This window comes from Ursus americanus, chromosome 18, assembly GCF_024610735.1.
Source record: "Ursus americanus isolate L20-20 chromosome 18, mUrsAme1.1.p, whole genome shotgun sequence".
Classification (NCBI taxonomy): domain Eukaryota; kingdom Metazoa; phylum Chordata; class Mammalia; order Carnivora; family Ursidae; genus Ursus; species Ursus americanus.
Genome location: NC_142144.1, coordinates 35,985,039 through 36,037,824, shown reverse-complemented (window position 1 = coordinate 36,037,824; position 52,786 = coordinate 35,985,039). Strand labels below are relative to the sequence as shown.

The following is a 52,786-nucleotide window of genomic DNA, read 5'->3' as shown; positions in this document are numbered from 1 at the left end:
GGTTGAGCCCCACACTGGGCTCTGAGTTCAGCAGAGAGTCTGCTTAAAGATTCTCTCTCTCTCCCTCTGTTCCCCCTGCCGCCCACCCTGTCCCTGCTCGCATGCCCATGCGTCCTCTCTCTCTCTCTCTAAAGTAAATGGATAGATCTTTTAAAAATATGTATACATAATTAATACCACAAAACCATACACTTAGAAATGGTTACAATGGTAAAACAAAGAAAAGCTAAATTTAACTCCTTTCCTAGGTCTTTGCTTCTGGAGCTAGTAGTAAGCTCGTCTTGGGAGAAACTCCTCACCCCTTCCTCCCCAACTGTGCAAAGGTCCTGGGCATGTTATGTTGTGATTCACATGGTCTCTGCTGAGATGTCCAGTTTGGGAGCTCAGTATCCAGGGTCCTGCCTTCCCAAGCTCACCCTGCCCCGCACTCGTAGGGCATCGTTAGTGAGTGTATGTGGGCCCCACCTGCTCACGCAAACACAGATCCCCTCTTCACTTGGGGGTACTCTCTGGATCGCTTTACCCCCTCTCCTTAGCATAATCCCCAAGAGACAGGGAGAAAAAAGGCCCAGCCTTCTGCCTGAGACAGGAAAGGGAACAATGTACTGGAACAAAACTCATTAACATCTCAATAAGTTATCCCTGCATACCCACTCCTGCCTCAGGCCATCAAATCCCTTGGGGGCAGAAATCAGACACACTGATACAAGATACACCACCCACAAAGCAGAGGCGCGCACACACACAAGCAAAGACACATATGAACGGAAATCCTAAGCCTACCCGGACCACAGGCGTGCGCAGGAAAACAGCCATCTGGTCATGCGTGTCTCTCGCTCGCTACACACATTCCACATATCCAGGAAATACAAACAAAGAGGTTGGCCGGGCTCTGTAACATACATGCGTACACACACACACACACACACACACACACACGAAAGTAAACCTGTGGACAGACTCACAACAGGTGTGTGTTTTGGACCAAGGACTAAGGAAGGAAGTCTGAGATAAAGACACAGCTTGGTTTTCTAGAGCCTGAAAGAATCTGTGTATGTGGAGGACAGGCTGATGGGAGAGAGAGTCAGATAGTAGCAGGGAAGGGAGAGATCCTAACCCCAGGGAAATAGAGTAGTGGTTAGTTACATGGTACCAACTACTCACCTAGCCCTCATTTATTTGTTAGCTTAATAGTTACCCAGCTGGGGCTCCAGTGGGCCAGGTAGCAGAGGCCTGAGTCCTGCCGTCGGCACCTGTGCCCAGCCTGGAAGGGAGACCTATCCATGAGCAACCGTAACCCCAAGTGGGGAGCGCTGTGAGGGGGGTGCATATCCCATCTCTGGGCAGCAGCAGAAGGCAGGCCATGTCAGGGAAACTTGAATCAAATATCGAACCAGTGGGAGCTGGGGGTGAAAGGGATGGGTGGGGAGGCCAAGGGAACAGCGCACAGGAAGGTGTATCCATTTCCTGTTGCTGTTCTAATCAATTCCCATAAACGTAGTGGCTTCAAGCAACACAGATTTATTCTCTTACAGTCTGAGGGTCAGAGGTCTGAAACCAGTTTCATTGGGTTAAAGTCAAGGTGTGGGCAGGGCCGGTTCCTTCTGAGGCTCTGAGACGAGAATCAATTGCCTTTTCAGCTTCTAGTGGCTGCCTGTATTTGTTGGCTTGTAGACCCCTCCCTCGTCTTCCAGTTTCCTGTTCATCATCCCATCACCTCGTCTTTAACTCTAACTCCTGCCTCTTTCCTATTAGGATGGTTGTGATTACACTGGGACCACCTGATAATCCAGGGTAATCTTCCCGTCTCAAGAGCCTTAACTTAATCACAGCTGCAAAATCCCTTTGCCATATAAGCACACTCACAGGTTCTGGGAATTAGGATGTGGACGTATTTGGAGGCCATTATGAAGCCTCCCACATATTATCTCACAATCTTCAAAACTTCCTCTAATAGGAATCTTGTTGTCCCCAGGTTGAAGATGAGGAATCTGAGGTTCAGAGAGGTTAAGTGATTTACCTTAAAACAAAAGAAATAGATAGATAGATGGTCTTTTTAAAAAATAGACTGAAAAAAGATACATGCTTGTTACTTAAAAATTATAAGCCATACAAAAAAATACAAAGAAAAATGCAACATATCACTGAAAGTCTCACCACCCAGAAAGGGTCAGTATTAACATTTGGTGAGCACAGGGCATTGGGGGGGAGGCAGGGAGTGAAGAGAAAGGTATGTAAAAAGAGTCAGAGAGGTAGAAAAATTTTACAAGAATGGGACACACTTCAGAAGCTATTTTTTAAACAAAATATACAAAACATACTTTTACTTGAATTTAACTGAGGGAAAAGCACTCAAGTGAAAACGAAGGAATGCTGAACTGCAGCTAAATATTTCTTCACCTCAAAAAATATTCATTCCTAAAAGACCCCTCTCAAGAACAATATTGATTAAGAGGTTGGAGTAGGATTTGTATCATTACGTGTCCGTTTTATAAGCCATTAGTTGCTCGCAACTATGAAGGAAAATGCGAGTAGTCCTTCTGCTCTCCTTCCTACCCCTTCTCTCCAGATTATGTTGCCAATGTTGTTCTAACTTTATAAGGATTTGTATTTACATTCTGTTCTGCAACTAAAATTCCCAGTTTATTCTTAACCTAAAGGGAATTACCGTTCACCACCAGTCCTTTTACCACAACTCTCCCTTCCTCAGCTCCTGATTTTTTTTTTTTTAAGATTTTATTTATTTATTCGACAGAGATAGAGACAGCCAGCGAGAGAGGGAACACAAGCAGGGGGAGTGGGAGAGGAAGAAGCAGGCTCATAGCGGAAGAGCCTGATGTGGGACTCGATCCCATCACGCCAGGATCACGCCCTGAGCTGAAGGCAGACGCTCAACCGCTGTGCCACCCAGGCGCCCCTCAGCTCCTGATTTTGACTAACCTCTTGGCTGACTGGATTTTGTCACTGTGTTGTTTTTTTTTTTTCCAGAAGTGCTCATGGATTCTCTATCCCCAAATTCATGATTGAGATCACCCGCGTTGTTGGTTAGGCTTTGGGGTAATACTTTTTTACCCTCAGAACTTCATAGATATTGCTTCATCACTTTGGGTTGTGGAATGTTGGAGAACATCTAAGATCAGACTGAATTTGTCCCCATACGTGACTTGCTCCTTCTGCCTGGGTTCCCGAAGTATTCTTATTTTATGTTGAAAGTTTAGGGGCGCCTGGGTGGCACAGCGGTTAAGCGTCTGCCTTCGGCTCAGGGCGTGATTCCGGCGTTATGGGATCGAGCCCCACATCAGGCTCCTCCGCTATGAGCCTGCTTCTTCCTCTCCCACTCCCCCTGCTTGTGTTCCCTCTCTCGCTGGCTGTCTCTATCTCTGTCAAATAAATAAATAAAATCTTTAAAAAAAAAAAAAAAAGAAAAAAAGAAAGTTTAGTAACTAAATCAGTGTGTCTTAACATCCATTATTCTGGATCCATTCTGCTGGCATAGGGTTTCACTTTCCATCTGGATATTCAGTTCTTTCTTAATTTCAGGGAAAGTTTTTCTGTATGTCGCACCTTAGTATCTTTTTCTGTTCCGTTTTGGAATCTTTACATTAGGGCGGCCAACAATCATGCTTATGGTAGCTTGCCTTTGTCCTATTAACTTCACTCTAATTGCTTTAATATCTTTATCTTTTCTCATCATATTTATTTTCAGGATCTCAGAGCCTTTCCTACTAATTACTTTTTCAGCCGTATCTATTCTGTGTCGTTACTGCTGGTCTGTTGTATCTGTAATGGTATTGTTTTGATCCTTTACTATTTTTCCTTAGTTCTATAATCTCCCTTTTCATTTCATTCTGTTGTTTTATCATCTTGTCTTTGAGTTCTTGTTCTCTGGATATCATGCTATTATTAAGGCCTTCTGTAACAGGAAGAACTTGCCAGGAATTTTTTATTCCTTTGGTTATTTTCTTCTAGATTGGGTTCTTCCTTTATTTTTTGCATCCCGTCTTCCTTGTTCTTTTCCCATCCCTCCCTCCCTCCCTTCCCATTTTCCCTCTTTACTTCCTTCCTACCTATGTTGTGGCTGTGACCCGAAGGCCTAAGGGCCATGCCATTATCTTTCCACTTAACAACTATCTACCATGGCTCACGGTTAGCAGACCTCTCCTTGCTCTGGAGTGTAGGTCCTTGAGCCCCTTCCCATCTGGACCAACTTATCCACCCCAGAGACCTGTGGTTTGAAAGGTGGCTATTGCTTTCAAACTCATCCACCCCGTTTCTGTGCCCTGAGCGCGGTTTGGCTGGGGCTACCTGCTGACTTTGACGAGGCCGTGGTGCTGTGTCTCCTTTGAGGCCCTCTTGGAGATCTTGTTCCAGCCGGGAGGTGGGGCATATCCCATTCTGGAGACTTTGGCTCCCCAACCTCACCCCCATATCCTGGAGGTTGCCAAGCCATGGCAGCTCTTCTTGCCTCTCCTGAGGTCTCACGGAGGAACACACGGGCTTCTGCTTACAAAGGCTTTTCCCTAGAGTTTTCCTGGCTACCTACTCAGGCAACAATCCATTTTCCTCAGATTACAGGATGTTAGTGAAAATGGTTGGTATTTTGACTCATCTTTTCTCAATGCTCCTTTTGCGCATGGGGTTAAGAGATACCACTCACTCGTGGCACCATTATCTTCTGTTACTTTCCTTGGCTATCACATTTTAAGGTTTATAAAAAGAATTTGCATGTTTGGTTGGACTTGAGTTTGTAGCAGCATTTTTGTTTTGGTTTGGGCTTTTGTTCCTTTTGTTAGTGGGGGGTAGGATGGAGTAGAGTGACTATGTGATGGCTTCACTTTGCCTCCTAACCCAGAGATCCCACCCTTGCCTTGTCCATACTTTTCCGCTCAGCTCCCTCCTTTGGGCAAGAACCTAGCAGGCCCTAGCACTTTCAAATCCCTGGAGTGAAATAGGGGCCCATAGGACTAGGCCTTAGTACAAAGTGGGTGTTCAGTCCGTGGTAGAGGAATGAGCAGGGGGCAGCATCAGAGGGACCTCCAATGCTTCACAAGAGGAGGCACAGCGTGATCCAAGACATGAAAGTAGGACAGATAGGAACAATGACTGGGGAACGGGTTGTGGGGAGGGGGGCAGGGGTGGTATCTAGCTGGAGGAATGCCAGCTGCAGGGGGCAGGAGGAGAGAAGCTGGAGAGTAGGGCAGGCAGGGCCTAGGCATGCAGTCTGGTCTGGGGGCTGCACCTGTGTGTGACGAAAGCACTTAGCTCTTGGGCTCTCGGGAAATATATACAGAGAGCGAGGGTAGGTACAAGCAGGGAAGCCCAGTTCCTGTCTCTCCTCATCTCAGCCCCTCCCAAGGAAACTTCTCATTTATACTGCCTCCCTGTTCTTGTGTCCCCAGGGTGCTCTTGCTCTCTTCCCTATAGCCACGGGTAAGGCCTCAGCCACGGACACACTAGACACCCTCTCCATCACAGGCTACACGCTAACGTACCGCAGGTGTGCCCCTGGTCACCTAGTAACACAAAACCATAACTGAAGTGTGTGGACACTTGCAGGTGACGGCCCAGTGACACATGATACTGAAGGTACACTTTGCACACAGCTCCGCACTGTCTGGCTCTCCCCTCTCTGGGGCCTTTGCCTCTGATTCTCCTGAGAGCTTGCTCTGCCCCCTGGTGGCCACTCCCCTAGCCACTGCCCTTCTGGAAGGACCCTAATTATCCACTCCCTTGAAGGCCTGGTTCCTACCCAAAGAAGCTTCCAGCCTTAAAGAGCCTCTCCCCCTCACACTGGCACTGTCAAACCAAGCCCCCTCAGGTCCACTCGCCCACAGATCGACTCTCCCATCAGACTGGCACTGTAAGGCAAGGCCTTCTCAAAGAGGGTGACCGACAGTCCCAGTTTGCCTGGGACTGAGGGATTTCCCAGGACTTGAGATATTGAGTGCTAAAACCGAGAGAGTCCCAGGCAAACTAGGACTGGTTGGTGATCCTGTTCTCAGACCTGTGTGTCTTCAGAGCGGTCTCTCCTCAGACTGAACCCTTCAGAAGCTTTCTCGATTAGTCTACCCCTCAGATTGGCCCTTCTAACAGATCTCTATAGGAGCATGTCCCAGACCAGCCTCCCCTCAGACTAATACTGTCACACTGGCCCACTCAGCTTCAAGTTAGCCCTTCCCCACTGGAGTACTTCTGTCAGAAAAGTTCTCCTCCAGCCTCTCCTCATGCTGGCTCCATCAGTCTCCCCTCCTCAGACCTCCTTCCTCTCTGCTCTCCTCTGATGAGAGGGGGGTGTGAGGATTACACCCCAATCTTTTCTGCCCCCAAGCACTCCATTCTTTCCATGGAAATGAACTTCCCCAGAGTCCCAGTCTAGGGAGTTAATGAGCTCACCCACTGGCTCTGGGGAATTCACAGGGCCAGAGGCTGCCCCAGAGGGATTCCTGCCTACTGTCTCCCAACCACCTTCCTCCTGGCTGGCTGCTGGAAGGCAGATGTGGGGTGTGTGGGGCGATCAGCCGCCTGCCCCAAACAGGAATGAAGGGCAGGCAGGTGGCCGAGAGGGGGCAGCAGAACCCAGGACAGTTCCCAGCTCAGGCCAAAGAGGCACAGTGGCCACAGGCTGGGGTGTGGACCAGGGCAGAAACACAAAGAGGCAGGCAAAAAGAGGGGAGGGCTGACAGAGTCAGGGAAGAGGAACAGAGAGACACAGAGATGTGGTGGAGATCCATGTGGAGCCAGAGAAACACAGAGACTGCGATGTGGACAGATACACAAGAGACAGGGAGGAAGACAGAAAAGGGCAGACTGAGAGACAGGGAGGAGACAGAGAGAGACAGACTGGGATGGAGACAGAGACAGGAGTTAGAGACATACATGAGGAGACAGGATAGAGACATACACAGGATAGGAATCAGGACAAAGGCATGTTCGGAGATAGGAATGGGACAGAGACTGATGGAAACGGGTTCGGTGAGAAGAGGATAGGGGCAGAGACAAATCAGCCTCATAAGAATGGAGCACAGAGGAAGGTCCCCATCTCCAGTGCCCCTTGGGGAAGCAAAGAGAACTAGTGAGCTGAAAGGCTGAGCTGCCATACACATTGGGCCTGGGATCCAAGCCTCCCCTGGCAGCCCCCTCAGCAGTTTTAATTCTCTGGGATCTGATTTAGCTTTAAGAATTGATGTCTATACTTACCCCAGCTCCCCAGAACCACCATGGGAAATAATGACAGTGGAGGGCAATACTTGGAGGCAGCAGCAGACAGCACTCTTAAGACCCTCCAAAGCGAGCAGCCTCTGAGGTTGAGGGCCAAGACTCCCAAAAAGGAATGACCATCCCCAGGCCCAGGCCTGTCAGAGGCAATGACACTGACCCTCCAGCCACCTTGGCACTTAGGACAGGGCTGGGTCTCTCTCTTGAGATTGGGGGCAGGGAGATGCCTCAGTCCTCTCCGTTGGCCTCTGAGGCACCAGCAGCCCCCCTCCCCTCTTTCTCCTCCCCAGACCCTACATAATTGCTTTCCCATGTTGCTAATGGAGGCCAGATTGCTGATGCCCAAGCCCTGGGTGGGCGGTGGGTGGGTCAGGGCTGACCAAGGCTCTCAAGGCAGGAAGGCAGCACAGGCCAGAGACCTCTGAACTTTAGCCCCACTACCACAAGGACAGGGAAGGGGGGAGGCCCAGACCCATCCCAGGAATACAACGTCCTTGGCAAGAGCTGGTGCCCCCTGCCCCCTCCACCCCTGCTGAACCTGGAATACAGGTTCAGGCTCAGCCTACATCTCACGGAAACCAGACAAACAAGCAAATCAGGGGTCCAGGGTACAGAGGGAGGTCCATAGCCATTTCTCAGTATGCCCATCCTGGGAGCCTCTTCCTGGAATGAGGAGTCATGCGTTCCCATAGCTGAGGCTACTCAGCTTGAAAAGCCACAGGCCCCACTACCCTGACATCAGGCCTTTGTTTTCCATGAGATCTCCCAGCTGGAACACCCCCTCTCCTCCCGTAGTGCCTGGCCTGGAAGAGAGCCAGCCACCTTCACTCTGAGCCCCTCACCCAGCCCCAAACCCTGTCCGGGCCTAACTTATCAGTGCTTGAGGCACCATGGATCCCTCCTCGCAGGGGCACGATCTCAGGCAGGCCTGGTGAGACGAGCAAGGAATGTCCATTTTCTGACCTTGGTCTGAAGAAAAGGGCTTGAATTGGGGTGTGCGTGCGTGTGTGTGCGTGCGTGTGTGTGCGTGCGTGCATAATACCACGGGATGAGAGGCTTAGTGCAGGTGTGGCACCCAGCAGCTGCTGTGGGGAGTTTGCGCACAAGTCTGTATTCATGCCTCTGACTCCCCTCTCTCTCGTCTGGCCACCCAGAGCAAGGCCAAGCCTGGCTCCCCAGGATGCGGCTCCGGTCTAATCCTTTGCTCCCACCCCCAGGCCAGAGGTACCTGCCAACGTGGCCCCGGCCCTAGGCATCCTCCGCTAAGGGGCTGCAGTGGCTTCTACAAGGGGGCTGGACCCGAGCAGGCATGGGGCAGCCAGTGAGGAGAAACCAAAGGGACCTCGGAATCCCAGTTTGAGGACTGGAAGGGTACAGTCAGGGTACAGAACTGGACCAAAGATGGGGCACCCTGTAAAACCAAAGCCTGCTCCTCTCCTGCTCACACTGAGTCTTAACTGTGATCTAACCCTAGGGTACATCTTGTACCCACATTTCCAGTCCTGAAGCACAGGTCCAGTCCCTAGTCCCATTCCAAGTGGCCTCCTTCAGACAGCCTCCCGCCCTGCCCGGGCCAGTATGCTCTGCACTCAGCCTTGCAGCCTAGCTGAGCCCCAGGCCTGACCTGCTAGAGCCCCTGAATCGGGTCTGCATGACAGGGATGACCACTCCCCCGGCCCAATGATGAAGTCTGGCCTCTTCACAGTCTTGCAGCTCTGCCCCTATGGCTAAAACCTAGGCTTTCTTGGAAGGCAGCTCTGGAGATGACCCTTGAGAGGACTTTCCCCTGTCAGGATTCAGCAGCCTCCAGGACTGACTGGATATCCCCATGTGGGATCTGCCTCACTGGGACCCCTCATTCCCCACAACTCTGCCCCTGGTCTCCAGGGAGCCTTATCCCCGAAGTAGCAGAAAGCCCCAGCCCCAGACACATGTGCCTGAGAGCTGTCCTGCCTCTCCCCATCTATATGGAGAGAGGTGACTCTCTCCAAGTAGAATTTCTTCCATCCTCCAGGCCTAGAAGGGGAGGGATCCTTGGAAGGAGGATACCCTCCCAAAGTGGGTCTGTTCCAAGGACTCATGAAATGGTGACGTTTAATGAGAACCCCCCGCCCTCCCACCCCTGTATATACATCTATAAAAAATTCAAATACAGCAAGTTACCATTGAGTCAGACTAGAAGGGACCGACAGGGCATTAAATACTGTGGGGTGGGAGCAGGGAAAGGGGAGGGTCGTACAAAACGGGCACAGGTGGGGGAGTGAAAAGTGTGGGCACTGGGGGGAGGGGGATGGCTGGGCCCCCCCAGCGTCAGGAGCTTATAATCTGATGGTGGCAACAGAGACCCTGGGACAGACAGGAGGCTGGGGCAGGAGGAGAAATTATGGATGTGAGGGGCTCCCCTCAGACCCCCCCCTAGGGCTCCTGGGAGTCGCTGGCATTGGAGGGTCCAGCCCAAGGGGCCAGGGTGGGGGTGGGGGGTCTTTGGTGGGTGGGTTGGCTGCAGGGTCCTCCACTCCTGAGGGAGGGAGGAGGGCCAGTGCGGTGTGGCAGGGCTAGGGGGCGGCAAGCCCGGGCCTGCCGGGGTCTCTACAAATTATGTTTGAAGAGAATGCAGAAGGTCCTCCTGCCCGTGTGCAAAATAGAAACTGGGGTCTGCGGGCTCAGCTCCGGCCTCCTGCTCCTCTGCAGGTGCGCTGGCGTGTCCTCACGGGATGCCGGGCTCTGGGGAAACAGGGCAGGGGCTGTGAGGGATGAGGGTGGGATGCGGGTCCCCTTGGGCTCCCCTCTGCCACCCAGCCTCACTTGACTTACCAGATCAGGAGACTGTTGGCAGTGGTGGCAGCAGCAGCCAGGGCCAGAGTTACGGGGACACTGATCAAGAAGGGTGCCGAGGGTCCTCCGCCGCTGCCCAGCTCCCCAGGGTCACAAATCTTCGTGGTGGGTGGGGGTGCCAGTGAGCTGGTGGTGCTGGTCGTGGTCTCTGGGGAACATGGGGGGGAACTCAGGGCGGGGCCAGGGCTGCAGTCCAACCCAGATCTGGGGGGTTCAGGAGGCACACTGTTCCCGCTCCTTGTGTTAGACCAGTACTGCCTCTCCCATCAGACAGCCCCTGCTTCCTCTCTCAGACGTGTCCTGCCTCCCCCAGCAGGCAGATCCTGCTTCCCCCCGACTCAAAGATGACCCCACCAACAATGTCCAGACAGCAAGGACCAGTAACAGCTTGGGCAGGACAGACAGACAGGGGTGTGGCAGCCTCAGAGTGCCTGGGGCAGAGGCTCTAAGGCTGTAAGTCCTCAGAGGAGTTGGAAGGCACAAGATAGAGCCAGACAACAGCGCAGGCCCACTGAGAGAACAGGGGGCAGGGGGTGGGGGTGCTCACCCGGGGCCTGGGCCTCCGTGGTGAGGTGTCGTGGCTCCTCAGTCCAGGGTGTGGCATGAGCGGCCACGCTCCAGTCACTCCACGTCCCAATCTCATTGTCCTTGGCCGCCACCTGGATGATGTACTCCTTCCCGGCATAGGCATCTGTGATGGTGTGCGTTGTGCCATCTGACAGCTCTACCTGCAGCCAGAGCACGGGATGGGGGTAGGGGGCCCTGGGGGTCAGGAGAGTGAGGTACCCCCAGAGGAACTGAGAACACTTCTGGGGAGAGACGAGTGAAGACCCCCCTGGAGGAAAAGAGAGCTTCCTGGGGGGAGAGAGAGGATATTGAGAATATTCCTGAAGGAGGGTAAAGACATCTTGGGGAGGAGACCCCAAGGGAGGGAACAGGATCCTCAAGGAGAGTAAGAAAATCTCGAAGGAGACTGGAAGCACCCTCAGGGGAGCAGAAGAAGGACTTCGCTCTGTGTCTCACTCTGCTGTCATCCCAGCTCCCTCAAAGTGCCCAGCTGAGCCCTGATCTCAGTCCTGCCTGGAGGTGACAAGAGTTAACAGGGTAAGAGAGGGGATGGTGATGTGCTTAGAGGAAAGGTTATCAACACAGACATGGAGCTAGGTTGCCTGAGTCCAGGTTTCAGCTGCATCCGCTCTCAGCCAGGTGACCAAGTTACTTAACCTCCATATGCCTTGCTGTCCTGATCTGTAAAATGGCACTAATGATCTAAGTCACAGGGGTATAATGAGGACTTGGGCACATGGTGAGCACCAAACACACTTCAGCCGGCTCTGTCATTATCACGGGTTCTAGCTCAGAGCCTGGCTTCCCAGATGCCCACTGCACCCAGCATCCTGGCCTCCCACTCAGGAAGGCCTCCGCATGGTTATCACCCTGCCTCCCAAGCCGCAGGACAGCAGGACAGCAGGACAGCTGCTCCATTTCCTCCTGGAGGCTTCGCCACCCCACCCCCGCCCAGGCCAGCCCTATTCTGCTGGTCTCCCCCACCCTTCAGGCTGGCCTGCCTGTCCGGCGCCCCTCCCAGTCCCAGGCTGGGCTCTGGTTCATCTCAGCGGCACCCGCTGCCTCATTAAGCCTCCTCGTAAACAGGGGCAGCCGGCAGGGGCGGAGGAGGGGGCTGCTCTGGGCCACGTCTGGCTTCAGGGCTTTTTTGGTCCCTGTTCCAATCTTCCTTCCCGGAAAACTGGGGTCTGGGCTACCTACCTGACAGGCTGTGAGGACATGCACGCATGTGTATGTGTATTCATGTGTGTGAAGATGGGTCTAAGTAGAGCAGGAAGCCCCTCCAATAACCTCCCCCCTCCCGCCCCGATCGGTGGCTCTGAGGCGGGAGACACTGGTGAAGGTCAGGGTCAGGGTGAAAGTCATTTGGGGCCCAGACCTGGGCTCAGAAAGTCCTACTCACAGCCCTGGAAGATTGGTGGACCCCACAGACTCTCCTCCCCTGGAGTTGGGACCCAGTTCCTCCTCTGGTCCCCTATACCCTTTTGCCCTCCAAAGACCCCCCTCTGGCTGAGTAGAGAGGGAGAGAGCTATGGAGAGCCGATCAAATTATCACCTCATCGATGGACTTATGGTGGGCACCATACACCTCTAGAAATGTGGCGCAGGAGCCCAGTGTTTTCCTGGCAGCCACATCTCCTAGGCCTGGGCCCTTCTTGCTGCTAGGTTGTCACTGATCCCTTAATCCACACCCTTAAGAGAATGGCTCCTCAACTGGCAGGAATTCTCTAGTAGCTGGCATCTGCCTAGCCTCAGAGTGCTCCATCCAGTCTGCCGGAGCACATGCCAGACACGCCCTCTAGCCTCCCTGCTGAGTTAGGGCCAGAGCAGAAGATTCAGGGAACCCACACTGGATCCCAGTACTCGCCCCACCTTGTCCACGCTGGGATAGCCCCTGCCAGACCTCCCGGTGCCCATTCTCGTCAATCCTGGCCTGGAGCTCTCACTCCCCCTGAAAATCCAAGTGATGTATTTCTCTGTTCTCCCCCCTGTACCCTCCTGATCAAACACCGGCTTCTCTCCAGTATCAAGGATCAGGGGGAGTGGATTCTGTTCAGAGCGAAAGGCAAGTTCAAAAGAGCCATAAATCGAGCCGACTGCAACGCTGAAGAGATACGGAACAGGGCAAGCACACACCACAGGTCATACATGTTCCTGCCCCAGAGTCCTCATATTTTGCTCTGCCCACATCAGCGTGGGGGTCTGCTCTGCAGCGCGTGGTCTTGGCAAGCTCGTCACATGCATGTACGGAGCATGGGCCCTGCCGGGACCACGTGTATGTGTGCATGTTCCCGTGTGTGTGTGGCGGGCAGTATGCCAGGTCCACTGCGAGGCGTGTGCGCCGCGATGCGCGGGGCTGCTGCCTGTGGCTCGTTAGCAGGGGAGGGGGGCTTGTGAAACTAGACCCTGGTTATTAGCGATGCATTAGGCGCGGGCAGCTGGCCAGGCAGGAGGGACTCCGGACTCTGTCAGAGAACATGTGAGCAGCCTTTGTGGGGGCCAGGCCTACAACCTGGACAGGCACCCTGGAATCAAATTACGCACTTTAAAGCCTCGCTGGAAGGGGGGCATGAAGAGATGGGCTGGAGCCCGGTGGGTGGGTTGACCCCCGGGTACCAGCCTGCGTTAGCCTGTGGAGCACCCTCGCAGCCCCCGTCCGAGCCCACAGACCTCATGGGCCAGAGAGAGTGCCTACAACCCTGTGGGCCCAGGGCTGTCAAAGGAGAGAGAACGTCAAGTCCGCCCCAAACGCCTGGCTGCTCCTCAGAGCAAATGTAGGTTGATCAACAGCCCAGACCACAGCCTGACCCCATGCCAGGCCTCATCCACAGCTTCGTTCACAGCCTGGGCTGCCTCCTGATCTGTAACCTTGAGCTACATCTGACTTCGCGATCCTGACACTAGTCACGGCCTGAACTCATATTCTGACCCCTTGAGCCCTTGAGACTATGAGTCCTTGAGGACAGGGACTGTCCTGCCCCTTGGGTCCAGCACAGGTCCGCAGCCTGGGCCAGAGTCTAAAAGGGAGATACCTGATCAGGGCTGAGAGCTAGAGTTAAGGAAAGGGAAATCCTACCTGCCCTGCCTGCCATTTCCCTTTCGGGATTTCTCCCCATTACCCTGGGAGCCGCAAAAACAGATGTATTCCCATCACACTAATGGAGGTCACTGGGAACCCTTTAGGGCCTCAGATCAGGATACCTTCCTCAGCCCCACCCATCCTTCCAGGCCCATCTGATCGCTTCTCCAAGGAAAGAAAGCCTCTTTGACTGCCCCCCAGCTTCACACTGGAACACTGACCAGCTGATATGGGTGATATGGATACCTCCCATGCCACGTGGCTCTGATTCAGGCACTTGGGATCTGGGCAGGGCAGGGCAGGGCACTCACATGCTGCCACTGGTCCAGGATGAGGGGTCGGTAGCGCAGAAAGAACTTGAGAGGAAAGGACTCAGGGTCAGGCCAGGTCGAAGGGGTCTGCCAAGTCACCTCTAGCCGGCGAGGGTTGCTGGGTACTGGTCGGGCTACCACATTTTCTGGAGGGTCAGGCTTCACTGTTAAGGAGACACAGCTTCATTACCTCACTAATCTCTGGGAACAACCCCACTTTGTCAACCCCAGTCACCATGTCCACCATCTCACATCGCCAACCATTGTCCTAGTTGTCACAGTGGCCACCCCTCTTCTCTGTTGTCCATTCTGGCAGCTACCATTAACTGTCTCATTATTTCCACCTCTCACACCCCTGTCACCACCAAGGACTGTCACTATAGTCATTGTCACCAGCTCATGATAGCGATATCCCAAATTTCATCACATCATCCCAGTCCCATGCTCATAATGACCAGCATCCCAATGAGTAGGTCTATATGATGGCTCCATTACCAGCATTGTCTCCATTGTCACCTGGATCACCCCCTCCTGCACCAGTCTCATACACTCCCTTCAAGCTTGGCTTTTCACCTCAACTCTTCCAGTTCCAAACTGAGATACACTCTCCCCTGGAAGAGTCTGGGTTTGAAGCTGCTCTGTGGGTCAAGGTTAAAAGATAGTCCACAGGCGTGGCAGACCTGGGTTGGAGGTAGGCTGAGGACATGATGGGAGTGTAAGGACCCAACTCATGTAGAAACAGTCTGGGGGACTCAGTGATGGTATGGAGGGCAGGCAGAGGGTCTGGCAGGATGGGGCAGCAACAGGCAAGGGGTCTGGCTGGGATGGGGCAGTGGCAGGCAAGGGGTCTGGCATCTGGCTGGGATGGGGTAAGAGCAGGCAAGGGGTCTGGCTGGGATGGGGCAGCGGCAGGCAAGGGGTCTGGTGTCTGGCTGGGATGGGGCAGCTGCAGGCAAGGGGTCTGGCTGGGATGGGGCAGCGGCAGGCAAGGGGTCTGGCTGGGATGGGGCAGCAGCAGGCAAGGGGTCTGGCTGGGATGGGGCAGCGGCAGGCAAGGGGTGTGGCTGGGATGGGGCAGCGGCAGGCAAGGGGTGTGGCTGGGATGGGGCAGCGGCAGGCAAGGGGTGTGGCTGGGATGGGGCAGCGGCAGGCAAGGGGTCTGGTGTCTGGCTGGGATGGGGCAGCTGCAGGCAAGGGGTCTGGCTGGGATGGGGCAGAGGCAGGCAGAGGGTCTGGCTGGGGTGGGGGTGGGGTGAGGGCGGTATCTGTCCCAGTCCTGTCTCCTGTTCTGACACCTCATTCATCACAAGCCGTAAGGAAGCCATTAGCGTGGGGGGGGGGGGAGCTGCAGCTGCACAAGGGTCTGGCCCAGCCTGCCCCCCTCCCCCTCCTGTATACTCTGGGAGCCAGAGAGACGATGGGAAGAGCTGCTGGAAAGGTCTCTTGGCCCCTGCAGGTAAAGGACATTCACTCAAATGTTCACAGGTATATACACGCCACGAGTACACGTCCACACGTATACACACGCCACATGTACCTATGCACACGTGAAGATCCCCAGCAATGCTCACACACCCCGCCGGCACACATCCACTTACTCACTCCCACTGGAGTATGCTGTAGGGACCACCCCCGCCCCACGTACCAATGGTGAACTCGTCGAAGGTGATAGCTGTGGCGTTGTGGCCCAGAGCATTGCTGACGCTTATCGAGACCTTGTACTTGATGGTGGAGAACAGGTGCATGTAGCGGATGTGGCAGCGGTTCTTGAGGGCTGGGTCCTTCTCACAGACCATCATTTTGGAGCCGTGCCTGGGGAAGGGTGAGGCACACGCACTGTTACCAACATCAAGGGTCAGGTGGGGCAGAGGTTGGGGGAAGGTCAAGCCCAAGGCTGGGCTAGGGTCTGGACTGAGGGCACACTGGGTGGCTGGAGGAGAGGTCAGAGGTCAGGGTTGGAACCGGTTCACAGGCAAGTCTACTCACAGCACGGTCACATTGAAGGTGTTGGGGATGTAGGTGGGGGTGGGCAGATGCCAGCTGCAGTAGAAGCCCTTGGGGTAAGTGTTGGAACGGCAGCTGAGCACAGGCTCCCGCGGCGGCACTGAGGGGTGAGGACAGCACGGTCAGGGTATTCTTGGAGCCCCTAGTCCCCGGCGCTAGTGTGGGGACAGGTGGGCCCCAGAACCCCAGCTCTCCCCCTTCAACCCATCGGCAATGCCAGAGGTTGGGGAGGGGTGGCTGTCAGCGAGGGTCTGAGGCTTCCCAGGCCGCAGAGAGCCAGATGTTTAATTAAAGAAAAACAAGGGCTATATGAAGAGGGAGCCCCCCCCACCTGCTCAATGGAGGCGGGAGCTGCAGGGAACAGGGGGCTGCGGGCCTCAGCTCATCAATCACAGGATGGAGGTGATGTCTGGGGGAATCGGCCCCAGCCCCACATCTCCTGACACACTGTGTCCATTCACAGAGAAAAACTGTGCAACAGAGGCTGGGAGGGGGGGGTGTCTTGACTGGGTCCTCTGGTTGCTGGAGTAATCAGAGTACACTCTCTGGAGAAGAGTCATCCCAGGCTTCGCCCAGCAGAGATTAAGAAACATGAGGACAAGCCTGGCGGTTCCACAGGAACAACAGCCCCGGGTGGCTATGCACACTGGGTGTGATTCTGTGTGGAGGTGTCTCCACGCTCGAGTATACGTGTTACACGTGTCTCTGTGACATGAATGACCCATGATGGAAAGTAGGCACATACATAGGAGTCTCTATGGCCACGGGTCAGAATGTGTCCCTGTATGACTGCACGTGTGTGCAGACGCCTGTTGAGAGGAAGCTACTGTTCCCTCACTGTATACCTCACCTAAGCCCTAGCCCCCAGCTCCTCCATCACAGACCCTTTAAGAAGCGCTTTACTTGGTTAGCAGCAGCCTGCAATCTAGAATGGGGAGTCCCCCAGAGGGATGGAGACCTGCCTGAGGTCACACAGCAAGCCAGAGCTGGAACTAAACCCCAGGAAGGAGATACCCACCTATATGAACACACGTATACACTTGGGAAGTTCTTTCTGCTATCTAACCACACTTCTTGCTGCTGTGAGCACTTAGCCCGGCTGTCCCACCCTCAGGCATTGGGTTAGGCGTGAGGACAGCCGGCTCAGGTTCCTGGAAGGAGGCAGCTTCTGTGATCTGACCCAGGCAAGGAATGTCCGTCAGTGGCTCCAGGGACACTGACACCTCCCTCCTGTGTCCCCCCCCCACCCCCTGCCTGACAGGTGGACAGGAAATGGGAGGGGGGCAGTTCAATAAGCCAGGGACTGTGAAAGGGGGAGTACATGTCTATGCTTGCCGAGTGGCCATGGTGACACATGGGGAACTGCGGGCTTTCATCCACAGTGTACACGTGATTGTGACTGACTCTGATTGCATGTACATGTCCAGTGTGTGGGAAGTGTATGTATAGCGGGGCCGAACCCCCAGGGCCCAATCTGGCTTTGCAGCAGGAGAGATGAGAGGGTCAGAGAGGCATCTGGGAAACTTGGGTGTATGTAGCAGCTAGAGTGGGCTACGCTGTGGGCAAAGGTGCTCCCCAGGCCTGCAGGGGAGAGCCAGAGCCCAGCTGAGCCCCCACAAGGGGCAACCTGCATTCCATCCACTGCTGTCTGCTTCCCCTGGGGAGCCTTCCTGGCCCTGTGTCCATCTTGTGTCTGTTCCATGTTCATCCTGTGTGCCTCTCATATCCCTTCCCTATCTGCCCAGGGACACAGAGGCATGGGGGTGGGGTGGGGGGTGGCCAAGGACACAGGAAGTGCCTTGTGGGGGCCTGTAGGCCAGGCCAGAGTTGGCAGCCACCCCAGGAGAAAAGGACATTCCGAGGTCGGCTGAGAAGCCTCCACTCCCCCCTCCTGCCACCCCCCCTCCCCCAGCTTCAAAGGAGAAGGGTGCTGGGGGTGGGGTGGGTACTGAAGGCTGCAGAGTCAGCTCCTTGCTGCCTGGGACTCTTTGGAGGGCAGAGCGGGCCATGGCACTGGACTCAGAGGCCCCCTCCACCAGCCAGCCTCCCCACTGACCAGGCCCCTCCATTCCCCCTGACCATCCTCCCCAACTGAGACCAGCCTCCCCCTCAAACCAGTGCCTCTCTCTGACTGGGCAGGTCATGGGGGACCGGGGGGCCAGGCAGGGCTTTGTCTGTCATCTGGCTACTCCTGCCTGGCCTTGGGCCCTGAGTAGGGAAGGGCTTGGGTTTCCTGACAGGGACCAGGTTTCTCAGAGGGAAAAGGAGGAAAGAAAAACAAAGAAAGGAAGAAAAGGAGTGACTTGCTGCAGCTGGAGCCCAGCTGAGGGGCCGGGTGGGCGGAGGTGGGGGTGCTGTGAGAGACCAAGTGTGAGGTTGTGGGACAGCGTGCGATCAGGCCTGTTGTGAGCGTGCTGCAAGTAGGGAAGAAGCTGTTTTTAAGACATGGCAATTGTGAGGCTGTGTGTTAACTCTGAGAGGCTTCGTGTGTGAGACTGGAACTCTGGGCAACCGTGTAACCCTGCAATTGGCTGTGTGTGACTGCAGACTGCACTTGTGTGACTCCGGGCAGGCTGTCTGACTTCAAGACTGCCTGTACGGGTGTGGCCGAGGGGCTGAGGTACTCTCCGAGAACACGCGTAAGTGCGCCATGGTGTCTGAAAAACAGGACAGCAAGACTCATACCTGAAACGCTATACATGAGACGAAGCTTAAGCCTGAACACATTTTTCAAACTGTGGGTGTGGGAAAGTGCCCAGAATTCCAAGTGTGTCCACACGTATGAGCTGAATCCACGTGAGAACATGTTAGAGGCTGTGTGTGAGCAAAAACTCATATGCGTATGTGTCAGGTCATTCTCTGGGCATACATATTCTTGGATGCCCAGGCATCCCAAGTTGCCCTTTGTGGGGGCTCCTGAGATGCCCAAGTGACTGTGGTAGCCTGTGGCAGGTCATCCTCGGGTCCCATGCGGGGCCGTGTATGGGTGTGCATGTGTGCGTGTGCCCCCGCTGGCCCAGGGTTTGTTTGTTTTCCTCCTAATTGGCTTGTTTTTCCATGTCCAGCCCACCAAACCGCATGTTTTTCCTCTCATCTCGCCAGCCCGCCTGGGCTGGAGCCCCCGGCACGCACGAGGCCTGCCCGCCGGCCCAGAGAGAAGGAGGGGCAGGCTGCCCACACCCCTGGCCAGGCCAGATCGGGCTGGGTGGGGCAGGGTGACCCTTCCAGCTCCAGCCCTGCCCGGGCCCCACCCACACTCCTCCTGTGTGGCATCAAAGCCCGTGGCCTGTCCCAACCTTATCTCATGACATCTCTCAAGGCACCCCAACTTCTGGCTTCCCAGATGCCCCTCTCCTGCCTCCCACCTGTCTTTTTCCCCCAGACTTCTTCATCCACAAGCTGCTCTTTCCTTCTCAGCCAAACAGGGCTGAGGGGGAAGCAGTGCTGAACCAGGGGTTCTGGCGTTCCTGTCCTGACCAATCAAATACAGATATGTAAAAACTGGACAAGGAACTGTCCATTTAAAATCAGTAAAGCACTCTGATTTGTTTTAGCTTAAAATCAGAAATACACTGAATCAGCAGTGTCTAGTAAACAAAAGGATGCTAGTAAAGGTAACCCTGTGATCTTGTTTCCTAATGTGGCGGTCCTTTCATCAGCCCGGGGAGGGGGGGGGGGACTCCTCCGAGCTGTCTGTGAGCACCCGCCCGAGGGCAGGAAGGTGGACGGGGAGAAAGCAGTTCAGGGATCAGTCTGGTTAAGACGACTTTCAACAGGATATTTTTGTGATCAGTTTCCCTTGGAAATAGAAACATGAAAATCTTGTATGTTTAGGATAAATATTAAATAATTTTTGGCTTGAATGACTCACAAATCAGGGGTAACTTTGTCCTGTTCTCCGAGTGCTGCTAGAAGAATAATTTGATATTGAGTGTTGCCAAGCCCAGTCTCTTGTTACTAATATAAAGTGACTGAAACAATCATGATTAATGTCCCCTGTTCCTCTGACCAGCTCTTTAGAAGGAAACAAGGCAATGAGAGATAAGTACCTGTTACTAACGCTACAGCCAATTCATGGCCAGCCCTCCTCTGACACGCAGAGCCTGGGGAGTGGGCAGCGCCATATATAAAAGGCCTGGGCTACTGGTCACAACAGGGCAGCTGTGGGCATGTCCTGTGGGTACAGACTACAGACACCACTTCTAGACCCAATTTCTCTTCAAAGACCTCTCAAAGATCAAGTCATTAGGAATAGGGCCCAGGGTCACCAAGGCCTAACCATCATGGCCAGCCTCGTCCATCCTAAGGACTTCTAGGACTCAAACTGAGAAGACAGGGGTGTCAAATTGGTCTCCTCCTTCTTCCATGGCACGCAGCGTATGATCTTTTCTGTGTGTACGGACATGGGGCTAGGCTGAGCGTTCCACTTCCAACGGACCTCTTGGTGGGCCCGGGAGAACTCAGGTAGGCTGGTCCTGTATTTCTCAACCTGGACAACAGGGGTCATTCCACCCTTGGCTTGCAACTCAGACACTTGGATATGATTGCCATCTTTCCAGTTGAAACACAGGAAGGCTTTTCTGTGTGAAAAAGAATATCCCCACCAAAACACATTTTCACCCCTACTCTAACCCCACTGGTGGGTCAGTGTTTTGTGGACGACCATGAGCAACCCTTCAGTATAACATTTCCCGTGGTTGTCCATAGCAATCTCTTGACAACAGGGAAAGGGCCCACTCCCAGGTCGCTCAAGCATCTCCTCCCCTAGGCAGCTCCCGAGGAACCTCAGAAAGTGAGGTGCATCCCCCAAATGGGATGAGGCCAGAGAAACATGAATCTTTGGCTCAAGGAGAAAAGAAATGGAACTATTTTCAGAATATCCTGTTGGTGGGTGCCCATCCAGCTTGACCCTCAGCAGCACTGATAAGCTCCTCATTCCAACTTCTCCAAACCTGTCTTCTGAATCACATTCACTCCCTTTTCCCTCTACCTTCCTGTTGGCTCCTCCTCTTCTCTTTTTTGTGGCTCATTTCTTTCCATCGACCCTTTATAAAGTGATGGTCTTCAGGGCCCAGTTCTGGGTCGTCCTCTCTTCTCATCCCAGAGTTCTCTCCCTTGGCCATCTCACCCCCTCCGTGGCCTTTCCCATCCCATCCTCAGCCCAGGCCTCTCCTGAGTCCCAGACCCTCAGATCCACTGGCTACAGCCTTCAGCTCCCAGTTGTCCCGAGGACCCCAATCCCACATACCTACAGCAGGCGTCAGCGATGCCCCGGCAGATCCCTGGCCCGTCCCTACTGCCCTCTGCTGCAGTTAGGTGCCTAAGAGCTTTCAGTGGTCACCAAAACCTGCACTGCTTGCTGAGGCATCAGGCCAAAAGTGTGGGGGAATGAAAGCATCCCTGCCCCCACCCTGGGAGACTCCTTCAACCAAGGATGGGCAGGAATTAGTATACAAACTTCTAAGCTCCCTCACAGCTCAGGCCGAACTCCCAGGTACGTGTTCTGCCTGGGCACTCAGAGTTCCCTCAGGGCGAAGCTGCAGTTGCCCAGATAACTGGATAACTCCGTCTTTATTGGTCCCCTTAACTTCCTTTTTCTAGCATCTTCTCATTTCCTTACGGTGTTTCTGCCACCAGACAAATGAACTACTTGCATACAAACTCTCATCCTGGGATCTGACTCTAGGGAAATCCAAAATAAGATGACTTGCATACTACTGTCCAAACAGAACACATTATCTTTTTTTTTTTTTTTTAAGTAGGCTCCACGCCCAACGTGGAGCCCAGCACAGGGCCTGAACTCAGGACTCTGAGATCAAGACCTGAGCTGAAATCAAGAGTCAGATGCTTAACTGACTGAGCCACCCAGGCACCTCCAGAACACACCATCTTTTCCTCCACTGACCCTTCCACCTTGCCCCTGTTGCAGTGATGGGTAGGACCGGCTGTCTTGACTCCTCCTGCTCTCTACTCTCCTGTCCTCTCTACCTTCAATCCACCACCAACTCCTGGAGGTCCAATCAGCCCCTCTCAACTGCCCCGACTCCATGCCCTGGCCCCTCTTCCTCATCATCTGCGCTGCATCCAGAACAGCCTCCTTCCTGCCCTGGCATTGCCCCCATCCAACCTGTCTCTCTTCACTGCCCTGAGAAGGATCTCTTAAGAACACGATGACCCTGCTCATGTCACTCCCTAGCTTCTAGGATCATGATCTGCCCTAAACCTCCTTTAGCTCCCTTCCCCCACTTACACCAGCCCAAGTGGCCCTTTCATGCCCTCACAGCCTCTGAGGCCTATAGTCACACTTAGCTCTGCCAGAAGTGACTTCGTCAATGTATCCTCCAAATCACCAAATCTCCATGTGCGTCCCACTCCAGGAAGTGCTCTTTCTTCCCCGGAGCCTCCCAGAGTGCCTGTTCCTCTACCTGCATAACCAGCCCCTGTGAGAGCGCACATGGAGTGGGGTCACTCCTGCTTGGAGCTGTGACGCTAGGATTCCTCCCTGTCAGGCCCCAGAAGGATCGTGCCCTGCTAGCCCTCCTCTGCCCATCTTGTCATAGGGAACATGATTTCCGGATCTCACAGACCTCCGGGAGTGGGGTGGGGGTGGGATACATGTGCAGAATGCCCAGGGGTCTGGACTCCGTGGGAAACACTGGGCTCAGAGGTCAGAAGAGAAGGCTAGGATAGGATCAGAGGGCAAAGGTCAGGGTGCTGCAGCGCCCCCCCCCCCCCACCGCCAGAAAGGAAGAGGATTTGATCTGGGCCAAAGGTCTAAGCCTCACTGACAATCCTCTTGAGTGAAATGGGGGGGGGGGGTCAGATAAGGGGTTGGGAGCAACACTTACAGCCCACATGTAGGAGGACTTGGTGGCGCAGGTGCCAAGAGTCACGGTGGAAGCAGGCATAGAGGCCGCTATGGCCCAGTTCCAAGCCATGGAGCACAAGCTGAGAGCCATTGAGCAGGTCAGGGGCCAGGTCTGTCCCATTTACCCTCCATGTCACTGCTGCATCCCAGTTTGCTGTCCCACATGGCAGAGTCACATCGGAACCGAGGCGCTCATACTGCACGTGGGGTGCTTCTGTGGGGGGGGGGCAGGGAGAGCACAAGGCAAAAGTCATAGGTCACGGCCCTGCCTGGCACCACCAGGTCAATGTGCATAGATGAGAGCCTATGAGTGACAAGTCTAGGCCAAGAGGCTCTGTGTCTGATGGTGTGTGTGTCAGGAGATGAGGAGTGTGTAAAAGTTCTCTGTGGCTGTGAATGCCTCCAAATTTGTGTGTGTGTGTGTGTGTGTGTGTGCGCGCGTGCGTGCGCGTGTGTCTGGGGATTTTGTGCGTGAATGGGTGATCTTCGGTGTGTATGTGTGTGGGAGAAAGTTTGTGTAGAGTGCTGGGAGGGGTTAAATCTCAGTGAAAACCCAGTTCACCTCCAGTCACTAGGTCCTTTAGAAAGTTTTCTTGACCCCTGTGACCCTAACCTCTTGCCACCTACAGGCCCAGCCCCAATCACTGACATCTGCTACCCAGGCAGGCTGGCGCTGAGGGGCCCTACTTCTGGACTCTTTTCTCTGTCTCTTGTCCCCATCTTTGTCTCCTGTCCTGCCTCTCTCCCTCCCACTCTGACCCCCCCGACACGCTGCCCTTAACCTGCCCCACTGCAGCCATCCAGAGCTCGGGTAGCAGCAGAAGGGAGATCCAGGTTGGGAGCCTAGGGAACTCCTTGCAGCTATCAACTTTGTGAGACAGGAACTGCTGGGGTTGGGGGGGTGGGGAGCGGGGGAGTGCTGGGGCCGTGAGAGCTCTCTGACCATTCCTCTCCTGCCCCCAGGAGGGGCCTGTCAAAGCCAAAAGCAAACCCCAGCCCTGGCCTCGGCAACCCAGGCGTGATGGACTGAACCCAGGAGACTGGAGTGGAAGGGTGGGAGGGAGCACCTGTCGAGAGGCAGCACTAGGTGGGGGAGGTGAACAGGACACAGAAAATAGGAGACTCCGATCTACAGACAACAGAGGAGAAGGCAGGCATGCAGAGCTGGGTGATATGACTCTGATCTCCTCATTCCTCGTCCTGCCCCCCAAGCCTGGAAGGACAGATGCTTCCCTGGTCTTGGCCAGATCTGTGGAGTGAGGGTGGGAGGGGAAGAGCGAGTGGGAGGGGGGCAGCGGTGGAGGGGGGGCTGCGGGATCCCTCGTTAACACTCGGTTACATCTCCCCTCCAGAGAGCCACCCTGCTGAGTTGGGGGATTTTCAGAGGCAATTCCTGTTAACGAGCCAATTAACTTGGGCCAGTGGCCTCTTAATTAGACTTGTTAACACCACCAGGACTGCAGGGGGTAGGGATCCCCCTATGCCACCAGTCACCCCCTCCCTCCGTTGCAGCCCCCTCCCCAGTACTGTTTTTCTCTGTGCTGGAACATCTGTCCCTGTTTGCTGCCTCTGTCACCCTTCCTGTGCCAGGGTCTCTCTGTGTCTTCCCGTCCTCCCCCCCTCCCCGGCCTGCCTCTGTCTTGCCCTTCTCTGAGCCTCTCGGTCCCTGTCCCCTGTTACAGGAGAGGGAAGCAGGAAACCCAGCCAGCCTTGACCACTCGTCTGTGGGGCTTGGGACCAGCCAAACAAAGGATGAACGGCAGAAGGGCGGTGGCTGGGGGCCTTGGAGGCCACAGCTGTGAAGCTGGACCAGAGACTGAATGGGGGCCTCCCCCTGACCAGAGGCCCAGTGTCTAAGGCTCAAGCCATAGAGCTCCCCCAATCCACCAGCCCTAGCCATTGAACCCCCCCTCAACCTCCCCTGTCAAAACCTGGAGCTTCCAGGAAACATGCCAAGCCCCTCTCTCTGAACCCCCCCCCCCCACTAGCACAGACTCTGCATCCAGCTGCCTGAGGAGGAGGCTGAAAACTGACCGTAAGGGAGGGGGTGTGGCCACCAGGGTCCCAGCGGCAGCACGTCAACACTGACCAACAGCAGCTCAGAACTAACTTGGACCCAATGTGGTTCTTTAATACTGTGGGGCAGGTATAGCCACAAGATGAGGAAACAGCCACCCAACAGCACAACAAATACAATGACAATGGGATAATACTCCCAAGTCACCCTGTCTGCCTCACAAAGTAAACAGAAACACAACATGACAAACCAACAATGTAAGGGCAGGGCAGGAAGGAAAACATGACAACACAATGACAGAAGACAACTACAGGCCACAGTGCAGAGGTAGAAGGGGCAACGTGACATGACAATCACGTAAGACACACACTGTCACAAATGCTACAATAACACAACAACGGCAATACACACAGCCGTGCAACAGCTCCAAAGATGGCAATGATTTAATCCTTTGTCTCTGGACAGCTCTCCTCCCGCCCTGTGGGTGCCCCCACTGATGTGCTGTCCATTTCAGAAATTAAATCAAGCAGCAGGGGGAGGATGGGGTTCTTGGCCTTGACGCGGTGACAAATGCTCCAAAGGAATCAGCTGTGAAAAGGTTGTTAGAAGCCAGAATGAGAGACAGAGACAGGATGAGGTCATGGACATGGAGAACACAGAAGGACAGAGCTGACGGCTCCCTCACACCTGTGCACACGGGCTCACATGGGGACCACAGGCCGGAAACAGTCCCCCGGGCGTCCTAAGCAACTTCACATCACCACACACATAGGAGGAGGACAGTCACCACAAGAAGAGCAAACACACACAGAACAACAGTCCACAAGGTCACAGCCACACAGGGACACACTTCAGGGAGAGTTAACACTTAATACAAGATGGTCACACGCGTGCACAGGGAGGGCATGTCACCCAGAGGCACACTTACACATAATGGCCCAGCCTCACCTTGGAGAGACAATGTAACAGGGACACAAACATGCAGAGAGACAGAAACAAACTATCCAACTATCACCCAGGGTACAGTCCCAACCACAAGGACACAGCCCCACAAAGAGCATGGTCTCACATAAACAGACAACGTCACACACAGGGCACAGCCTCCAAGGATACAACCACACAGAGAAATGCATTCGAACAGGGACATGGTCTCATCCGCACAAGAACACAGCCTAACGGACAGCCTAATCCCCTCCCTTACTAGTTCTGAGGACAGTTACACACTCTCAGAGATGTGGACTTAACGCTCAAGCCCTTGGTCACTTGTGGCTCTGTCTTTACCCACAATACAGGGCAGGGGCCAAGCCGATGGGAGTGGCCACTGGCAGGTCCAAGCAGGTAAGATCAGCACAGGAGCCCAAGCCAGACTGACTGCAGGCAGGGGTTGATGGGCTGGCCTGGTGGTCCTTTCACCCCCTGCCCACTGGGGAGCAGCCCTGGGGTGGGCTAGGCTCTTTCCGGGTCTCAGTGTCAGTCTCACAAGGAAGAAGGCAAAGGAGCCTTGACCCACTGCCCTCCTTGAACCCACAGCCTTGAGGGTGGCAGAGTGTGCTCTGTGCCTGGGCCCCAGAGGTGCCCCCACCCTCTCTGCCTCTACCCAACCCACCCAAGGATGGCGGGGAGCAGGACCCATCCAAGGAGAGAGCTCCCTACAACTCAGAGCTTGTTTGAGGAGTTTCTAGGTCAGACCGTATGCCAATGTAGCCATGTGAGGTCCTGCCTCAAATGCAGTTTGAGCGCTGGTGGTCAAGTTAAGAGAGCACCTGTTTCCCAGCAGGGGGGCAGCTTCTTGCTATGTGGGCTGTGGGAAGAACTCAGCCGTCCCTTGACAAATGGTAGCGGGAGGGCAGGAGGCCGCCAATGTCCACCCTGAGCAATCCCTGCCTCCTCCAACCATCCCAGCAGACTGACCCGGCCCCTTCCTTAGTGTGCCAGCCGTCTCCCACTGGTCACCCTGCCCGTCCCCCACATCTTGTTCTCAGTCTACCCTCTCTGTCTCCATCTTCCCTCTAGGATAAGGGAAAGTAGTCTTGGCCTCTTTCTCTCTCAGTGCCTTCCACTGCACCCCCACAAGCCCCCATTTCAAATGAAATCCCATTTCAAAGATACTATACAGGGCCCTACCCCTAGCAGACCCCAACTCCCACCCCAGCTGCCTGTACCCTACACCCACTCTAGTAGGAAGAGGACCAGATCACCAAGCCAGAGATCCCATCAGCACAGGACCATGTGGAGTGACTGGAGGACTGTGTATATAAGACAACATCACCGGGTCACCCAGCTTATCAGTGTCATGACTCACGGGTGTTTGTGTGTGACAATGCCAGCACGTGCCAGTGTGTGGTCTTTGGTGGACGCACACAGCTGTGTCAAGGAAGGCTCATGCTCAGCTCTAGGTGGGGGTCAGGAGGGAACACCACCCCGCCCCCCCAGAATCCTCTCCTCCAGCACTCACCCTGAGGACTGTGTCTCTGGGCGTAGACAACGGCAGCGGCGGCAGCGAGCACAGCACAGCAGGCCCACGGGACAGGAGCAGCCATCTGCTGGGAGAAATGGGGGTGGCGGGGGAAGGGGCAGCATCAACCCAGGCAGGAACCTCCTGGGGAGCCCCTCCCTGTTCTCAGGCAAGACTGGGAGATCCCAGCCCTAGGGCTAGGGGCACCTTGACCCCAAATGCCCTTCTTAATGGGGCTCAGGATTCTCCTTCAAGGAATAGAAAGCAACATTATTGGCATCTGTAGGCAAAGGTTTGCTAAGACGGTAGAAGGCAACGACAGTGGTTTGTCGTTCAATAAGGCTGCTAGCTGCAGGGTGGTAGTCGGCCACGGACGAGTTATGGAACACTGGTCATGCTAGGGCCATTTTTCTAAAAAAAAAAAAATAACTTTACTGGTGAGGTTGGCTAATTAGCTATAAGCACTGCAAACCAAAGGGTAATGTTTGAACTTAACAGGAGGTCTGTACTTCTCCAAATTGCCTTGAATGGAAGGCCCCCTGCTGTGCTCCTGGGGAGAGAGCCTGAAACCCGGAGGCTCTGAAGCCCCTCGTGTCTGCACCCCCCCACCCCTCCGTGAGCCTTGCCACCGGGCTCTGGGATGTTCACAGCAGCAGGGGACCAAGGTCAGATATGGCTTTTGCCTTAGTGTACAACGACCGTGAGAGACAAGGAGGGTATTTCACATCTAAGTCCTTGTCAGGGGCCCCAGCCCATCCTTCACCCCAGACACATGCCCCAGGAGCCTGAGACCCTCAGCCCCGATGGACATCAGGGTCTACACACACCTCTGCAGGTACACAAAGCACAGACAGGATGTCCCCAGAAGCCAGGATGGATCCAGGGGTCCCCTAATCTGCTGTCCTTCTTTGTGGGGTCCAACTGCCTGCTCCCCACCGTACCCCCACACATGATCACACCTGAGGGCAGGGAAATAACAATTTCCTGCAGAAGAAAGGCCTCAAATATGACTCTCCTACCCCAGTGTGAAGAGAGAAGGGGACTGTCAACCAGACAGAAACAGAGATCTAGAGAGGAATACAGCCAGACACTCAAGCAGGGTGAGTGGTGCTGTCAGAGATATAGCCTGACACACAGCCAAGACACTGCCCAAAACAACCAGAGTCCGAGAGAAAGAGCTCCACGCACAACTGGAGATACACTAGAGATACTGTGTGAGGCACCATCAGAGAAGCCAGAGAAACGGGTAGCTGTGACCCGATAAGCAGGCAGAGGCATGGCCAGAGAAAGACTGACACACAACCAAAGGGTCCACCAGAAATACTGGAAAAGGCTCAGCCAGACGCAAGCACACATACCCTCAGAGAAAGAGCAAGAAACACAGGCACAGAAACCATCAGCGACATAGCAGGAGAGCTAGAGACACTGTCAGAAACCACGGCCAGAGAAACTGCCTGACACACAAGCAGAGAAATACCAGAGAAACTGATAGACACAAACAGGCATACACCCAAAAAAACAGCTAGAAAGAGAGCCAGAGACATGGCCAGATGCTCAGTCAGGAAGTATCCACACCACTAAAAACACTGCCAGGGACACTCAGACACACAGACACACTGCCAGACACAGCCAGAGACACTGTCAGAAATACTGCCAGACAAACAGCCAGACATACAGCCGAGAACTGCCAGAGAAACTGCAAACAGAGCTGCAGTAGGGAGGAGACAAACGTGGGTGTCAGCCCGCAGCGGTGAGTGTGAGAGCTGGAGAGAATCTGACTTCCGGGGGCTCCTTTATGGGACAGGGCTCTTGCCCGCCCATGGCTTCACTTAGCCCTCCCCGGGCAGCTCCCCCACCTGCACCTGGTTTCCTCCAGCCACAGCAGCAGGTGCTCTGACTGCCCTCCCTGGCACAGCTTGGCCCTCTAGGCCCCAGGTGGCTTTGGCTATCCCTCCCACATCAGTGACTCCCAGGGCCTTAGCTACCACTTGGCCTGGCTCCCCCTGACCCTCAGCCACTCCCCTATCTTCAACTACTCCTCAGGCCTAGAAGGTTAAGACAATGGCCAACGTCACAGTCAGCAAGCAGTGGGGCCAGGAAATGAACCCAGGGACTGTGTGAATTCAGAAGGAGGGAATGAGGAAGGGAGAGAGAGAGAAATAGAGAGAGGCAAGAGGCTACAGGCCTACCTGGTTCCCCACCTCCACCCTTGCAGGTAGCCCTCAGCTGCTCCCCCACCATCTCCACCATCTGTCCGTGCCTTTCTCCTCACAGCCTGGAAGATAACCTCAGTGCCAGGCCCCACTGCCCACCACATGGGGGCAGGAATCAGGGCCCAGGGAGGCAGAAGGGACCAAGGTTAGATCACAGGATGGAAGAGGGACAGGGTGGCCCTCTGCTCCCAGCTCCTTCTTGGCCCCAGTTGGGGGAGCAGGGGCAAGAAGACAGACTGGCATGAGTGTACATGCATACAAGCGTGCACACACGTGCGTGCGCACACACACACGCACACACACACACACACATAGGCCCCCTCAGGGGGAGGGGTGGCTTCTTCATCAAAGTCGCCTCCATCAGCCCGATGAGTTACTGTAAGGGCCGGGCCTTGGGCCAACGAGGCTGCAGCCATGGGAGACGGGCGCTGCCGAGAGCGCGAGTGCTGCAGAGTGGGGGATGGGGTACCGAAACAGACACTGCATGGCTGGGGGCACCCAGAAAAGGCAAAGACCCAGGGAAGGGGGGAGCAAAGAGGCAGGGAGAGAGAGAAAGCCATGAGCCAAGACCCAGGGGACAAGTGAGACCAAGATAGGGAGAAATGGGAAAAGAGACCCAGGAAGAGACATGGGGGACCACAGGGGCTAGGCAGAGATTCAAGGGCAGAGGAAGGGACAGATCCAGAAAGGGTCTCTGTGCTCATTCTAGAGCATCCCTCTAAGCACACCTAGCTCCCCCCGTGCAAAGGGAGGATGATGTCAGTGCAGTCTCCCTGGAGGCTGCAGGACTTCTCCCTGGCAGGCCAGGAGTACAGCCCCCAGAGAATAAGGGAAGACTAAAACCCCACCCTACCCCGCCCCATCTCTGCTCCTGCAGATCCAGAAAGACCCAAGCCAATTTCACTCCCCCCTTCCCTCAGAGTCCCAGCTGGGGCCATTCCCAGGTAGGGAAGCTGAGGCCAGAGGCATCTAGGCTCTACCTCCACCCTGCCCTGGTTCATCTCGGGCCACCCATCCCAGGGCAAAGAGCATCTTCCCCAAGAATTTTCCAAGTCCACACCCCATGGCTCTGGGATAAATCTGGAGGATAAATCCCATAAAGCCTCAGATAGGGCCTGTGCAAACTGGCTAAAGCTCTCTGTAGACCCCTCCACCGGCCAGCCTGGCCTCTAGCCCCAGCCCCACAATGAGGAGGCAACAGAGGGCACTCCACCAACAAGAAAGGAGGCCAGTACCTAGCAGCCCACACCCTCTGTTAGCACAAGGAGCCCAGCACCTCTCCTGACACAGAACCTCACAGTGTCATCATTATACACACACAGGTGACACATCAAGAGACAAATCCTGGGCCCCCAATTTACTGTCACTGTCCCACTGTGAAACAAAGACACCAGTACACAGTGAGAACAACACCCAGTGAAAATGACACATTTGTATAGTTGACAATGGCACACAGGGGTGCTGACAATCATTATAGTGACAATGCAGTGACTGACAGTCATAAATAATGACACCAACAAATGGGCCAATGACACCTGTTGCCACGGACACAATCAAAGTGACAATAACCCCAGAATCAAAGATGCAATGAAACTGACAGTAACATCGAGGAACAATGACGGTGCATCCACAGTACTACTGGGATGCTGACAGCCAGACTCAGTAACGTGGACAGTCACACAGAGTAACAGCAGCCCACAGTAATCCTGGCACCACGGAGGTTGATGACCACTAGCTGTGACTCCGACAGACACAGTGACAGGCTCCAGATTAGGGACCTCAATCACTCAGTTTCTGAGTCTGGCTTAAAATCCAGGGCCCGAGGGGCGCCTGGGTAGCTCAGTCGTTAAGCGACTGCCTTCGGCTCAGGCTCAGGGCATGATCCCGGAGTTCTGGGATCGAGCCCCACATCAGGCTCTTCCGCTGGGGGCCTGCTTCTTCCTCTCCCGCTCCCCCTGCTTGTGTTCCCTCTCTCGCTGGCTGTCTCTCTCTTTGCCAAATAAATAAATAAAATCTTAAAAAAAAAAAAAAAAGAATTCAGGGCCCAAGATCCCTCTTGCCAGACCCGCAAGGTCCCAGGTACCCTGTGCCCCCAACCCTCACCCCTTGACCAGGTGAAGGCATGACCGCGTTTGGAGAGCTCCCATTTATCCCTACAGCAGGTTCCATAGGCCCAACCCTCAGGAATCCCGGCCACAAGCAGAGTAGGAGGGGGATCTAAGCACCACTGGCTGCGGCCCAGCTCTGTGTGTGAGTGTGGGTGTGCAACAGTACGCTCTGACATCGGGGCGTTAGCTGGCGTGGGTGTGCTGACGGTCAGGTAGGCTCACTCTGATCTGAACAATAAATGAGCAGCTAGGGCCCGTGTGGTATGCCCCAAAATTGAAATCCAACCGAAGTCACTGGCCTGCACTACCCACCCAGGGTCTCGGACCAGGGTGAGGTCAGGAACATTCATATCTGCGGGAGGGCATCTAACCCACAGCATGGCCAAGGTGACATTTCCACAGCTTCTTGTCCGCTAGGTAACCCCAAACTCCAGAATCCCTCAGTGTAAGGGAAAAGACACTTTGTCCTAGGGCCTCGCCCCCTTCCCTCTCCCCACAACAGCCGTAGAGGACCCATCCTGAGAAAAGGCAAGAACACAGGACAGGACACAGCATGGACTGACTCAAAAGCCTAGGAAACTCTAGAGGCCTCAGACCTGCAGAGGAATTAGGGTGAAGCAACAGAGACACCTTCACTTGGAGGTGGAGAGAGAAAATGAGAGAGCAGGGGCAGAGACAGAGACAAGGATGTGGTGGGCAAGGAGGAGCAGCACTGGCCGACAGAGAGCCTGGGAGAGACAGTCAGGGCTGGCTGGAAGCTCCAGGAGGGGGAGGAGGGGCTGAGACCAAGAGGCCCCCAGATCCCACCAGGCCTAGGCAGCCTGGACAGCGTGGGCGGTGGGGGCGGGGGCAGAGGCCTGAGCAGTCCAGAGGGTGTGTGTGTGGGGGGGGGGTATAGGCTGAGGAGGGAGGCCTGGCCCCTGGCCGCTGGCCCGGCAGACCCCCCACCGGGGAGGGGGTGGGCCTGGGTCAGGGGCCAACTCCTGGGGCTGGGGCTGGCTGGCCACTGGGCAGGCTCCCATTCCCTGTGGTGTCTCTACCTCCTATCTCTGAGTTTCTTGTCTCTGGCTTGTTCTCTCTGAATCCGCACCTGGCCCTCCTCTCAGCTATTGATGCCCCCATCCCAAGGGGCATAGGAGCCGTGCCTGGGTTCAGGATTCAAGCCTTATCTTCTCCTGGGCTACCACATCTCCACCCACTCCAAGGTCAAGCCCCAGTGTTCAGGGGAAAGGACCCCACCCAAATGTAGGCCCCCATCTCCTCCCATAGAAGGGGGCAGGAGAAGCTCAGCACCAGTGGGAGGGGGGCCAGGAGGGAGGCAGGGGGATCAGTCCCCCAGCTCCAGCCGCTGGCTGAGGTTGTGGAAAAGGAGGCGGCCCAATGTGAGTGAGTTGGGGGGGGTATCCGCACCTGCTATTGTGACCTCCACAGCCGGAGATGGGGGCCTGGGGGGGACAAGATTCCAATGGATTTTGGCAGCAGCCCGGACTCTGAATGCTCAAACCCCCCCATCTCCAGCCTCTTGCACCGTGGGGACCCTGAGATCAGCATGTGCATGCCCTTCTGCACGTGTGTGCAGGCGTGTTGCGGGGGGAGCCTGTGGCCTTCCCATGATGGGCCTGGCTGGGCAGCGGGGAGGTGCCTCGGGGAGGTGGGAATCTGAATCAACCAGTGGGCATCAGGGCCCCGCATGCTGCCTGATGATCTGGCATGGGCTTGTATACACACGTATTTGCAGGCCTGGGCTTAAGCAACCCTCTAGGTGCAAAAGGTCTGTGCTTTCTCCCTCGAAAGTCATCTGGACCAGCCCCCTGCCCTTCAAATGGGGAAGAGGAAGGAGCAGATCAATGCATATCTTCCCTATGGGCACATGGGCTCTGGACAACAATCACCAAATCCCCTAGCCCCAGTCCAGGGTCTCTGCTGGCTTCTAGAAGAATCAGGAGGACCACTCTACCTAGAAAAGGGCCATGCACCAGTCTAAGTTTTCAGAGAGTGGGGGCTGCTTCTCTTGGAGGGACAGACTACCGTAGCAGGCGGTTAGACAGCTGGAAGAACTCCCATGCATTGGTGGGGGATGGGCAGAGCAACAGGGTTGAATGAGACTTCCCTTAGCTGGGGGTGGGATGCTCCCAGCTGATGAAGAAGGGCAGGAAGGAGGCTGCAGGCCCCTTCATGAAGAGAGAAGGATGGACAGAATAGCTTACCAGACTTGGGGGCTGGGACAAAGACCTATTTGCCTCAGCATCTCTCACTACACCCCATCCCTGGCCCCATCACTGCTATGGTGCTGACACACCCTCGAAGGCCTATGCTTGCAAGCCTGTGTGTGTGTGTGTGCACGCGCGCGCACACACATGGGGGTGGGGTGGGGGGCAGGGGCGGTGTTGTATATGAAGCGTTGGTTTCCAACAAAAAGAACTGAAGATGGTCTTTCTGCCAGAGCTCGAGTTGAGTGGGGGGGAACAGAAACTTTGCCTATCTTCAAGTCACAGTGTCTTGTTCTCCCTGCCCCCCTAACATGCACACACACTGCACACACTACTTCTGAGGAAGCTTCTGGTCTGCTGGGCAAAAGCAAGCCATCCTTCCTCCCCCTTACTCCCTCCTCGCAGTGGGGAGGCCAGAGCAATCTGTTCCCGATGGGTAAACATCGGCAAGAGTACGTGCGCACACATGCTCACGCACACCAGCAATTCAGGGTCACGCAGCACCAGTGCTCATTTCTCCCCGAGATGTAGCACACACTTGGACTCCCACTACCACCTGGCAGAGCTCCCCGAAGCCCTCCCTCCCTCCACATACACTCGGCCAGAGCTTCACAGACACACCCAGGCAGCCTCTCACAGACACTGGCACTCAGGGTTCACCGTCGTGACCACACATCTCGGCCTCCCACATGGACACCCACCGCCACAGCTTTGCACACGCTGTGCATGCACACACGTATTACAGTCACAGTCACACACACAGACTCTCACACGCGCTCGCTCAAAACAGTCCCAGTCTCACATATGGATGCCATCACACATTCAGAGCAGTCCATCTTCCACATAGATACCATCGCACCTTCGGAAACCCAGAGTCCCCCAGTCACCCTCAGCCTCTCAAGCTCCCACATCCAGCAGTGGGAAATACAAAGACCCACACTCACAACAGTCATTCCATGCTGGGACCTCGGATTCCTAGGCTGCACTTGGGGGGTGAAGGCTAAAGCTCAGGGTGGCCTAAGGAAGGAAGGAAGAGGGAAAGAGGAACTTTGTTGGTCCCTAAAAAGCAAGTAAATATGATAATTTCCTAGATGGCTCCTTCCACCCCTGACCCTGTCTTCCCAGCATTTGGGAATAAGCAGAGATCCAGGCCAGACATGGGGGGGGGGGGGGAGTGAGGAAGCTCCTGGGTGAAGAGATGGTGGCACTGGTAGTAGCAGGAGCCAGAAAACCCCAGAAATCAGCCCACTCCCCAGGCCCCTCTTGCCTCCCCTCAGCAACCCCTCTTCTCCAGGATGAGAATCAGCAATAGCTTTCAGCCTAGCCACCTGCTGTGTGATCCCAGACCTCTTCAAAACCTCTCTGTGCCCACAACTATCTATAGTGCACCTGACTGTCAGGCCTGGCTGCAAGAAGCAAGGTAAGGAGAAGGAGATGTGGCTCAGACCTCAACCCCCGCCCCTGCCAAGGCCCTGTCATCACTATCAGGCCAAGCCAGTGCTCCTCTAAATAACCACTGAGGACAAGAATCCTAAAGTGTCCTTGGACCCTGCAGCCCTGCCCCCCATCACAAGAAAGGACGCTGTGTCGCTGTCCAGGCAGAATGGAATCCAAGCTGTGCTGGCCAGGCCCCAACCTGGGGACAACTGGCAATGCTGTTGACATCCTCACCACTTACCACTCCAGGTGTAGTTTAGGTCCTGATGCCCTATCCTAAAGGGAGCATGACAGGCTCCAAAGAAGCCTCGCAGGGGAGCAGGACAGCAGAACAGCAGGACAGGATGTAAGGAAACCAGGTAGGGCAATCCCATAAAGCCAGGTGATAGGGACTAGGGAAAACGGACAGTGCCAACAAAAGAAATCAGGCAGCAGTGTCTAGGGAAACCAGGTGACACGGCCCAAAAGAACACAAGCTGTGGGGACCAAATGAAACTAGGCAGTGGGGACTAAAGTTTGCTAGGAGGTGGGGACAAATGAAGCCAGGCAAGAGGCCCACAGGATGTGAGAAAAGAAAGATATCAAAAGCTCATCCCCCTCTGTGTAGATGTCACCCCCCACACCCTGGGCCTCTCTCTCAGTAGTCCCCTTCCCACCCAGGTGGTGGTCCCCTCCCCCAGGCCAATGGACACAGCCAGAGCCCCCTCCTCTCTCAGAGGCCTGGGCCGATTGCAGCCAATGGGCCCCGGCCCCATCCCTGGGACCTCAGGAAGTCCCAGTCCCTCCCACCGGCTGCAGAGGCAGGGGGGCTGGGGGGGGGAGAAAGAGAAGAGAGACAGCTTGGCAGGGGGAGCGCGCCGAGCAGCCGCGGGGGGCGGGGGCCGAGAAAGGAGCGGGAAGCTCCGAGGCGGGCCGGCGGGCGGGCGCGGGCGGGGGCGTCTCAGCGGCGGCAGTGGGGGTGACAAGTTCTCCGGCCCCGCGGCCGCGCCGCCACTGACCTGGGTCCCCGAACAGGCGCCCCGTCGGTGCCTCCGGCGCTCCGTGGGTCCGCCCGGCAGCCCGCGGGCATCGGGCCCCCGGAGCTTGGGGCTGGGGCCCAGGAGGCCCGGGCCGGCCCAGGGTGGGGGGGCAGGAGCCCCCCGCAACAACACCGAGAGTCCGGGCGGGCGGGCTAGGGGCCGGGCTGAGCTGTGAGCAAGCGAGCGAGGCGGCGAGCGGGCCGGGAGGAGGGGAGGAAGGAGCGCGCCGCGAGCGAGCGAGCGAGCGAGGCGAGCTAGCAGAGGGAGCGAGTGAGGGACGGCAGGCAGTGAGGTCATCCTTTGAATCTAATTGTCTGAGTCAGGAGGAGATGTGGCACTTGATGCTGGGGGAGGAGAGGGGGAAGGGACCCTCGGCTCGAGCCGCGGCCCCTCCTCACACCCAGGGCGGCCCGGGCCTCCCTTCCCCCGCCCAGGGCGAAGTTGCCTCAGGCCAACTCCGACCGACCCCTGCCTGTCTCAGGGCTGACTGACCTCCGCGGCCAGGGGGGAAGCAATAAGCCGTGAGATGTGGGACCAAGTCCCACATCACCCCCAGAGAGTGGCCTCTTCCTACTCTCTGGGGGTGATGGCGACCCCTGCCCAGGCCTAGGTCAGGGCCCAATTTCTGAGGTTAATGGGAGGCCCCCAAACCCACCTCCAGGTCTTATTCCTACCCTTTGAGGATAGAGGGAGAACTTCAGCCATCCTTTCAGGTTACCTCTGTGCACTTTAGGAGCATGGGGTCTCCAGTTCTAGTCCCCAAGTTACTCCTTTCTCTGAGAATTTGGGGGAATCTGGGCATTGGACCCCGGCTCACCTTCCTGCCCTCCGAGAATGATAGTGCAGTGCCACCCAGTCTTCCAGTTACTGCACTTTGGGGGGCTTGAGGAACCCCAATTGACCCCAGAGGTCTCCCTATTCTGCACGCCCAACTCTTCAGGAAGGGCAACAACCAGGTCAGATTCCAGGGCTATTCTATGGTGGGGGTGAAGAGAGACAAGACGGGCCCTGGGCCTGTTAGGTATGCACACCCATGCACGCACATATAAGCACATGTGCACATGTGTAAACACACTGGGGGGAGCACCAAGCAGCTGGGGATGCTCACACCAAGGACCACACACCCCTCCCCTCACCCCATGGGGGAGGGGTGATAAATATTTAAGGGGCTTTTAGCTCAGAAGGGGCTGAAGCTGGAGGAGGGAGGGGGATCCACGATGCCTGATTAATGGGGTTACAGGCTTGGATCAATCCATCTGCCCGCTGCTCCCTGCTCTCTCCTCCCTCCTCCTCCCTCTCCCTCCCTCCCTCGGCCTAATGCGCTTTATCAGGAGACGCTTTTCTGACTTGGCAGCGTCGGGTGTTTTAAATAGACCCATTTAGAGCAGGGGTTGGGGGAGAAAGGGGGGGGAAGGGAGACAGAGATTGAGAGAGGCTGGGAGACAGAGACGATTCAGGAGAGACAAGCCCCGGAAGAGAGACCGGGAGAGGAGAGACAAAAGGAGATGCAGAGACAGGGAGATAAGAGACTGAGAGGATGAGACTCCCAGGGAGGCTGATAGGGGAGGTGCGTAACTGGAGGCCAAGGGGAAGCTGGAGGGCCACAGAACAGAAACAAAAAAAGAGACAGAGAGAAGAAAGGAGCCACCAGCAGTGGGGAGAAACCAGGAGAGAGGTTCTCTGCAAGGGCTGAGTGCTAGCTGGGAGACAGCAGATATCTTTTCTTTCCAAAAACAGTTTTTCATCCACTTTGTTAAATTAAAAAGCTGTTTTTAAAGTGGTGCTGGAGGTGCTGCGGAGGGAGGGTGGACAGAACTGCCAAGTCTTCCTTCCCAGCCTCCTCTTGGTTGGGGGGGGGGGCCCACAGAAGCTACCTAACCCTTAACCCCCAGGGGTGTTCTCTACCTCCCCTGCTCTCTGTGATCCTCTGGGATCCCCGGAGATATGGTCAGGGCATCAGAGCTACTGTTCCTTGGCAGGAAGACCTTCCTGCTGTCTGGCCTCAGTCCCTCCTGCTGCAGGGAGCCCAGTCTCTCGCCTGACCACTACTAGCCTCTTCTTCTCCAGCCCCCTTCCAAGTAGATAAGGTGTTCCCAATTGCGGGGGAGGACTGCATGCCCTCACAGCAGTAGCTCACTTTACTAACAAGCCATGAGACTCCTCCCAGGTGTGCCCCCTATAAATATTTATTATCCATTGTTGTGTAAATCAAAACTTCTATCAGATACCCTGTGTCCTTGGGTCCTCTGGGAACAGTGAGATTGGAAGCTTAACTCTCTACAGCCCTCTGGGGCCTCCCTTCCTCCTCTTCAGAACCCCAGCTCCATTTTAAGTCCCTCTTATGGCCATGTGTCAGCCTGGGATACCTCACCCCACCCAACAACACCCCAGTCCTAGTTTTGAAGGGTCAGTCAGTCCCCCATTCCTGGGCCGGGAAAATGGCCAGTCTGTTTGGGAGCTGAGATGAAAAGCCGGCTGGCCTTTGTGGGCCTCTGGCGGGTTTTGGACAATAGACCCTTCCGTTCCGCTCCAGCGCCTCGATTCCTTGGACGCCCCCACCCGGGGCTGCCAATCGGGGGCCTTGGCTGGCCTTAATGAAAGGCAGGGAGAGTCAAGCCCAGCCCTATGGCTGGCCCCAGAAGATTTTGGAATTTCCGACCCCCATCCCATCTATTCCAAGCCCAGCTGCTCCCCCAATCAAGCCAGAGGGATGCTTTGGGGGCAGAAAGGGAGCCAGACAATGAGACAGAACATACTCCCGCATCCAGGATTCAGCCCTCTCCGTGCAGACCTGGCTTTGCCCTTGCCTGTGTGACTACAGGTAAGTCCCTTCCCCTTTCTGGACCTATCAGAGGAGTACGAAAAGCCTCAGGAGGAAGAACAGAGGAAGAGAAGGAAGGGATCTCCGGCCCTCCTTCACTTACACCCCCAAACTTGTAGCTCCACCGCACCAGCCTGATGCCTGGAGACGGACGTGCCTCATTTGGGTCCCCAGCACATACCTCTTCACCACTGGCTGCACACAGAGCACATCAATGTCCTCCTCCTCCAGACCAACTTTTTCCAAGACTTCCAAATCCAAGGGGGTGGGATGATGTGACAAGGCTGGATTCTACAAGGGCAAAGGACACAAATCAGAGGTCACAGAGGAGCCACAGGCCTAGTCCAACAAAGAACTCATTCCATACAAACTCACTGAGAGAAGGGGAGACTGAGGCAGACATCAGATAAGTGTCTACAAGAGGGAAAACTGGGAATAGTCCAGACTCCCTCCAGCACCCCTTGCTGACTTCAGTTTCTAAACCACAGGGACAAAGGCCAGAAGTGGCCTAACACCACACATGCATACACACTCATACACACCCACAGACAATCCAAAGTCCCCACATAACCAACTCACAGGCACAAGGACCTGAACATCACACACATTCTCACGTGGCCACTGGCAGGGCAAAAACACCCACCATCATACTGTCCTCTTCCTCTGCTCCATCACCGCTATGACTTACTGAGCATCTGTTATGTGCCAGGAACTGTGTCAAGCACTTTATGTGCATTATCTCATTTAACACTCATGACTTCTCCACGGGGTAGGTTCTATTACTATTCCCCATTGGACAGTTGAAAAAACTGAGATTCAGGGAGGTTAAGTAACTTGCCTAAGACCATACAGCTGATCAGTTCCAGAGCCTAGATTTGAGTCCATGTGTAGCTCTGAAGCCTTCGTGCTATACCAATTTACCTCTGCAGTTCTCTCTCTTGCCTGCACAGTGCCTTTCCCAGTAATAATAGTAACAGCTAACACTTGTCCAGGGTTCTTAATGAGTCAGATATCACGGTAAGTTCTTAACATACATTTTGTACTGAATCATCAAAACAACCTTCTCAGGTAATCCTGCTTCCATTTTACAGATGAGGAAACTGATGTTCAGAGAACTAAAGCACCTTGTCCAAAGTCACACAACTGGTCATTGATAAAGGAGCTCGTATTGTACTCAGGGCTGTCTTGAAAGCCACTATTGCTTCTATGGCCTCCAGTCACTTAACAGAGCCCTCACCTTGTACAAGACCCCAAGAGATCCTTAGTGTCCAACTTCCTCTCTTCCCCGCCCAAAAAAGCAGGTCCCACATGTATCTGACAAAGGCATGATCAGGTGCCTAAACACATACCCACGAGGAAGGGCCTCCATGTCATCCAAGTCTGCCCAATGATGCAACCAGAGAGAGATAGGCACAAACTAAAATAAGGTGTTAGAGACAGGCTGGCTGTTGGTAATAGATACAGACACACCAAGAGATAGGCCCCAAGAGAGGGAGACAGAGAGGATGTTAGAGACAGAGAGACACACATCAAGGCCAAAGAATAGTTGGGAAAGGAGACAATAGAGGGAGCACCCAACATAACAGACACAGACACAAACACACATAAAGACAATAGAGGATTGCACACCAACATAACAGACACAGACACCGACTACACATAAAGAGCCCTCCAGGAGCGACTGGCTGGCTCAGTCAGTACAGCATGTGTCTCTTGATCTTGGGGTCGTGAGTTCGAGCCCCATGTTGGGTATAGAAATTACTTAAAAAAAAAAAAAAAGCCCTCCAACCTTCACAAGAAAAAAACTGTGTAAGCAAACAAGGCTCAGGCTGTGTGTGGCTTGTGTGTTTGTGTGCGTGCACACGTGTTGGGGGGGCCTGCAGAGTCTATCGCTACGCACATTACACCAGCTGCTTCCAGCAATTTCATCTGATTAATAATAAATGCCCCATAATTACAGCTGCTCCCCCAGCCCTTCTTCCTGTTTTTTGTCAGCTGCCGCCAGGCCAGCCCCCTATGGACCCCATGGCCTTCGCCAGCCTCACCTGCTGCCTTCTAGGAGGCTGAGAGTACACAGGCTGATGGAGGAGGCCTGACTCCCAATCTGAGAGGGAATACCCATCTCTCTATTTTGGATTAATGCTCTCTGCCTTCAAGCAAAAGATCATCTCCCTCAGGTCTCACTCAGCACTCTCCCCTACCCTCGGTATAACCCGTGACCCCTAACATGGCCTAGGAGCCCAAGTCTGGGAAGCAGAGCAATGAACTCTGAACTCCCCTTGCCTACTCTTTATCACTCACCGGCTGAGAGAAGTCTTCACTCACAAACTTCCCCTAGCCTTGGAACCCCACAGGCTCAAAGGAGAAAGGGACTAGTTCAGTGGCCTCCACCCCATCATTCCAACCCAGGCAGCCCCAGAATCTCTGCCTACTTGTGGACCCTCATGTTTTGGACACTCAGTGGCTCCACCTCCATTCCTGAGCCCCCCACCAGGTCCACCTCCTTCCAGGCCTCCCACCCTAGCTCTCCAAGGCAGCTCTATCAGAATCAGCTGCGGGTTTGTGCTGATCTGTTTCTAATCGCTGGGGCCTGGTTCACGCTTGCCCCCCCCCCCAATATTGATTCCATTATTTGGAGAGTCATTGACGTCAGGGCCCTGGATGAGTGCCAAAACCGCCTTCTCTCCGGGCCTGGGCCAGGGCCCAGGCCCCCCCCATCCCGCGATTTCACAGAGGGGCCCAGAAAGGTCAGCTTACAAGCCAAGGTCACACGGCATCTGCCCTCAGAGGCTGGGATCTTCTTACCTTTTGGGGACCACTGTGCACCATCCACCTCCCCAGGAGAGGCGATATGCAGAGGCCTAAGGGTCAGAAGTGAGGTGGGGGCCTATAAAAGGGGGTGTGTAAGAACCCCACTGGGACTCAAACTGTGGGGAAGGGCTCCAGGAGGTAGGGCTGGGGGCAGTGGCTCAGAAGAGGCTACTGAGGGAAGATCTGTTCTTTGCCACACACTTATTGTGGAATATCCTGAAGCTGGACTTGAAATGGTTACTACTGACTACTTAATTTTTATGTCTGATATCGGATGTATCTTCAAACTCTCCAAGAAGGAAATTCTCTGCAGCATAAGATAACAGATTACCCTAAGTATCGGCATAATTTGAAGAACTGGCACCACTAATTTTATAAATCTTTGTTCCATAATAAAACAGAGACTCAGTCTCCTGTGCATCTGTCTATGCTGCCTCAGTTTCCCCATACTCTCCAGTGTCTCCCAGCTCTGTGTCTATCTTATCAAGATGCAGCTACTGTTACACCAGCCCACACCAGCAACTCCTAGGCTCTGGCTGGATAGGGTATTTTTAGGATCCGAACCCCGTGTTCTCAGACAGACATGAATAATCGATATAATCTGTGGTGCCCATGGCAGCTAGACAACCTCAGAGCCTAGCCTCAGCAGCTCAGAAGTGGGGTCCATTGCCTTGGCTAGAGTCCAAGAAACCCTGAGTAGAGAGACCAAGGGGCACGCTCACAATCACATGAAGAGAAAAGGACTTTACCACCTTCTGAAAAATCCTGAAGCTGGGGAGAGGACAGAAGTGACCTCCAACCTCTGCAACAGAATCAGGGTCATCACCCTGCCCTAGTCTCCCTCAGTCCTGACCTTTTCAAGGAAGAAGCCGCCTATCCTCCACACTGCTTCCCTGACTGCAGGCAAGTCCTTCCTTCGGTCTAGACTGCAGATCATTCAGGGGTCCTTTGAGCCAAACAGGGGTAATACAACAGAGGGTGTTGGATCTCAAGCCACAAACCCCAGAGAATCCCCCTTCCCTGTGGTCTGTCCCACTCAAGATTCATTCCTCAACATTTTTTTAAGATTTTATTTATTTATTTGAGATAGCATAAACACGAGGGCGGGGGGGGGGGCAGAAAGAGAGGGAGAAGCAGGACCCTGGGATCATGACCTGAGCTGAAGGCAGATGCTTAACCGACTGAGCCACCCAGGCGCCCACCCCCCTTTTTAAAAAGATTTTATTTATTTATCATTCCTCAACATTTATTGAGTACTGTGCTGGGAGTTAAGAATATGGTTCTGCCCACATGGATGGAGCACTCAGTGGGCTGGGAGAGAAAAAGATGCACTGTCTACTCAACACCGCCCCCTACTGCGCACCAGGTCTGTGCGGGGGCAGGGAGCCACAGTGGGCAAAGCAGACCCAGTCTCCACGGCCCCCAGAGCTCACGGGCAATTACTATGTAACCTTGCTGAGTTTTGTGAGGGGAAAGTATAGGTAGTGTATAGCGGGGCATACCGACCATCCCAGGTCTGGAAAAACTCCCGCAGGACTGAGGACTCTTCAGTCCCTTCCTAGACTCCGGGAGCCCTTGACTGACCAGAAGTCATCAACACAGTCTAGCTTCAGTTCCCTCCACTGCAGCTGTAGCCCCAGCTTCGGGGAGCTGATCCTACAAGCAGCAGGGTCTAACTCTTCCCACATCTGCCCCAGCTCCCCCTTCCACCCCTTGGCCCCCAGAGCTCCTGGCTCTGGTGACCCCCAACCCAGCATGGCTCTGTGCTTTGGGGGCTCTCTTTGCCCTCTACAGACAGAGGTAAAGGGGGGTGATGACTTCAGCACTCTCAGCCAACAGGGACCGCTTGCTTCCCCAGCCTCTCCCCACAGGAAGCTGGAGCCTGAGTGGATGTGGTCATCCAGGGCCACAGTTTACACAGCTAAGGTCTCCCCAACTCCCTTCACCCCATGGTGGGTCTGGAGGAAGGGTCAGCTCTCTTCTCAGCCTCCTTGCTCTCTGGGACCCCCTCCCACCAAACCAGGCACACATGGTCCCCCCACCAACCCATCTGCATTTCAAAGAAAATCTGCTCCATATGTTTTGATTCATTTACACTTCAACTCACCATGGGGGGGCAGAGAGCAGGCCGCCTTGCCTTCAAGCCCCCCACCCCCACAGGGGGGCTGGGGAGCATGTGCCCCTTCAGGGACAGGGAGCTGATACAGCCCAGCTATCTGAGCCTGAGGGCCAGATCCCTACTGCCCTCAGGGTGCCCATGGGGTGACTGTGCCCCTCAGGCCCCAACTTGCTGGCCTCCATAGTGGGAGGGCATGTAAGCCCAGCAGTGTCTCTAAGGCAGGTGAAGTCCTAGTATAGGTTACAACCTACCCCAACTCTCCCCCATGGGGCTACTGCTCCTCTAGGGAGTAGAGAACACTGGTCATACCATAGAGACAGGATAAGAGCTCAACAGACATTCCAGGAGACATTGCGAGATATACCATAAACTTGGCCCCTACCCCTCCTCTCCAGCCAGGGCAGAGGGGAGGGTGGGTTTCAGTCCAGTCTCCTCCTTCAGCTACCTTTTCACCACAGATCTGGGCTACCATCTCCCTTCGAATCAGAGATCCAACACTGTGGAATGTTCAAAGGAGCCAGAGGTCTACCCACCTCTTACCAAGTCAACCTTCACACTCCTCCCATACTAAGGATGACTGGAATGGGAGAAATGTCTTGGGAGGAGATGAGTCTTTTTTCCCCCACACCTGATTCTCCTACTGCAGAAGGGGTACCCAAAACTATTTAAGGGGCATGTGCATGTACATGGCACATGGGAAACTCTAAGAGTATATAACTCTCCTGTACCAAAAAGCCACTCAGACCATCCTGCTCAGACCTTCCTGCCACTATAGCCTAGTCTCCTTGTGGAAAGAAAGGCAGAAAGGGTTTAACCCTAAATAGGTCAGGGTTTCCCACCACCCTCTCCATCAGCCCACAGCCCAAGTGAGTGACATGCCCAAAATGTATCCCCTCTCCTCCCCACCTGTGGAGGGGGCAGGTCTTGTCCCAGTCTCTGTTCCTTATCCAACTGCCCTGACACACACCATAAACCAAAGAAAATATCGGTGTATTTGACTATGAGTTCCAAGTTTCACTAGGAGTGTAAACACCACAATCCTAGTTTGGGTTTGAATGTGAGCCCCAGGATGGAAGCATAACTGGGTGTGATTCCAAGTGTGAACCCCAGGGCCCCCCACGGGGAATATAAAAGTCTTAAGATGGAAGCATAAGTCTGAGTGTGAGCACTAGAGCTTTAGTGTGAGCACTAGAGCTTTAGTGTGAGTCTAAGCCCCAAGATGGAAGTAAGAATCTTGCTAGTGTGAATCTGAGTGTGAGCTCTAAGATGGAAGTATGAGTTCATGAACTCCAGTGTCCTATGTGAGTCCTTGAGTTCAAATGTGAGCCCCCGGTTCCCTACTGGAGTCTGAGTGTGAGCTCTTAGTCTTAATGCGACTCTGAGTATGAGCCCCAGAATGTAAGTGTGAATCTGAAATGAGGACCAAGTGTGAACTCTAGGACCCCTGTGAGATTCTGAACATGGGCTCTAGGTCTCAATGTAAATCTATGAGCCTTCAGGACAGAAATGTGAATCTAAGGGTAAGCCTGGAGTCCCAATGTGAGTCTTTGTGTAAACCCCAGGACTGAAGTGTAGAACTGGATAAGAGCCCCAGAACTTAAGTGTGAATCTGAGTGTGAGTCCCATTGTTCTGGTAATTTTGAGTGTGAGTCCACATGCATTTAAGTGTCCCAGTGTGAATCTAGGTATGAATTCTGAAGCTCCAGGAAGTCTTGAATGTGAATTTCAAACTCCTAGTCTTTGTATAAGGTCAGAATCTGTTGGAGTATTAGTCCTGATGGAGTGTGAACCTTAGCTCCATGTCACCAATCCTGACCAGGAACCCCAAGAACCAGTTCAGAGGTTTGGTGTAGGTTTTGACAGTGGAGTGGTTTGGACAGAGTGACATAGTTTATTGAGACACATAGGCCCCTCCACCCCTCAAGCCCTGGCTAGCCCTGCATTCATAGGAATATTCAATTGTTCAAGTCCCATCCCCACACATGCAATGATACACCATCGCACCCAGAGTTAGACACACAAAAATACAGTTTCAGAACCCCTGGACATACAGCAATGGTAAATGCGCAAACACACCCAGCATTTCAAAGTCCCACCTCCGTGATTACAGCCACATGAACACCCCCAGTGACACACACACAAATATACCAAGTGTTACAAGCAAAACAACTAGTGTTACAGACACACTCCCACAGTGGCATGCAGACACACACCTAGTTTTGCAGCCAAGCTGCCAGCCACACAGACACACACAGACGCTTCTCAAAGAGAGAGACTAGACGGAAAGGGAAAGAAAATCCTGAATTTTCAACAAGGCGTGAAATAGTCCTGCCCGCCTGAAGCTACTGAAGGGGGGAGGGGGCCAAGAGAGCGAGCGAGTGCGAGAGCTAGACGCAGGAGGAGAGGCTCCGGAGAGGAGAGGAACCGAGGAGGAGAGCTGTCCGTCTGGTGACCTCCCCGCGGCCCAGCCCCCACGCACGGGGAGATACACTACTCGGAGCAACACTGGGACACCCAAGCCGGCTCATACAGAGCCGCACTGGGGGAGACACACACCGGCGGACTCACAAAGAGATGGGGATACACCACAAGCGGACTCATACAAACACACAACACAGGAGGTCTTACAAAAAGACCCTGAAGGAAACCCACTACATCGTGATACATACAGGCGGACTCACGAGGAAACCACAGGCAAGATCACACCGACACACACACATACGCGGATTCACACGGACACACATACGCTGCCAAACGCGCGGCCGTCCGTTCACACCCCTGGGCGCTTTGAAGTCTAGATTTCTGCGGGAGAAGGAAGCCGCCTCCGGGCGCGCGGGGGGTCACTACGACCCCCCAGTTCCGGAATTTTCCCAGACCCCGCGCGCGCTGCTGAGGGGTGAGAGAGAATAGGGACGCTAGGACAATCCGCCCCGGCCACCTCCCCCCAGCCGATTGTCCGCCCCCACCATCACCACGCCCAACCCCCCGACGCGCCCGGACGCGGGGGGCGGCTTCTCAAGCGCCCCCGCCCCCGAGTTTGCGGGCAAAGTTTCCCTTGAACTTTCCCGTTTCCCTCTCCCCCCGGGTCGCGGGCCCACGCGTGTCCTCTCCCTCTTCTAGCGCGCACGAGGGCCGCGGGTCTGTCGCTCAGCGGGAGGGTCTGAGGGTCCGGCCGCGCGCGGTCCGCCGCGGGGTACTCACCGCGCCCTCGGGCCACCGGGGCTCCGCGCCTCGCCCTTCGACCACCCCGGGCAGGGAGCGAGGCACGGAGCGCGGAGCTAGCACCGCTGCCGGATCCCGCTGCCGAGCCCCGCGCCGCGCAGGCTGGAGCCGCCGCCTCCGCTGCCGCCGCCGCCGCCCGCTCTGCACCGGCTCCTCGGCGCTCGGCGGCTTTAACCCCCCCATCCTCCTCCCTCCCTCGCGCGCTCCCTCCCTCCTTCCCTCGCCCATGTGACCGCGGGCGCCCGCTCGGCCGCGCGCGCCCTCGCTCCCCTCCCCCTCCCGCCTTGTCTCCCCGCGCCTCCGCGGCCGCGCGCCACGACCCCCTCCCGGCCACTGCCCCCGCGCGCCCCCGCCTTGGCACGCTCCCGCGCCTGGCATGCGCGGACACACTCACTCTGCTCAGGCCTGTGAGCCCCCACTCCCACCCGACTCGCGCTCGCACGCACCCTCCCCCCGCTGGCACACTCGCCCGCACTGGCACGCGTGGCCCGCTCACATTCGCCCTTTCCCGGGAACGCCCTCCAGACGGCTGTGGCCCCTGTGCTTTACGCGCAGGCCCGACCGCGAGTGTCAAAAACGCGCGTGCACACGTACCCGCACCCACTCTGCGGGATCCCCTAGGGACGCTGGGCGCGCCCCCCCCCCGCTCCCCCCCCCCGGTCGCTCATTCACACTCCCTCTCTCACTCAGCCTTGCCCAGGTCTCTGCTGCTGAACGCTCCCACTTGTTCAGGCCCTGACTGCCTCGTACCGACACCCCGGCACACCCTGGGCCAATTCTGAGGGTCCTGCTGCCGGCATCTCTGTGAGAGGAGCACGAGCCAGAGCCCCCAGGCCCCATTTTGGGTACAGGAGGCCAGCTATCTCCGCCCCTCCCCTATTCCTGCTGCTCCCATCAATGACTACCCTCCCAGTCACAAACACATACGCTCCCCGCACGGAGGGAAGGGGGCTTTACGCTCCCCTGACCGGGCTGGACCAGGCTGGGAGCCCAGGCCCTCGTCTCCCACCAAGTCTCCGGTGACACCACCGCAACTACCCTCTCCTTCCTCGCCCCGCGGGACCCATGGCCTGGGGAGAAACCTCCGCTTGGACGAACAGGATAGGGGGGGTGCACCCTCTATGCCTGGATGGGCAGTTCCAGAATGCGGGGCACGCGCGAGTTTGGCGCTGGAGGTTCACCCCCTCGAGTTTTCCTTTCGCAGGCTGGGCCTCTGAGGGGCCAGTGCACTCATTTCACTTGCCCAAGGGCCTCCAGTCTGGCTACGACATGGGGTATTAAGGTTAGACAACCTGACCAGTTTCTGAAGCTATGCGAGAACGCACCAGAAAGGTTGCATGCCAGAAGCGGAGAACAAGTGGCCCACCCCCATCTCCACCCCATGGATTTTTCACCTGACTTTTGACCCATAATCTCTGCGCCTTGCCCCTCCTGGGAGCTGGTCCAGGGCGGGGGGCGGGGAGAGGGGAAGGAACTATCTCGCAGTTTCCTCACACCCTTCCCCAGTAGTCTGCCCGGAGCGCCCGGGCCCTTTCCCAAGAAGTGCCTTAGGGACTCCCGTTGCAGAGGAAAAACCTTCCCGCCACTGCCCGGGCTTTTCACTTTCACTTCCGTGGCTTCAGAATCTCCTCAGTGCAACCGATAGGGGTCAGCCGGGGCTGAGGCTCAGAGAGGGCAGGTTGGGGCTTAAAGACACACAGCGAAATAATGGCGCCCAGCTGAGATCCCATCCATCCCCACCCACAGTAAGCGTCTCCTGTCTGGCCTCTCGGGCCCGCAGCCCCCAGCCTCCCAAGCCACGGACGAGGACGAGATGGTAGGCACCGGGAAAGAGCGGGGGCGGTGCGACAAAACTGGGGGAGGGAAGGAGGGGCCAGGAATTTCCCCTCACCCGGTGCGGAAACTAGGCTTGGATGGGGTTGGGTGCTCAGGAGGCCCCGCTCCCCTCGAGGGGCCGAGGGGCGCCGAGATCGGCGGGTCATTGGTGGGCCGACTTGACCTCCGGATCCTCCAGTGTCCCTCCCGGACGCTGTCTCCTGCCAGGTTGAGAGCAGTGGGGAGTTCCGCCCCGGACAACGTCCCCTCTCCACCTGGGGACTCGGGGCCTGCAGTCAGCAGTGCCGAAGTCCGCGGGTGCCGGGGCAGGGTCTGCGCGGGGCAACCGGGATCCGGGGGCCGGACATGTCGGTGTGTCAGAGGATTAGCGTGGACAAGAGGCGCACGTCGAACCGGATCCCGGCATCCGTTGATCCTCAGCAACTTCCAGGAGCAGCGCCCAGCGGCCGCTCCCGCTTCCCCGGTGCCGCAGCGACACCTGGCGGGCAGTGCGGGAGGCGCGTACCCCCTAAGGCTGCGGATCGGTCTCAGAGGCAGCGCCCACCTACGAAACAACCCCTGGGTGGGGCCCCTTCCCTTCCGCCGCCCTCCGAACCGATTCTGCTCCCACCTGGTATGGGGCAACAAATTACTCGTGGGTTTCCGATCCTGCCGCCTTCAATGCCCTATCTGCCCAGGAGTTTATGAGCTTCCCAAGCCTCCCTGTGTAACCCTCCCACATCCCAGGGCCGTGGGGGCAAAGCCAGGCTTCTTAAGTGGGGCTTAAAAGCCCTTGTAGGATCTGGCCCTGTCTCCTCTCAAGCTTTTTTAAATCTAATTTTGTGGGTTTTAAAAAAAGATTTAATTTTTAAGTAATCTCTACACCCAAGGTGGGGCCAGAGCTCACAACCCCGAGACCAAGAGCCACATGCTCTAGGGACTGAGCCAGTCAGGTGCCCCTACTCTTCAGCTTTATTAGGCACCCCCATCCCCAGCCGTCCTAGCTCTGCACCAGCCCCCTTCTCCGTCATGGTGCATTTATCCTTAAGCTAAACCCCACTTCACTGACACCCTCCCCCCAGTCCCACCCCATCTTCACCCCTTTACAACATCTGCCTCTCCCTTGAGGGGCAGCAGGAAGTAACTCCCTTAGTTCAGAGCCCTCCTGCCCTGCAGGTAATGTAGATTCCAGATTTGAGGCCTTGGGGAATCCAGGGATGTTCTCCTTGACTTTGAGTCCCTGTTTTACACCTGCCATGAAAGAGGGCTCTCTGGCAGGACTTTTGGCTCCACCCTCCTCCACCATGGCACATGACCTAACCTTGGACCACATTGTGCCCTTCACTCCCAGGAATCAACTTTGCCATCCCAAGACTGGGTAGCAAGGAGCCTTCCCCCCCCCCCATTCCTACTGATGTGCCCTCAGGGAAGGAGAGCTTCCATCCACCTCCTGTGCTCTACCTTTTCTAGTGCTCCTTTGGGAAATGATGCTCTTCAACCTGCCATACCACCAGAAAGTTCCACTGGGGGTCACATACCTGGCTACCCAAAGTTACAAACACAAAGAGGCTCTCTGTCTTGCCCGCAAATGCCAAACACACCATCATGCGAAGTCCCATGCTCGATCTCAAAGAGTCAAATGTTTCTATTCTACCTCACTATGGTCCGCGGGGAGTCAGGGTCCTCTGCTTGCAACTGGCAGCCAGAAGGTCCTACCTGGAAGGGCAGGACTCTCCGAATCACACATTTGTACGCCATCTCCACACATAGACACAGCCAGACACACAGCCATGTACTCAGTCACACCGCGTGTCACTGAGGCACACATGCATAGGCACACACATTCTCAATCACACCAAGTCCCACACTGGGGTTTGGCGGTAGGGGCGGGCTCTGGGAGGCAGTTACGTAAAAGCCCTCATAGCTCCCCCTCTCGCTCCCCCTCACCGCGCCCCCCCTGCTTCCTCTCGCAGTGCCAGCGCCCGGGGCGGCTTGGCCGGGGACCGGGAACAGCTCGGCCTCGCGGAGGCTCCAGGCGCCGAGAAACCCGATCCCGACACAGCCCCAGGCCGAGCCAGGGAGGGGGGCCCCTTGAGCACCCACACACACACACTCAGGGTCCAGCCCGGCCCCCCAGGGAGGACTCACCCCTATTCTGGGACAGCACCTAGGGCCCACTTACAGCACTCCAGTGCAGCAGAGCCCCTTCTGGAATCCTGTTATTTGGACGACTGCCTAAGTGTGCCCTGACCCTTCCAACCTTGGCACCAGAAAAGGGCAAAGATTCCCTAAAGGTAGAGACTAGGAGAGAGCTGCAACTCTAATGGGGAAACCTAAGTATTCAGCCTAGAATTGCCCTCAATTCTCCGGAGCTACCTATACTGCCCTCCTCACTGGGGCCCTCTACAGCCTCTCTGGTAGAAAGGGCGCTTTCCGTCCCGCTCCAGGTTCCCCTCAGGTTTGCTGCCTACTGATCCCAACATATTCTACCAGAATTCTTAATTATTTGGAGAGGTCCAAATCCTCCCCTCCCTCTCTTTGATATCCTTCCTTCCTCCTTAGTTGGAAGTTCTAATGCCAGTCTAACCCTCAGTTCCTCCTGTTTTGCTAAGAAGGAAGTTTGAAGGCAACCTGAGACACTGAAAATGAAATCCCTGAAAGGAGAAAGGATTAAGGCTCAGGAAACCCCTGAAAGTCCGGAGTCTAAGAGGAGGGAAGAGAACGTCCGAATCCCCCCTCCCCAATACAACCTCCACCCTACTCTGCAGCCCAGACTCTAGTTTTCAAAATAGCTTTTGAGTATTCGCCTGGGCTGCCCAGGCCCAGGCAGAAAGGGAATTTCCCCCATGTTCTCTGCTAATGAACAAAACATTTCATGTTGAAATTCCTCCTCTGCCCCCAACCCAGTGTCTCTAGGGCCCCCCAGGCTGACCAAGCAGAGGGACCCCTAGGAGGGGAGTAACAGTGGGGGAAAGCCTCCAGGGGAAGCATAATTTACACGGGGGGCATCTTTTTTCATAAATAATTAGAGCGGCTTTTTTTTTTTTTTCACTTTTGGCTAAAATTACCCACTCCTGTGGCAGCTTCCCAGAAAGGGCGGCGGGAGGGCAGCCGGAGCTGTCCCAAGGCCCAGGACATGGCCCCCCTCCCCTGGGCGAGGAGCTTTCCGCAAGTTGTTTTCCTGGTCTCTTCCTCTTGGATGTTTTTTTGATTATTAATCACATTTTCCATCCACAGGCTCAGTCCAGACCCCCTCCCCCTGGGGTCAGAGCTGGACAGAGGGAGGAGGAACACGCTCCAGAAGGATGAGTTGGGGACAAGATGGGCAGTGACCCCTGGTCTTGGCTGACCTGAAAGAGACTGTCAGTGGTATGTCACAGATCACACCCTCGCCATCCTGGTACATAGTAGGACCTTAATCGGTACAAATGGAGTGAATGAATGAGCAGGTGTCCAGCTCTCACAGTGCCTAGCTGGCGCTGGAAGGCAAACCCCCTACTGTCAGTTCCCTTATGCTACAGACAGGGAAACAACTCAGAGAGTGGGAGTCACCTAACCAGGGTCACACAGCAAGTAAGTGCCAGAGCCAGAACAGGACTCCAGGAATGCTGATGGCCTCCCCTTCATAAGGCAGCCAATAAGTATATATTGAGCATCTAC

General features: G+C 55.4%; 1 protein-coding gene across 5 annotated transcripts; it reads right to left on the bottom strand.

Annotated features, from left to right (window-relative positions):
- Positions 1-9,317: 9,317 nt before the first annotated feature.
- On the bottom strand, positions 9,318-50,952 carry CNTFR (ciliary neurotrophic factor receptor). Of its 5 annotated transcripts, none has more exons than XM_045780683.2 (10): positions 50,781-50,952; positions 39,341-39,450; positions 27,352-27,436; positions 22,860-23,093; positions 15,994-16,111; positions 15,653-15,819; positions 14,008-14,171; positions 10,598-10,778; positions 10,030-10,198; positions 9,319-9,939 (listed from the first exon to the last, which is right to left on the bottom strand). In XM_045780683.2, coding segments are annotated over exons 3-10 (1,119 nt in total). In that variant the 5' UTR covers positions 39,341-39,450; positions 50,781-50,952; the 3' UTR covers positions 9,319-9,938. The 5 variants fall into 5 exon arrangements, with proteins under 5 accessions (XP_087725712.1, XP_045636639.1, XP_045636640.1 ...); XM_045780684.2 differs by lacking the exon at positions 50,781-50,952 and adding an exon at positions 47,291-47,472 and having other exon boundaries at positions 27,352-27,439; XM_045780682.2 differs by lacking the exon at positions 50,781-50,952 and adding an exon at positions 47,291-47,472.
- Positions 50,953-52,786: the final 1,834 nt, after the last annotated feature.

Coding starts and splice junctions, on each gene's coding strand:
- CNTFR (XM_045780683.2), bottom strand. CDS start 27,436: ATGGCTGCTCCTGTCCCGTGGGCCTGCTGTGCTGTGCTCGCTGCCGCC. Junction 23,094..27,351: donor CCAGAGACACAGTCCTCAGG/GTGAGTGCTGGA, acceptor CCCCCCCCACAG/AAGCACCCCACGTGCAGTAT. Junction 15,820..15,993: donor ACCTTCAATGTGACCGTGCT/GTGAGTAGACTT, acceptor ACCCTTCCCCAG/GCACGGCTCCAAAATGATGG.